We start from the raw sequence: 72,089 nt of genomic DNA on the forward strand, positions 1-72,089 counted from the left end.
CCACACCCGTTTGATGCTCAGGGGTTACTCCTGGCTAAGTGCTCAGAAACTGCCCCTGGCTTGGGGAGACCATATGGGATTCCAGGGGATCCAACCGCAGTCCTTCCTTGGCTAGTGCTTGCAAGGCAGACACCTTACCTCTAACAACACCTCGCAGGCCCCTCCAATATTTTTATTTGCAGATATGATTTTTATAGTAAATGGTCACAGTGTAAGTAAAATGTTACCTTAAAAGAAGGCCTATTTTTTGTGAGGGACCTGTGGGGGAACATAATTTACAGCACTGGGGGGGGGGGGGTGGCACAATGGTAGGGCATTTGCCTTGCATGTGGCCTACCTGAGAGGAACCCGGGTTCGATTCCTGACATCCCATATGGTCCCCCCAGCCTGCCAGGGGCGATTTCTGAGAGCAGAGCCAGGAGTAGCCCTTGAGCACTACTGGGTGTGGCCCCAAAACCAATCAATCAATCAATCAATCAATCAATAAAGCTTAAAAAAAAAAAACAAAACAAAGCACTCAAGGCCACAAGGTAGGTATGTCATAGCCGCAGGCAGGCCTCAACACAGGTAAGGCAAATGCTTGAACACCTGGGGCCCTCCTGATACCTCCTTACCTCATTCTTAAACTTGGAGTGGGTGGGGAGAGAGAGCAAGACATTAAGGCCATATGCAATGCCAGGAAAGCCAAAAATATGTGAAGAACTTCATGAAGGCTCCACAGGAAATCCTGAGAGAAATGTTCGAAGCCTGCCTCTTAGCCTCTGGCGAACAACAGAGGATGGACCAGGCATGACAGCTGAAGCAGCCTCATTTCAGTTTAGTTAAGCTTCAATATAAAGCAGTACAGGATTACTCAGATCTCAGATCAAATCCTTGCCCCACCACTCACTAGTAGTGATGTCAAAACAATCCAGTCAGTTATCATTTACTATTGAGTAGCTACTATGCACTAGAAATTCTATTCAACACTTCAAGTCAAAGCCAGAATTGTAACATATCAGCTGATTTTCAGTGAGGTTAAAATAGGACACTCAATTGTGAGTCTTTGCCAATAGGGAGGCATCTCATCTAGCAATTACAGGTATCAAGTTAAATCCTTAATGCTATCCCACTCACACACTCACATTCTTTCTCAATTTTTGTTCTTCCTCTCCCTTACTTTCCTTTTCCTTTTCCTTCTTTCTCCATTTCATCCTTTCCCTCCGCCTTTTTCCCCTCCCTTTTGCCAAACCCCCCCCAAATATTCAGCACTGCTCGTGTTTTGCCCCTCCCCCTGCTTGTTCAGGTATAACCCTGGTAACTTCAGCCCCAAATAGGAAGGCCCACAAGTCAAGCACAGCCAGTAGTAATCCCAGCACTACTTATGGAGGAGAGGAGGGAGGGAGGGAAAAAGAGGGAAAGAGATCAAGAGAGAGAAATCTGTTTTTTGGATCACATCCCACAGTACTTAAGGCTTACTCCCATCTTGATACTCAGGAACTGGCAGTGTGGGAATGTTATGGGAGGCTGGGGACTGAACCAAGGTTGTGTGTGCAAGGCAGGAACCTTACCCACTGTACTATCTCTGTGACCCCTCTATTGTTGGTATATCTGATGGTATTCAGGGCTTCTCCTGATTGTGTTCAAGGGATACTTCTGGTGGCCCTCAGGGGACTGGTCATATTGTAGTACCATGAATGCACTGGGTGGACTACATGCAAAACAAATGCCTTAACCCCTTACCCTACATTATTGCTCTGACCCCAAGGCATGGCCAAAGGTGTTCTGTGCCTTTGACCCACCTACTTTCCCCTCTGTGTTTTTCTTTTTTTTTTTTTTTTTGGTTTTTGGGCCCAACCCGGTGACGCTCAGGGGTTACTCCTGGCTATGTGCTCAGAAGTCGCTCCTGGCTTGGGGGACCATATGGGACGCCGGGGGATCGAACCGCGGTCCGTCTCCTAGGCTAGCGCAGGTAAGGCAGGCACCTTACCTCCAGCGCCACCGCCCGGCCCCTCTCTGTGTTTTTCTAACATTAACAACTCAGGGGCAGAGGGAAAAATCAGTTCTTGATAACTTCAAGCAATGGAAGAATTTTACTCAACTGTCAAGAGTTCCAACTAATAATGAGGGAGAAAATTTCTTAGAGGAAAATATACTCATATTGGGTTGGACAAAGTTTAACAACTTGAGCATAATCTCTGCACAGAAGATGCCTGAGTTTAATCTCTGGTACCACACAACTATGTAGCACTTCTAAGCAGTGCTGGTGCAGTCCCTAAATCAAATATTTTTGACAGTGCATAAGCTAGGGTTTATTTTTTTTTATTTTTTGGGCCATACCCGGCAGTGCTCAGGGTTTACTCCTGGTTGTCTGCTCAGAAATAGCTCCTGGCAGGCACGGGGGACCATATGGGACACCGGGATTTGAACCAACCACCTTTGGTCCTGGATCGGCTGCTTGCAAGGCAAATACCGCTGTGCTATCTCTCTGGGCTCAAGCTAGGGTTTGTTAACTGACCATACTACTTATGTTTTCAGTGTCTACCTCTAAAAAATAAAGTAGGCCCTAGGGGTAGCTCACTGGTTAAAAGCGCCTGCTGTTCAAGGGTGAGGACACGAGTTTGATCCCTGTTATGCACTGAGCACAGTCCATAAAGTTCTGTGGTCTGGGACCATGGGTAGCAAAACCTGGAGCACAGCCAGGAGAGTTTAAACACTGTAACTCAAGCGTGTGACCTCAGTGAACATTATAATTAGTATGTGTTAACCTAACACCAAAATTAGATGAGTATGGGCCCTGGCAAGCATATGAGCAAGGAACAAATCCACAAGTGTGCAACCCCTGGGGGCATGGCTCAGTGGCAGAGCACCAAGGCTCTGGATGATATTGACTGATTCGCTAGTACTGCTGGATGCAGATCGAAGCACTAAGTTGGAAGTAGCCTCTGGGCACTCCTAGGAATATCTCGAAAACCAAACCAAAGGGAAGAGAAGGGGGAAAAACAGGAAATATTGCTGGAAATTGTGTATGTCTGTGTGTGAGTGTGTGCGCGCGCACTCGTGCCGGCCTGCCTGCCTGAATACCACATCCGCTGATGTCAGGATGATTTCTGGCAGCTCTGTGTTCAGGAATCCTTACTGTGGGCTGAGGGGACTGTATCGGGTGCCTAGGATAAACCTGGGGTGGCCATGTTTAAGGCAAGCACCCTACCTGCTGTACTATATATTCTTCTTGCCCCTGGAAAATTGTTTTAAGGCAGCCCAGAATCCACTTTCTTTTCCAAGTAATAGTCTTCCTTTTGAGGATCTTTTTTCTTTCTGCATGGTAAAGTATGACATGTGACTCAAGCAAATTAAATCTGATAGCATCTCCCAAAAAACTTGGGAGAGAAAGAAAGGAACCAAATATGTATAGAGTTCACTTAGTCCAGCTGAAGACCATTCATGTGGTCTATAACTAACATCCCAGCTCTCTGCAACTGCTGTTTCCAAGCCAGGTTTTGTAGCCTTCAGACTACATCTATGAGCACCCAACATCCTTCTAAATAAACATTCTCATTTATTTACATTATACAACCACTTTGTTGCTTAAACCAGTGACTTTCAAACGAAACACGCTCTCATTAGGGTGTTGATAAGGCTAAGTAAGATTCAGGAGATATAAGTTGGTACTACTTCACCATTGCAAGTTAAGTCAACTTTTAAGCATGGGTCTTATTGTAAATATGATGCAAATGACATGAGACTTGCCCCTTAATCATCTGTTGGTAAAATTTTTAACACCCATGATAAAAGTTCCATATTCTTTTTTTTTTTTTTCCATATTCTTAATAGAAAGCCACTTCACATACCTGACATGGGTCTTTACTACTCATTTTACTCCAGAAATGCCCCAGGAATTTTCAATTACCTGCAAATGGAGAAGTAATAGATCAGTTTTTGAAGAGGAAATTTTAAAGACATACAAAATAAGAGATAGAGATCCTGCATGCAGTTTACACATTACAGGAAAGAAACATGCAATTTTAAAGAAATTTTAAGTAACATTTCATTGCAAATATCAATATGGGGACCTATAGGGACTCATCCTTGTACATTTTAAAATAGCTGAGCAGAAAGCTTTACTTTGGGGAGCAGCAGGTCTAATCTATAGTCATTGAAATTTTACAATGTGTCATTTAAGATGTCAGACTTTGTGCCCAGATTACATTACAGTTCACGTGTGATGGGCAGGATTATTAAGAGTTATGGCTAATTTATGCGGCAGCATATGGTCTTTCTTTTTACAGCTATTTTTATTAAACAAGTTTTTCAAAATTTTAACATTAAAATTAACAGCTAAAGAATGGTTTATGAAAGTTGCTGTCACAGTTTATGTAAAAGAGAAATATGTGCTATTAAAATCAGACATTTAGGTTACCTTTGGTTTTTTGCGATGCATGTTAGCTTTACACATCCTGATTCTCTTGCGATAATTTTCCTTTAAAAAGGGGGTATAGAGTGATCTCTTTTCATCAAAACAAGACATAATGCCCTGAAAGCTGACTTCAAACCATGGTTGAAAATTCAGTTATTTACACTTTATCACAATCTACATATACATTTTTTTTGTTGGTGTGTTTTAAAAAGAAAAAAATGTTCATCATGCACTGCTGCAGGCAGCTTGGCACTTCATACGAGAGGATTTTTCACCCCCGAGCAGTTTAGGCGGTTTTTAGGCAAGGCATAAGCCCTAAGGATTAACAGAGAATTGGAAACAGGACCAATTCCAATATTTCCTCCCTCTCCTGAGGTCTCAGGAGGGAATTCAGAACTTGCCAAATCCTGCCCCAACCCAGATGATAGATTAGCAATGTCTTGGGGTCAGAAAGAAAACCCTTAACGGCCTCCCAAGACCTATCTGCTGAATTGTATTTTAGAGCAGGTACGCTTTCTTTCCACAACTCCTGAGATTATTTGGTGTCACTCTCAGGGCCACCTAGGGGCTCTTGATAGAATGTGTAGACTAGGGTAGCTGGCTGGCACTGGAAAATACTGTGATCTCTTGGGAAAGCCAGTCAAGTTTAGCTCAGTCAGGTTTCTCTCTAAAAATTAGAGCTTGTGATTGGAATGGATAAAACTGCTTTCAACAACTTCCAGGGGGTGAAAAAGCTTTAGTTATTTTTAAACTAAAACTTAACAACTCAATAAACTTTTTTTTTCCTGGTAAACTTAAAATAAAAATCCCCACCACCACTTTTAAGAATGTCTCCAATTTTTAACAAGCCCATTAAATTTAGAGTTAATTTAAGTTTATTTGAAAGAGTACTATTTTATGGTCCACCCCAAAAAATGACAATTCATCACATTTACTTTGATTAAAAAAGGACTAAACTTTATTGACAAACTGCTGCAGACATTTTGACATAAGTTTAAGCTACCTATTTAGGCAGACTTACACATGTAGCATTTAATTCTCCAAGAACAAAGTGGGAGGACGGTACAAATCCAGTTAGGACTTTAACTTATGTACAAAGTGGATTTTGATTCCTTTTTCATTCAGCTGCAGTGTCCCTTTTTATATCATGCTAGTGTTGAGACATACTTGACTAGCACTACCTTGAAACAGTTCACCATTGACAACTGTCAATTTAAGAACATCATCAGCTTTTGGCTCCAGTGTCCAAATGAGCTTTTATCTTGGGAGTGCTGACTCTCAGATGGACAAAATACTTCTTTTATAAATACTGAAAATTTTTTATTAGTACTATTACTTAGAGATTGTATGTGGCTAAAAAAGCTCTGCATCAAATTCCGTTCAGGTGGCCGCCCCCCTCCCCCAACCAACCTACTCCCTACTAAGTATCTCTCAACACTGTATGTCTGGGGCTAGATTTCAAAACCCACATAATGAAAAAGTCCATTTTACAAACCTAATTTTGTTGTTTTTTAAATCAATTAACGTTAAAAAATGCATCAACTATTTAATGAATGAGGATCTTTCATATTAAAATTTAACCTTAAGATTCAACCGCCATGTGATTTTTAAAGGAAACATTTTAGAGACATCTAGCTTACTTTTACATGGTGGCACCTACTGTCGTTAACGTTTGTGATTTTAAATCTTAAACAGCCCTGAATTTTGAAATGTAGCCTAGTTTGGGATTCTGCAACTACAACTTTACGGGATGCCTCAAATGAAAACTAAAGAAAGTTAACAAGTCTTAACTTCAGAACCTTTAAGCAAGCAATGTCACTTTTGAAACTAACAGGTTTGTGTTTGTTTTTTTTTACTCAACTTTTTATTATAAAAGGTACATTTCTGTTTATATTTAAACAACAAAGAAAAAAGCATCTACACACTTAAAAAATTAATTCAATATTCCTAAATCTATTTTAACTCATTTAAAAATACTACATACAGAAGCCAGAATGCAGAGTTAAGAATGGAGTAAGGTTGGGAAGAAGGGGACCACGAAGAAAAACACTTAGACAATTACTTGTCTGTTGTGGGTAAAGCAACAGGAATCCTGGGAGATACAAGAAATCAGTAACAACTTTGCTCATAACTGATATTTTCCCCTCATGTTTGTTTTTAATAACGTCCATATGGGTGTTCTCTGTATGCTCCCTTCACTGGCCTAGCTGGAGGGGCCTTCAGTGATGGCCTGGTCCCATTCCAGTCGTCTTGACCTGTTGGGGAAAGCAAGAACAGTTTATAAATCAAGTCTCAAAGATATTTTGGAGGGAGAGGTCTCCTGGTCAAGATCAAAACACTGATTAGCTTCAATGTCTCTGCATCTCCCTGAAAGCCCTTGCTTTTCACTGTCTGGTCCTCTTATGCAGCTACTGGTATTTCCCACCTGTAGTGTATGTACTTTTGTGTGTGTGTGTGTGTGTGTGTGTTTTCCCACCTGTAGTGTATGTACTTTTGTGTGTGTGTGTGTGTGTGTGTGTGTGTGTGTGTGTGTGTGTGTGTGTGTGTGTGTGTGTGTGTGTGTGTGGTTTTTGGGTCACACCCGACAGTGCTTAGGGGTTTTTCCTGGCTCCGTGCTCAGAAATTGCTCCTGGCAGGCATGGGGGACCATATGAGATGCTGGAATTCGAACCGATGACCTTCTGCATGAAAGGTAAACGCCTTACCTCCATGCTATCTCTCCAGCCCCTAGTGTATGTCTAAGTGTTTTGAGTGGATGGACACAGAACAGCTCAGGAAGGGAAGTTATCTCCAGCAGAGACAGTTCACAGAAGATGTACCAGAACACAATGATACTCCTGCCCCTAAACTTAGAATATACACAGCACTTTGTTTAAAATTCTTTTTTATTTTTATTTTTTTTTGGTTTTTCGGGCCACACCCGTTGGATGCTCAGGGGTTACTACTCCTGGCTAAGCGCTCAGAAATTGCCCCTGACTTGGGGGGGACCATATGGGACGCCGGGGGATCGAACCGTGGTCCTTCCTTGGCTAGCGCTTGCAAGGCAGACACCTTACCTCTAGCACCACCTCACGGGCCCCTTGTTTAAAATTCTAAGTGGACATAAAATGCCCTTTCCTGTTCCCAAAGTAAACTAGTAGGTAGCCTCAGGTGAGGTGACATCCACTTAAGTCTTTCAGATTGGAAGCAGCACTTTTCCACGCAACAGAAAGTCAGTTTTTCCTTTGGAGAAGTAAATATTCTCTTGGGGGAAGCAAATAGGGCTTAATTTCACAAGCCCTTCACTAGTAGGATTGGTCTACTGCTGGGCAGAATACAATCAAATGCTATTTACAGATTTATCAGGAAAATTCATGATCACTTTTATGCCAGAAAGGCTATGGATATTTAGCCTAGTGGTACAGCACTTGCCTTTCTACTTTTTATGTATGAGGTTTGAGCCTGAGTGCTGTGAAAGAAAAAGAAAAAAAAAAAAAAAAAAAAGGAAAGGCTGTATTTGGACCTGAGACATTGTTTAAAGGATTGGAGTGCTTTACATGTGGGAGTCCTGAATGGGTAAATTGAAAAACAATTGATAACTCAAATGGGGTTTATAATTATAGGGAAAAGCCTGAATGAGATGAATACTGAAATGACTTGGGGTTTTGTTCTGTTTTGGGGCCACACCCAATGACGCTCAGTGGCTACTCCTGGCTATGTGCTCAGATATGGCTCCTGGCTTGGGGGATGCCGCAGTTCATTCGAGGTCAGCTGTGTGGAAGGCAAATGCCCTACCACTGTGCCACCGCTCCAGCCCCTGAAATGACTTGTTCTTAAGCTTATTCTTCCTATCATATCTTACCCATGCCAGTTCATTTTTCAAGTACTTTTCAATTGCCTGTATTCACAAACATCAGCTTTTGACAGTATGAATTTGAGTATCACTATGTGATCTAAATTACTAGATTGTAATTTAATCTACTTATGCTTCTAATGTAATAATAATTACATCAATCAACTTCCAAAGTGGGTTGTGGGCATCAAGTGTCTATTTTTCTATTTTGTATTTAACCATGGCAACATCAGTCCACGAGCACAAGAAGGCTACCTCTTTCAGCCCAGTTCTTTCTCTCACTAAACAGAAAGGCAATTTAGTCAAATATACACACAGGCCTCACTGTGTTGCCTCTGTGGTGAAGGGAAATACCCAGGGGCAATCAGCATCCTTCTGAATAGTAGCATACTGAGAGGAATGCTACAGGGCTACAGGACGGGAATTGTCCAGAATCGTTTAATTAAAAATGGCAAAAACATCTCCCTGTGCTGGGGATATTGCTTAGCAGTAGAGCACTTGTCTTGCAAGTATAAGGCTCTAGGTTTGATACTTGATGCAAGCACACACACTGTCCTCGCAAGAAGCTGATACCACTTATCTCTTGAGCTGAACGAAGAGGCACACGTGTGCAAGCACATGTACACAAACTCAGGTAGACAGTCCAAGATCCTCATCCAATAGTATTAAAAGGTGAACTGTCAACCTCTAAGCCCCCTGCCAAGAACTCTGGAATCCCCTCCTTTGTGTGTAAATACTTCACATTTCAGAGACTCTATCCATTGCCACTCCCTTCTGTGGCCATTAATAGAGTGTCATAACTGGCTCAAGGATAAATGTTTTCAACCAAACCTCAGGGAAGATAGTTTAGTCCAGAAACCATTTTAGAATTCATACCTCTCTTGATCTTTAAGGATTGTGTGAAACCCAATCCTTAAAGAGGTTGGGATTCCCAATGCACTAAACTGGTTAGGTCCCATTCAGCCTAGATTTGAGTCTAAGAAGCACTACTCTTACCCGTACCCAATTCTGCTAGAGACCTTATTTCTCTCTTTAAAGAATAATTTTGTGGTTCTTGGCAACGCCTAGCCAAAATCAGGCAGTGATGCCTATAAATTAATTCTGGCCCTATGTGCAGGTGATGTTGGGGATCAAACCTGGGCAGCCATATGCAAGCACCTTATCTTCTGTATTATCCCTCTGGATCTCCTGATCCCTTTTAGAAAGCATTTCTACTGCACTGAGCTTTAACATTTTTTATTAAATAAATTGTTTTTGGTTTTTGAGACACACCCGGTGGCACTCAGGGGTGCACTGGCTTTGCACTAAGAAATTACTCTTGGCAGGCTGGGGGGATATGTCTGGGATTGAACCTGTGTTGGCCATGTGCAAGGCAAATGTGATATCTACTTTGATATCCCTCCAGCTCCTTAACAATTTTCTTTCTTCTTCTTTTTTTTTTTTTTTTTGGTTTTTGGGCCACACCCGGCGGTGCTCAGGGGTTACTCCTGGCTGTCTGCTCAGAAATAGCTCCTGGCAGGCACGGGAGACCATATGGGGCACCGGGATTCGAACCAACCACCTTTGGTCCTAGATCGAACGCCGCTGTGCTATCTCTCCGGGCCCCTTAACAACAATTTTCATAGGCGCCAGAGCGGTAACAGAGTGAGTAGGATAATTGCTTTATAGACAACTGGCCCAGGTTTGATCCCTGGCATTCTATATGATCCCCTAAGTCCTCCAGAAGATATTCCTGAACACAGAGTCAGGAATAACTCGAGCACTGCCAGATGTAGCCCCAAAACAATTGTTTTTTAAAATGAGGTGGGACAGAGAAATAGAATTGTTTAAGATTAAATTGTTATTATTTACCAATATAGTTTATATGAGTAGCAAAGGCTAAACAATATTCCAGGCATAACCCTCTCCTGGTTTAAAGTAAAGACACTAATTTAAAAGCTTTTTGCTCTGATGTGGCCAAATCCTAATTTAAGGTAACTGCTAGGGCTTGACTGAGCACATACTATCTACAAAGCACCACTAGGAACTGATCCCCTATATCCCTATCCCTGCACTAAGTAGGAGTAGTTCCTGAGCACTAGGTGTGGTGCCAAAACCAAAACCAACAAAATCAGATCTACTTAACATTTCAAAAGTTAGTGTAAAATGAACCTAAGTCACTTTTAGTTTCTCTCTTTACTTAACACTACAATATTTAACAGTAAGATATTTCTCAATACTATTTCTATCATCTTGGTCTTTTTTGTATTTGTTTTGAGCCACACCTGGCAATGATGGGGAGACCATATGAAATGCTTGGCATTGAACTGGGTTAGTCAACCTCATGGAAAACAAATGAAATAAAATATTCGCTATATTATCTCTCCTTGGGTATAATTGTCTGAATCCCCCAAAACAATTCAGTCCCTAATATTCTTTCTGAGGCACCTACTTGCAAATTCTGCTCAACAACAGAAATTAAGACATACCATAAGCTTCATAAGAATCTTGAACCTCCCCATGTCCATAGTCATAATATTCTGAATCCCTGAAAATCAAAGACAGAGTATTAGAGAATTACAGATCAATTCCACCTTTCCCATTTTCATATTGAAGAATTTATTATTTGCATATATAGGAAAAGGTTCATTTGCTAAGTGAATAATCTCATTCCTGGTGGGCTCAGAACAATGTGGGAATCAAATCTGATTCGGCAATGTGCAAGATGTGCTTACCTTCTGTACTATAGCTACAGCCCCCTAAATGAACCTTTTCTTTTTTTTTTTTTTTTTGGTTTTTGGTTTTTGGGCCACACCCGGTAACGCTCAGGGGTTACTCCTGGCTATGTGCTAAGAAGTTGCTCCTGGCTTGGGGGACCATATGGGACACCAGGGGATCGAACCGCGGTCTGTCCAAGGCTAGCGCAGGCAAGGCAGGCACCTTACCTTTAGCGCCACCGCCCAGCCCTAAATGAACTTTTTCAACATGATAATACTATGTACTCAGAGAAAAACTTATCAACATAGTACCAGGGAGGGATGTGGCTCTGTGATAGTATATACCTTAAATTCAAATCCCTGCATTGTAAAAAAAAAAAAAAAAAAAATCAACTAAAGGGCCAGAGCGATAGCGCTGTGGTAGAGCATTTGCCTTGCATGTGAAAGACCTGGGATGAACCACGTAGATTCCTGAATGCAGAACCAGGGGTAACCTCTGATCACTGCCAGGTATGACCGTAAAAACCACCCCCGCCCTCCAAAAAAGCCAACTATAGGTAAGAAAAGTAGACATCATGAAAAAGCACAATCCGAGGCCAGGCGGTGGCGCTAAAGGTAAGGTGCCTGCCTTGCCTGCGCTAGCCTTGGACGGACCGCGGTTCGATCCCCCGGTGTCCCATATGGTCCCCCAAGCCAGGAGCAACTTCTGAGCACATAGCCAGGAGTAACCCCTGAGAGTCACCGGGTGTGGCCCAAAAACCAAAAAAAAAAAAAAAAAAAAAGAAAAAGAAAAAGCACAATTCACAGGGTCAGAGCAATAGTACAGCAGGTAGGGTGTTTGCCTTGCACAGGCCAACCTGAGTTGACTTACACCAGCATTCTACATGGTCACCTGAACCCACCATAAGTGGTTTCTGAGTAGAGCCACAAGTAAGCTCTTAGCACAGGGGGTATGGCCCCCAAACCCAAAAATCACAAAAGAGAAAAAAAATACACAATCCAGAACTGGTCATCTTAAGCACTGAATAAACACATATTCATTCAGAGATCCCTGGAGGAATATAAAGACAAAAAAATTATTCTGTTCCCACTATGTAAGTCTGAAGTGATTTTTTAATCTTTGATAAGATATATATAAAATATTTTAAGAACTTAAAAATACGGGGCTGAAATGGTGGCGCAGGCCATAAGGCATCTGCCTTGCGTGCACTAGCCTAGGACAGACCATGGCTCAATCCCCCAGTGTCCCATATGGTCCTTCCACAAGCCAGGAGAGATTTCTGAGCACATAGCTAGGAGTGGCCGGAGAGTCACCAGAAATGGCTGGAAGGAGGAAAAAAAAAATCCCAACAACCCCAGAACCTTAGGACTGGAACAGTATCGCAAGCTATAGGGAATCTGTCTTGCACGTGCTAACCTAAGACAAACTGCGGTTCGATCCTCCGGCATCCCATATGGTCCCTCAAGCCAGAGCAATTTCTGAGCGCATAGCCAGAAGTAACCCCTGAGCATCACCAGGTGTTGCCCCAAAATAAAAAACATACAAAAAGAACCCAAACCCAAGATATTTATGGTAGAAGTATACTTCCCTTTCATACAACTTTAATGTGGCTGTTTTCAGTAACAAATAATAATTTAAAGGTGTTTTTCTTTTGATTCTATGTAGTAACATGTAGTAATAGCATAGCCAGAAGTAACCCCTGATCATCATCAGTTGTGGCCACACACACCCCCACAAAAAATCAAAAAAGTAAAAAAAAGAAAAATTTTCAATGACTCAAACTTGCAGATCTGAATGTATGTCATACAGATGTCAAAAGCAGAGATCATCCTTAAAGGTGAACTATTCTTTATGTTTTGGATTTGAGGCCACATATGGTAGCTCTATAGAGGGTGCAGAGATTTAACTTGGCAACATGCAAGGCAATGGACCTACCTGTTATGCTAATATTCTAGCTCCAGGTAGACTATTCCTTAGCTTTTTTAATCTCCTAGTCCCTTTAAATCATACCTGGGATTAAAACAAAAACATAGCACCACATTATTTTACTCACCCTTGGCTCTGACTGTAATAGCCTTCGTAGCCTTCATAACTTTGTTCAGCATATGTATCATCATATCCCTAGAAATATAAGAAAAGAAAACCTCAGAGAGGGTACACAACTCCATTGGTAATAAGGCAGGCTTCTATCTGATCAGAACATTGAATTTACCTTAAAAAGTGTTAATATCCATTGTAAAAAATAATCTAGATCAAAAGGGTTCATTCTTATTAACCCAGTTTTGGGGCCATACCTGGCATTGCTTAAAACCTGAGCTCTGGGGGCCGGAGAGAGCACAGCAGCGTTTGCCTTGCAAGCAGCAGATGCAGGACCTAAGGTGGTTGGTTCGAATTCCAGCATCCCATATGGTCCCCCATGCCTGCCAAGAGCTATTTCTGTGCAGATAGCCAGGAGTAATCCTTGAGCACCGCTGGTGTGGCCCAAAGAACAAAAACAAAATAAAAACAAAAACCTGAACTCTGAACTCGGGGATCACTCCTGGTGGGCTCAGAGGACCATCTGTAGTGCTGGAGAACCAAAGGTTAATCACTGGTCCCTATTATATATATTTTTGTTTTTGGGTCATACATGGCAGTGCTCTGGGTTTGCTCCTGACTATCTGGCTCTGGGATCACCCCTGACAGTGCCCAGAGGACCATACAGAGTATTAGGGAAGAAATACAGGTTGACCACATACGAGGGAAGTATGCCACACTATCTCCATTTCTTTAAGGTCTTATTATTACCATCCTTATTTTGCCCACACCCAGCAATGCTCAAGAGATGATATAGAGTAACAGAAAGTGAACCTGGGTCAGCTGCATGGAAGGTAAATGTCCTGCCAGTCTTTCTAATTTTTTTAATGAAACAAACCAATTAAACAGGGGCTGGAGAAATAGCACTAGAATGGTTTGCCTTGCATGCAGCTGACCCAGGACAGACTCAATTCGATTCCTGGCTTTCCATCTGATCCCCCATGCCTGCCAGGAATGACTTCATTTTTTTTGGGACACACCCGGCAGTGCTCAAAGATTGGCTCCTGGCTTGACGCTCTGAAATCGCTCCTGGCAGGCTTAGGGGACCAAATGGGATGCTGGGAATGGAACCCAGGTTCATCCTGGGTTGGTCACATGAAAGGAAAATGACCTTCCACTCTGCTATATTTCCGGCTTCCATGAACAATTTCTGAGCGCAGTCAGAATAACCCTTGAGTGCAACTGAATATGGCCCAAAAACCAACTTAAAAAAAAAATTTAAAAGAAAAAACTCAAATAACTTCAAGTGTGGGCAGGCAATAAGGCACAAAGTGGAAATCAGGATTACTGGTAATGGTAATGGTAGATAGTTCAGTAAATTTCTTTTCTGTGTTTTTGTTTTGGGTCACACCCAGCAGTGCTCAGGGGTTACTCGTGGCAGGTTCGGGGGACCATATGGGATTCGGGGATTCGAACTACCACCCAGCATGGAAGGCAAATGCCCCACCCCCATGCTATCTCTCCGGCCCCAGCTCAGTAAAATTCTATATATCAAAGCACAGGTCATTTCTGATTTATTCTATGCATAAGCAGTCAACTATGCCTAAAATGGGGATGGGGAGTCACTTTAAGAGAAGTGGGTACATTTCAAATCTCAGTGGCAATTTTTATCACCAATGTCAAGTGCCAAGTCCCTGTACATCAACTTCCCTAGCATCCTGCCTTAAAATGGCATAATGTTCACAAACTCCTTACATATTCTTCATATGTTTCTGGTGCAGGTGGTGGAGGCAAAGGTATTCTCTGGATGCCTGCTGTCCGTGCTCGAGGTGCAGGGGCACCCCTCACAGTAGGTGGAGGTGGCACTCCTCGAGTCACAGTGGCACCTCTGGTGATGGCTCCTCTCACTGGTGTGCCACGCACCAAAGCCCCCCGAGGTGGTCCGACCCCACGACCCCTGTATAAAAGAAAGATTATTTTATTACTTTTTTGTGGCACTATGGATTGAATCTAGGACCTTACACATATGCAAAATGTTTTACCACAAAGTCATATCTGTTTTCCAAATGTGTTGTTTTGGTTTTTGGGTCACACTCATTTGTGCTCGGGGTCTACTGGTTCTTGGTTTGGGGTCTATTCTGTGGCAGAGCTTAGGAGATCACGCAATGCTAGGAATCAAACCCAGGCCTCCTGCACACCAAACTTCACTGAGCTCACTCTCCAGGACCAACAAAAGCTTATTTTTATTGTTTTGGGACAACTCTCAGCTGTGCTCAAGGGACCAATGGAGTATCTGGAACTGAACCCTGTTTGGCTGTATACACAGCAAATGTCTTGCCTGGTGTCCTATGTTCTCAAGTCCAGGAAAGTTTGTTTATTTTGGGATTTTTAGGTCACACCCAGCAGCACTCAGGGGTTACTCCTGGCTCTGCACTCAGAAGTCGCTCCTGGCAGGCTCAGGGGACCATATGGGATGCCAGGTTTCGAACTGGAGTCCGTCCCATCCTATGTTGGCGGCATACAAGGCAAATGCCTTACCACTGTGCTATCACTCCAGCCCAGGAAAGTTTATTTTAAATAGAGCTATTTATATACAAGTTTTTTCATGCTCAACATCAGTTGAAAATTCAGAACTAAGCCAAAGTTTCAGTGTCCCAAACAGACTACTTTTAAACCATAAAATTATGAATGGGTGAGTAGAGACCCAGACAGGATGACTTGCCTTGCCTTGGGTCTGAAATTTCTCAGTGTGTAGTACCTTGAAGTATCTGAGTACTCCATATAAAGGTCAGACAGTAAAATCCTAATGTTAGACTAAACTGTCTAAATATGTAGCTTAGTTGTAAAGTATCTTCTTCCTTGTGTGAGAGGTCCTTGTTTAATGCCTAGTGAACTTCTCCCACACTTCTACAAACAAGCCTGAACTTTTCAAAAATAAAAAGACCGAAAAGCAACACTCGACTAGTCAAAGTGTCCAAAGATCTAGAATTTTACTCCTGATGCAACATATAAATCCTAAGAGCCCTCCTAAGCTGGAGATAAGAGGATCTCTAAGCAAGAGAAAAACAGCCACTTTTACATCCTATTTCTGGCTGGCTGTTGTTTTTACCCTAGGAACTGGTGGAGGAGGTGGCCGCAGCTCCCCGACCTCTCACTGGCACCCCACGTCCACGAGAGGGCTCTGGCACTCCATTCAAATAGGAGAGCTCTAGAAACTGCTCCTGGCAGATATCATCCATTCATATCCTGTGAATGAAAATAATGAGAAGAAATATAGGGCAACATTATCTCTACCTTCTGCTGAGAAGTCATCTACCCCGCAAGAGCCTAGGGTGAAGAACAGCCAAAATGAAGTCTCAGGTCATTTATTCTGAAATCACATGGTACTCTACCTGTCACATTTGATGGAAAGTCTTAATAGCAGACTCTTGACTATACTCATAAAGTCTTTATTATGTGGTTCCTACTTAGCTCTTCACATCACCTCCATCCTCTCTTCATGTAGTTTTTAAACTTAAATTCAGTCTGTTATATTCTTATACTACCTACATTCTTGCAAATAAGTTTCCATTTTTTAGAATTAACCCACTACCACTAAGCTCTATACACATTACAATTTAAATACTGGAATAGGCATATCTTCTCATTTTATAATTGGACAAACAAATTCACTGGGAGTTTAAAGCAGTCAGCACAAGAATGTACTGGTAAACATAACTCAGAATCATCCAACTCCAAACCTAGGCTCTGACTCACTGATTATCTACTGTGCCACTGTTAGAAAATGTAATCTAAAATATCACCTTCTGAAAATGCTTTCTCTAATTTCCACTTCCTCTTCTTGCCCCAAGGCACCATGTAATTTTTTTCTACCCAAGCACTTACCACATCATTTTGAAATTGTTTCATGGTCTCACTAAATTCTGGGCTCTTCAAGGAGCCATTTTTTTGTAATCTAGTATTTAGGCACCTACCAGATACTTAACAAATGGTGGGGATGAATAAGGAACCTGAGGCTCAGAAAAGTGAAAATAATAACTTGTCCAAGATGATGCAGAATAAAGGTCCCAGTTCAGTGTTCTTCCTACTGTACCAGGAAGTCTCTCTGGGTATAGTTAATGGCTCTAAGGGGAAAAATGAAGGACTCTGGTCTTGGATACAAAAACTGGCCTCACTTTCTTCACAAGAGAGAAGAATTGAGTCAAATGCTATTTGCCAAATCTTTTCACATAATTCTTTTTTTTTTTTTTTGTTTTTTGGGCCACACCTGGTGACTCTCAGAAGTCGCTCCTGGCTTGGAGGACCATATGGGACAGGACGACGGGGGGGTCGAACCACGGTCCCGTCTTAGGCTAGCACTGGCAAGGCAGGACACCTTACCTCTAGTGCCACCGTGCTGGCCCCTCACATGATTCTTAATGAGAGCCAGTCTTAAGTTTTCATATGATTTTCTACATCTCGGTGAATAGAGCTTCAAAATAGAACATTCTGGGGTCTGAGGGATGATATAGTTAAGTAAGGCACATGCCTTGCAAGTGATGCTCCATCCCTGGCATTATATTGTCCCAAAACATGCACCACAGAAGTGATCTGAGCAAAGCCACTTGTGGTCCCAGCAAAGGATCTTTTGTTTTGTTTTTGGGCCACACCCAATGAAGCCCAGGGGTTACTCCTGACCATGTGCTCAGAAATCGATCCTGGCGAGGGGATCAATTAAGAAGCCAGGGATTGAACCGAGGTCTGTCCTGGGTCAGCCTCGTGCAAGGCAAATGCCCTACCCACTTTGCGCCCACTGCTCCGGCCCCGATTATCAACTTTATTATTAACTTTCTCAAGTTAAAGAAACCCAGGGTTCTCTAGCAGGCCTCTTTTAAAATAATTCACTCGTATGGAAGCCCTACAAACCTACCTCTCCCTCTTTTTTAAAATATCTTTATTTAAGCACCATGATTATAAACAAACCTACCGGGGCCGGAGAGATAGCATGGAGGTAAGGCGTTTGCCTTGCATACAGAAGGTGGTGGTTTGAATCTTGGCATCCATATAGTCCCCCATGCCTGCCAGGGGTGATTTCTGAGCACAGAGCCATAAGTAACCCCTGGGCGCTGACAGGTGTGACCCAAAACCCAAAAACAAAACAAAACAAAACAAAACAAATAAACAAACAAACCTACCTTGAGAAATATGCTTCGACTAACAATAAAGAGACAGCTAATTCCTGTCACTAAACAATAAAAAGAAGTCAGAATTTAGAAACCAGATGGCTTAAGATGCTTCAATAAAATGAATTTCCTCAAAGGAAAGTTTTTCAGCTAATTTGCCACCAGGATATTTCAAAATTTCATAGGGATTATGTTCAGAGGCAGAACTTGAGCTTTGAATGTGAGAGGCTTGGAGTTTCACCCTGGCGTTTCAAGCAGAAGCAAAAAATTCCAACGAAGCAAAACAGCTATTCTGACATTTGAGAAAAGTGTGGAGTCCCTAGAGCTTAGCATTATAATATACATGAATTTTTGCCTTTTATAAATCAATTTTTATCAATTATGAAAATTTTTATCAATTCTTATGCTCTATCAGTTCCTACTCTTATTTTAATAAGAAAATTAAGAACTGTATCTTCAGTAATAAAAATATCATATGTACAATTCTAACTGAATATTCCAAAATCCTTCTTAAAGGTCTATATTCATCGAGAGCTAGCATATATTCAACAGCAATATTGTGACAATCACCATATCTTTCTAAAAATAAAAAACCTCACAATTACCTAAAGACTCAATCTCTAGGGGCTGGAGAGAGAGCACAGCGGCGTTTGCCTTGCAGGCAGCTAACACAGGACCTAAGGTGGTTGGTTCTCGGTGTCCCCGTGCTGCACTGCCAGGAGCTATTTCTGAGCAGATAGCCAGGAGTAACCCCTGAGCACTGCCAGGTATGGCCCCAAAAACCAAAAACCAACAAAAAGAATGGATCTCTTGTACCAGGTGTTAATGTGAACTAGATAGATAACCTCATCAGTTCCCTGTCTTTTTAGGAGTCAGTTACATTCTAAAAGGAGCTACACAACAATCTATTAAACAGTCAAACCTTTAACTAGTCTACCTCTTTCAAACCAAATTCCAATAGCAAGTCCTGAATTCATGTCAGACCATAACCAATTAACAGTGAATACTATAAATGTCTTGCTTCCAGATTCTCAAAAATACAAACTCCTTCAGTAAAGAAATTATAATCAGTTTCCATAACTAATCAGGTTCACGTTACTATAAAAATACTTTAGCTCAATATTTCAGACATTCAGCCTTTTTAGTTGGATGCAATGTTAGGGACCCAAGATTCTGGGTCTTACCAACAGGTACTGGTGTACAACTAAAATCATATCAAATAAGGAGGAACGAAAGGTTCACAGGACACAGCTCAAAGAACTGTAAAAACTCTATGTTCAGAAAAATAAATATAAAATCAGAATTTGCTATGTAATTTCAGGTTATACAGAGACCATGACCATGGCGATGAAGCCCTGCCATATAGCACAAGATCCCAGTTCTCTTGTTCCAAAGATACAGAATATAAATTTCCTTACTGGTACTAGAAACTTCTTGACTTCCTCCATAGTATGGGCCATGAGAGCATAAGCCTCACAAGGAGGCCCAAAGACTTCAATGAAGACATGCAGATCCATATTTAAGTGAGCATATTTGGGGTCTCCACCTTTACGCAGCTCTTCCTCCTGTGGAAAAAAAAATTCAGAAAAACTTCACATTGTACGAACTTGGGGAAAAAATTATGCCATTATGGGCCAGAGTGGTTGATAAGCTCTTGCCTTACTAGATTTAATACTCAGCAACCTACATGATCCTCCAAGTCTGCCAGGAGTGACCCCTAAAAATACCCCTGCAAAACTGGATGTGGCCAAAAATGGAGTGGGGAGCACCTTTACTTAAAGGTAAAAAGGACAACAAAATAACCCCAATATCTAAGAGCATTAGTGAAGTAGAAAAGGAAAACAGAGGGTCAGAGTGATAGAACAGAGTTAGGGCATTTGCCATGTATGTGGCGGAGTCAGGATAAACCTTGGTGTCCTATATGGTTCCCTGAGCCAGGAGTGATTTCTGAGTACATAGCCAGGAGTAACCTCTGAGCGTCACTGAGTGTTTCCCCCCTCTGCCAAAAAATGGGAAAACAAAACAAGCTTTGAAAAATGGTCTGGAAAATAGCTACACCTGCATGTCTACTGCTTAAAATTATTTATTTATGTTGGTTGTCTTCAAATTCTAACATACTTTGGGGACCAGAGAGATAATACAAGGATAAGACTTGTATACTGTTGACTCCAGCTCAATCCCTAGCACCGGATATTCCCCTAAAAGCACCACTAGAAATGATCCTGAGCACTAGGTGTAGTCCCAAAGCAGAAAAAACAAAACAATAAAGAATAGAAGAGGGCCCGGAGAGATGGCACAGCGGTGTTTGCCTTGCAAGCAGCCGATCCAGAACCAAAGGTGGTTGGTTCGAATCCTGGTGTCCCATATGGTCCCCCGTGCCTGCCAGGAGCTATTTCTGAGCAAACAGCTAGGAGTAACCCCTGAGCATCGCCGGGTGTGGGCCCCCCCCCAAAAAAAAAACAACAAAAGAATAGAAGAAACTAATTTAATCCCAGTCTTTAGTCAGATAATTACTGTATATTAACCATTTATTCATTGCTTTTAAATTCTAGTGAAAACTTTAATCTCTAGCTTTTGTGTGTTTAGATAGTTTGGGGAGTTTTAGCAGAGAAAAATGTCAAGGCAAGAGAGAGTATCTTTTCTTTATTTTTGGGGGGGGCACACCCGTTTGATGCTCAGCGGTTACTCCTGGCTAAGTGCTCAGAAATTGCCCCTGGCTTGGGGGGACCATATGGGACGCCGGGGATCGAACCACGGTCCTTCCTTGGCTAGCGCTTGCAAGGCAGACACCTTACCTCTAGCGCCACCTCTCCAGCACCAAGAGTATCTTTTCTAGAGAAAAGAAACACTCATGGAAGTCTCATTAGCTAGATAAATATTGCAACACAAATTTTATCTAGTGAGAAATGTGAATGAACAACTAAAGTCTGTGATAGCACAGCAAGTAGGGTTTCTGATCTACATTCCTGGCACCCAGATGGTCCTGAGTCCGACATGAGTGATTTCTGAGTGCAGAGCCAATAGTAACCCCTGAGCAACACTGGGTGTGTCCCCCTCCCCAAAAAAAGTTTGTCAAGGATACCCCAGTTTTTCCGGGAGCTGGAGCGGCCAATACAGGAAGAACCCTGGTTCAAATTCTGGCAGAGCCTTTCAGGAACGACTGAGTGAAGACCAGGAGTAAACCCTGAGTGCCACCGGGTGTGGGCCCCCCCCACAAAAGAGTAAGTTCCCCTTTTCTACTTGAACAGGAAAAAAAAGCTGATCCTAGATGTACTATTAAAACTGTTCTGTTTTGGGGTTAGAGCAAAAGTACAGTAGGTACTCCTTCCAAGTTTTCTTAACTAATTTCTCTAGTGCTGCTAAAGCTGCCATTGCAGTGTCCAATTACTATGCACACTAAAAAAGGAAAATAATCACCAGGACAGATATAGGTGTTTCCAAAGATTGCTAATCAAGTAAACAAATGGGGTCTATACTAGCTTACATTCAAATACAAATTGGAAAAAAATCACTTTCTGTTCACTTCCATAATGCATCTATCCTAAATTCATTATCCTAAATTCAGGTTACTAGAAGGCCTTAGTGTCTTCTTGCCTCACTAAAGTGAGCTGTACCTTGGCCTTGTCTCTCATTGAGCCTTTTCCCAGCACAGAAATCCTCGCACCGGTCTCTTCTTGCAGTCTTTTGATTGTATTCCCTTGTGGCCCAAGGATCTTTCCCACAAAATTGAACTGCAAAAAAAAAAAAAAAAAGTTTTTAAATGAATACTTCATATAAAACATTTCAATGCTTTCTCTCAATGGTGAACAATCCTGCAATCCTGAAGAGTATGATTGTTCTTATTTTTATGAAGAATATACTGAGGCTCTACAAAGTGATTAGTTTAAGATTATATAAAGAGATTGGAGTGGTAATAAAGCAAGTAGGGGTGCTTGTTTTGTACATGGCCAACTGGGTTTAATCAAAATTTGATGCAGAGCCAGGAGTAATCCCTAAGCACCAAGAGTGTGGGTCCCTGTCCCTCAAGTATTATGCACATAGAAACTAGCAGTTTAGAGGTTAAAGCAACAGTATAGGATAAGGCACTTGCCATTCACATGGCTAATCTGGGTTCGATCTCCAGGACCTCATATGGTCCAAGCCACCAGGAATGATCGCTGAGCACAGAGCCAGAGGTAAGTCCTAAGCACCCAAGAGTATGGCTCATAAACAAATAAGTAACAGTTTATAATGGCTTGAAATCTGAAGTCCTGATATAGTTTGGTGCTCCTTCAGAATCCCACAGTAGGACCAGAAGAGATAATGCAGTAGGTGGAGTTCTTGGTCTTGCACATGGCTGACCTAAGTTCTTCAATTTCCCTGTACTGAATACGGTCTCCTTCCTGGGCACTGCCACGAGTGATTTCTGAGCAGAGATAGGAGTAATCCCTGAGCACTGCCCCAAAACAAACAAAATTAAATAATATTACACTGCAACCATCATACTTTTAAACTGCACATCTGGCAGTGCCAAGGATTGAACCAGGGTCAGCAGCATTTAAGAACTTAATCCTGGGTCAGAGAGATAGCACAGCTGTGGGGCATTTGTCTTGCACGCAGCCAATCCAGGACTGATGGTGACTCAAATCCTGACATCCCATATGGTTCCCCGTGCCTGTCAAGAGCGATTTCTGAACACAGACCCAGGAGTAACCCAAGAGCTCCAGAGTGTGACCCAAAAACAAAAAAAAAAAAAACACAAAACAAAAGAAAAACTTAACCCTTGTCTCTCCAGTTCTACATGTTTTTTAAAGAATGAAATACTCTTTATGTTACTATTTGTTACTATTATTATGGTACTATTTATGTCCAGGAGGAACGTGATGCCAGCCTCATGTTAGACTTGTGTTTTACCAGCACTTGAATCATAAACACAGCCCTAAATAAGTAATTTGTTAGCCACACCTAGAGGTGGTTGGGGTTATTCCAACTAGTACTCAGGGGATCCTGACATACCAGGGATGAACCTGAAGGCTCTGGCATGAAAAGCATATGCTTGAACCCTTTAAACACCTCCCTGCTGCCTCCCTGGCTTCACATACTTGTGTTGGTTTCTTTTGTGTATGTTTTTGAGTGGTCCATACCCAACTACGTTTAGGGATATCACCTGGCTATGTGCTTTACAGACCACTTCTGGCAGAGTAGAGTGTGGGGGACCCACAACTGTTGACAGAAATGGAACAAGGGCTAGTCAATAAGGAAAGCACCCTACTGGCTCTATCAGTCTCTTCATAAAAACTTAAAGACACTGATCTCAGAACAGACATGGGGTACCTCCCCAAGACTCCTTCCAGGAGTCTTTACCCTAAGGTAAAGTTATGTAGAAGATGGGTGTGAGGTGACAATGCAGCATATTCTATTTTTTTTATATTCTATTTTTTTAACAAAATGTTTAAGCATTGGGGCCGGAGAGATAGCACAGCGGAGTTTGCCTTGCAAGCAGCCAATCCAGGACCAAAGGTGGTTGGTTCGAATCCCGGTGTCCCATATGGTCCCCCGTGCCTGCCAGGAGCTATTTCTGAGCAGACAGCCAGGAGTATGGCCCAAAAACCAAAAAAAAAAAAAATTTTTTTTAAAGCATCGTAAGTACAATCATGATTATAGTTGGGTTTCTATCATAAACAGAACACTCCCCTTTACCAGTGCAACATTCCCACCACCAATGCCCCCCACCTCCCTCCTTCCCAACCCCTGCCTGTATTCGAGCCAGGTATTCTACTTCTCTCACTCATTAAGATCTTCATGATAGTTGTTAGTGTAGTTATTTCCCTAACTGCACCACTACTCTTTGGGGTGAGCTTCATATTGTGAGCTGGTCCTTCTGGCCCTCATCTCTATCACCTCTGGGCATTATTACAATAATGTCCTTAATTTTTCTTAAAACCCATAGATGAGAGCTGGAGAGATAACATAAAGGTAGAGCATTTGCTTTGCATGCAGAAGGACAGTGGTTCAAATTCCGGCATCCCATATGGTCCCCCGAGCCTGCCAGGAGCAATTTCTGAGCGTGGGGCCAGGAGTAACCCATGAGCACTGCTGGGTGTGACCCTAAAACCAAACCAACCAACCAAACAAACAAAAACACCCATAGATGAGTGAGACTATTCTGTGTCTATCTCCTCTCTCGGATTTCACTCAGCATAATAGATTCCATGTACATCCATGTATAGAAAAATTTCATGGCTTCATCTCTCCTGATGGCTCCATAATATTCCATTATGTATGTATATGTACCACCATTTCTTTAGCCATTCATCTGTTGAAGGGCATCTTGATTGTTTCCAGACTCTAGATATTGTAAACAGCGCTGCAATGAATATACGTGTAAGAGATTTTTGAATTATATTTTTGTGTTCATAGGGTATATCCCTAGAAGTGGTATAGATGGATCATACAGGAGCTAGTATCTTCTAGGTTTTTTTTGTTTGTTTGTTTTTGGGTCACACACGGCAGCACTCAAGGGTTACTCCAGGCTCTATACTCAGAAATCACTCCTGGCAGGCTAGGGGAACCATATGGAATACAGTGATTCGAACCACCCTCCTGCATGCAAGGTGCCCTACCTCCATGCTATCTCTCCAGCCCCAGTATGGAACCATATGGAATACAGTGATTCGAACCACCCTCCTGCATGCAAGGTGCCCTACCTCCATGCTATCTCTCCAGCCCCAGTATCATCTAGTTCTAGTTTTGTTTTGTTTTGTTTTGAAATCAGAAATCACTCCTGGCAGGCTCGGGGACCACATGGGATGCCAGAATTGGAACCACCATCCTTCTGCATGCGAGGCAAATGCCTTACCTCCATGCTATGTCTCCGGCCCCAGTATCTTCTAGTTTTGATGAACACTTAAAGTCATTGTTTTTCTTTATATTTGAAACGTAAACAAACATCAGATTAAAAACATTATTTGATTAAAAGATATACTTAAAATTTTCTTTTGGGGCCGGTGAGATGGCGCTAGAGGTAAGGTGTCTGCCTTGCAAGCGCTAGCCAAGGAAGGACCACGGTTCGATCCCCCGGCGTCCCATATGGTCCCCCCCAATTTTTGAGTGCTTAGCCAGGAGTAACCCCTGAGCAAACGGGTGTGGCCCAAAAACAAAACAAAAAAAAATATGTTTTTTTCTTTTAAATTTCTGGGTTACACTCAGTGTTGCTCAGAGGTTTACTCTTGACTCTGCACTCTGAAATTATTCCTTGAAGTCCTTGGGACCATAAGGAATTGTCAGGGATCAAATTTGGGTCAAATGTGTGCAAGGCAAGTGGCCAACCTGCTGTACAACACTCCAATTCCCAAAGATTTTTTTTTGGGGGGTGGGTACAGTGAGGTTTGAGCCACACCTAGCGGTGCTCAGGGATTATTCCTGGCTCTGTGCTCAGAAATCCGACTATATGAGATGCCGGAGATCGAATCCGGCTCAACCCAGGTAGGAATGTGCAAGGCAAATGCCCTACCACTGTGCTATCACTCTGGTCCCAAAAGAATTATTTTTTATGGGCCGGAGCGACAGCACAGTGATAGGGTGCTTGCCTTGCATGTGGCCAACACAAGATGGACCCAGGTTTGTATCCCGGGATCCCATATGGTCCCCAGAGCCTGTCAGGAGCGATTTCTGAGCACAGAGCCAGGAGTAACTCCTGAGCGCTGCCAGGTGTGACCCAAAAACCAAAAACCAAGAAAAAAATAAAAGAATTATTTGTTATAATTAAGTAGTATTTCCTTCCTGGATATATAGCTATGCTAGTAAGTCATGAACTTTGACTTTTTGTTTTTGTATTAGGGTCATACCTGGTGGTGCCTTTTTTGTCTTAGGGACCACAGACCCAGCAATGCTTAAGGCTTATCTCTGGCAGGGACAAGGAACCAAAAGGGTGCTAGCAATCAAATTTGGATTGTACAGGGTGCAACTGCCCTACTCACTGTACCTTATCTCTGACCCAGAGAGCATCAAGAGCTGCAGAGATGGTCAAAGATGGAAGGGGCTACTGGTTTGATACTTGGATCGTCACCAAGTGCGGAACTTATACAGTACTCGAATATACTGTTGGATATGGGTCCTCCCATCCCTCGCTTACCTTGGGATACTGCTTGACAGGTATCAGTACCCGCTCCTTCAGCTTCATGTTCTTGTGGGAAAACAAATCTAAATAATTCTCCTCGTCATCCTTTTTTGAATCTCCTTTCTGAATCTTCTCAATTTCTGATCAGGACAAAGAGAATGCAGTTAAACTTTGATCTGGTAAATAGGTTAAAATTCAAATCTGTGGGGCCTGGAGAGAGCACAGTGGTGTTTGCCTTGCAAGCAGCCAATCCAGGACCAAAGGTGGTTGGTTCGAATCCCGGTGTCCCATATGGTTCCCCGTGCCTGCCAGGAGCTATTTCTGAGCAGACAGCCAGGAGTAACCCCTGAGCACTGCCAGGTGTGGCCCAAAAACCAAAAACCAAAAAAAAAAAAAAAAAAATCAAATCTGTGGGGAAGGAGCTACAGCGGGTGGCTAGGGAACATTTGCCTTACATGCAGATGAGCCAGGATCAATTCCTGTCCTGCCAGGAGTGATTTATTTATTTATTTTTTTTTTTGGTTTTTGGTTTTTTGGGCCACCCCCGTGACACTCAGGGGTTACTCCAGGCCATGTGCTCAGATATCACTACTGGCTTGGGGGACCATATGGGATGCTAGGGGATCAAACTAAGGTCTGTCCTAGATCAGCCACGTGCAAGGCAAAATCCTACTGCTGGCACCACCACACTAGCCTCCAGGAGTGATTTGTGATTTCAGTGCCAGAACTACTGCTTCAGTGCCATCAGGTATGGCCTCAAAACAACAAAGAACCTCAAATTAGAATAATAAAGGCAGTGCAACAGGAAACTGGATAGTTCAGATGAGCATGCAAATTTCAGACTGAAAGGACCAGTAAAGTGAAATTAATTAATGGGGGCGAAAAGATAGCACGGAGGTAGGACTTTTTTTTTTTTTTTAAATATGGAACGCTTCACGAATTTGCGTGTCATCCTTGCTCAGGGGCCATGCTAATCTTCTCTGTATCGTTCCAATTTTAGTATATGTGCTGCCGAAGCGAGCACAGGAGGTAGGACTTTTGTCTTGCATGCAGAAGGACAGTGGTTCGAATCCCAGCATCCCATATGGTCCCCTGAGCCTGCCAGGAGTGATTTCTGAGCATAGAGCCAGAAATACCTCCTGAGTGCTGCCGGGTGTGATCCAAAAACGAACAAACAAACAAAAAGAAACCCAAAGTTAGGGGCTGGAGTGATAGCACAGTGCTTCTGCCTTGGATGCAACCAGGCTTGATTTCTAGCATCCATATGGTCCCCTAGCCTGCCAGGAGCAATTTTTGAACATGCCAGGAGTAACTGGTGTGGCCCAAAAACAAAAACAAAAAGAAAAAAAGAAAGAAACTCAAAGTCAGCTTCTAATTAAGAATTTGCTCTCCAGGGCCGGAAAGAATTTGCCTTGCATGCAGAAAGACGGTTTTGCGAATCCCAACATCCCATATGGTCCCCAGAGCGATTTCTGAGCGTAAGTTAGGAGTAACCCCTGAGCACTGTAGCAGGCAGGGCATTTATCTTCCACATGGCCCACTTAGGTTCAATGTCTAGCATCCTATATAGTTCCCTGAGCACAGCCAGGAGTTATTTCTGAGTGCAGAGCAAAGAGTAAACCCCTAACATATCTGGGTATGCCCCCAAAAACCAATCAAACAACAACAAAAGAAACAAACAAAAATACTGCCCACAAGTCCCCCAAAAAGCCTGCATCAAGAATAGAACTATTGGGCCGGGCGGTGGCGCTGGAGGTAAGGTGCCTGCCTTGCCTGCGCTAGCCTAGGACGGACCGAGGTTCGATCCCCCGGCGTCCCATATGGTCCCCCAAGAAGCCAGGAGTAACCCCTGAGCGTCACAGGGTGTGGCCCAAAAACCAAAAAAAAAAAAAAAAAAAGAATAGAACTATTGGGGTCGGCAAGGTGGTGCTAGAGTTAAGGTGTCTGCCTTGCAAGTGCTAGCCAAGGAAAGATCGCGACTGGGATTCGATCCCCCGGCATCCCATATGGTCCCCCCAAGCCAGGGGCAATTTCTGAGTGCTTAGCCAGGAGTAACCCCTGAGCATCAAACGGGTATGGCCCAAAAAAAAAAAAAAAAAAAAAAAAAAAGAACTATTTAAATATATAGTCAACTCTTAGTGAAAAGGCTGGAAAGAGTTCACTGTGCTGAGCACAAGCTTTGTACAGAGACAGAACTCTGGCACAATTTTTTTTTTAACACAGCCCAAAACAAACAAAAAATATCTTGATGAGATAGGAATAATTTAGGACAGAGATAGGTAAAACAGAGTAGGGTGGTTGCTTGACCATGGCTGTTTTATCTCCAGCACAGTATATGGTTCCCCAAGCACCTGAGTTCACAGCACAGAGTGAAGAGGAGTCAGTCTGAACCCAGTGGGTATGGCCCCAAAACAAGAAAAACAAAAATTCACTAATTTGGGGGCTACAACCATGGCTCAGTAGTATACCTTAAATATAAAAAGTCTGACTTCAATATCGAGCACCATCAGGATGAACCCCTAAGCAGAGACTTAAAGAGTAGCTCCGGAATACCGTTGGGTGTGGCTCCAATACAAAACTTAAGAGTCAATCAGATGGGGGCAATGAGCAGATAGATAATGGTCCACTGACAATTGCCAATAAAGACTCCATTTAAAAGAAAAAGAAAGAAAGGGGGTCAGAGAGATAGCATGGAGGTAGGGTGTTTGCCTTGCATGCAGAAAGATCATGATTCAAATCCCAGCAACTCATATGGTCCCCAGAGCCTGCCTGCCAGAAGTGATTTCTGAGCGTAGAGCCAGGAGGAAGCCCTGAGTGCTACCGGGTGTGGTCCAAAAACCAAAAAAAAAAAAAAAAAAGACTCCATTTAAAAATTCATTAGGGGCCAGAGAGTAGTGGTAGGGTGTTTGCCTTGCATGTGGCAGACCTGGGAGAGACCTAGTTTGATTCTCGAATCCCATTTGGTCCCCCAGCCTGCCAAGGGTGATATTTGAGTGCAGAGCCAGGAGTAAGCCCTGAGTGCTGCTGCTGGGGGTGGTCCAACAACCAATCATCTTAAAAATCATTAAACAGGGCGCGGAGAGATAGCACAGGCGTTTGCCTTGCAAGCAGCCGATCCAGAACCAAAGGTGGTTGGTTCGAATTCCGGTGTCCCATATGGTCCCCCGTGCCTGCCAGGAGCTATTTCTGAGCAGACAGCCAGGAGTAACCCCTGAGCACCGCCGGGTGTGACCCAAAAAACCAAAAAAAAAAAAAAAAAAATCATTAAACAATCTAAATAACAATATTCTTACACAGTGTGCCCACATTGCATTTCTATTTTCCATGTTAAGGAAGGGGTCTCAAACTTCAGTATACATTAGAATCAACTGTAGTTAATAAGGTACATAATTGAGCCCCAATCCTACATCTGGGATTAGTTAGGAATTTGCATTTCTCATAAAATACCAGGTGAATCTGATACTGCTGGTATAGGAAGTTTTCTAAAAACCTTCTGATTTAAATACACATATTCTGTACGCTTTGGGGGTAGGAGCGATAGCACAGAGGTAGGGTGTTTGCTTTGGCATGTGGCCAACATAGGACGCACCCCAGTTTGATTCCTGACATCCCATATTGTTCCCCGAGCCTGCCAAGAGCGATTTCTGAGCGCAGAGCCAGAAGTGACCCCTGAGCGCTGCCGGGTATGACCCCAAATCCAAGGGGAAAAAAAAATACAACTTTGGCTGAGAGTGATAGCACAGCAGGTAGGGCACTTGTTTAGCCATGTGGCCAAATCACGTTCAATACCAGGCACCAAATGGTACCCTGAGCATGACAGGAGTGATCCCTGAGCAGAGTCAGGAGTAAAAACAAACAGAAACCCCCCAAAACAAGCAAACAAAAAGCCACCACACAACTCTTTAAGTCTAATTCTAAAGCAAATAGATTAAAAACAATTAGGTTCATAAAACTTCCTAACTGAATTCTTTTTTTTTTTTTTTTGGTTTTTGGTTTTTGGGCCACACCCGGCATTGCTCAGGGGTTACTCCTGGCTATCTGCTCAGAAATAGCTCCTGGCAGGCACGGGGGACCATATGGGACACCGGAATTCAAACCAACCACCTTTGGTCCTGGATTGGCTGCTTGCAAGGCAAACTCTGCTGTGCTATATCTCCACCTAACTGAATTCTTAAAAGCATAACTAAAGATGTCATAGAATATAGTAAACCTATGAGAGCACATATTTTGGTCTTACGACTGTTAATCATACTGAAAATATTCTTAACCCCCCCTTCCTAGAAAAAAAAATTTGTTTTAAAAGTTAGGGGCTGGAGAGATAGCATGAAGGTAAGGTGTTTGCCTTGCATGCAGAAGGATGGTGGTTCGAATCCCAGCATCCCAATATGGTCCCCCGAGCCTGCCAGGAGCAATTTCAGAGCATAGTGCCAGGAGCAACTCCTGAGTGCTGCTGGATGTGACCCAACTTCAATCCCCAGCATCCCATATGGTGCCCAGAACTTCACCACCAAGAGTGATCTCTAAGCATAGAGCTACAATTTAAGCCTTAATCACTGCTTAAAACCAAATATATATATATATATATATATATATATATATTTGGTTTTGGGGTCACAAAAATGCTATCGCTCCAGCCCCCAAATCTCATACTTTTTATTACTGCTTCTCAATGAGGGATGAGGGAGCACTAAAGCAAGAACTGAAAAGTTTGAAGTACAGCTTATTTTCAATTTATATTGTCATATAGTTAAAAGCAATGAAATGGTTCTGCAGTTCCTCAGATGTTCAGTTGTGTCAGCAGGTATTCAAAGCAGGTCATTCAATTAGGCAAACTTAACTAATCTTGTGGCATTTATTTTACAATAATATCCCATTTATTTTACAATAATATCCAAATCTTTCATTGTTAGATCTTTTCACAACCTGACTTTATTATCCAAAAAATGGTTATTACATATATATCTCAGAGGAAAGAGTTTCAGTTGCTGTGGTGTCAAGTAATGAACCCAGGCCCCATACAAGGAAAGCATCATATTGCTGAGTTACAATTTCTGAGCGCTTAGCCAGGAATAACCCCTGAGCATCAAACAGGTGTGGCCCGAAAAACCAAAAAAGTTAAAAAAAAAAAAAAAAAAGGGCCCGGAGAGATAGCACAGCGGCATTTGCCTTGCAAGCAGCCGATCCAGGACCAAAGGTGGTTGGTTCGAATTCCGGTGTCCCGTATGGTCCCCCGTGCCTGCCAGGAGCTATTTCTGAGCAGACAGCCAGGAGTAACCCCTGAGCATTGCTGGGTGTGGCCTAAAAACCAAAAAAAAAAAAAAAAAAGTATCCAGTCAACTGGTGAAATAAATTGACTAGTTTGTGAAAAAGGTGCACCATTTTATGAAAGAGCCACTAACAGTACAAATTTACTTGGCCTTATTCCTAGGAATGGGTATTAAATTTTAAGAAATCAGAATTGTTAAAATGTCAAATGAAATGTCAAACTATTATCCAAAGTGTGTTGTACCAATTCACACTTCTATCAGCAATATTTACTTTCCCCCCAAAATTTCTTTTTAAGCCTTAAGTCTTGTTCAAATTAATTTTTCCTCAATGTAGGACTGGAGTGATAGCATAGTGTTAAGGCATTTATTTGCCTTGCACGCGGCTGACCCAGGATTGACCTGGGCTCAATCCCTGGCATCTTATATGGTCCCCCAACCCTGCCAGGAGCTATTTCTGAGTGCAGAGCCAGGAGTAAACCCTGAGCACCAGGTATGGCCCAAAAAAAAATTTTTTTTTTCCTCAATGTAGGCTTTCATTATTTTTCTATTCCCCAAAATTATTTATCTTAACCTCCATCTAACCTTTTAATTACTTTTTTTTTCTTTTGACTACACTCAGCTGTCCACCTCTACACTCTAAAATCTACACTCAAGAATCACTCTGGGGGCCATAGCGATAGCACAGTGGATAGGGTGTTTGTCTTGTACGAAGCTGTCATGGTTCAATTCCCGAAATTCCATATAGTCCCTCAAGCCTGCCAGGAGTGATTTCTAAGTGCAGAGTCAGGAGTGCTCTGAGAGCAGCAGCTGGGTATGGCTCAAACACCAAACAAACAAACAAACAAACAAAAAATCACTCCTGGCAGACTTGGGGATCATGAGATGCTGGGGATCAAATCCAGATAGACTGCCCAAGGTGAATGAATGCCCTACACACTGTGCTATTGCTCTGCTCGCATGACTTTATTTCCAACATGTCAAATAGACAAAATAATTTGTATGATCTCAAGAGGAGGTAATAAAGCAATTAGGAAGCTTGTCTTGCATGTAGTTAACCCAGGTTTTATCTCTGGCACCACTTATGGCCTCCAGTGCCCCCAAAGCTGGGAGTAAGCACACTGAGCAAAGTGGTGTGGCCCAAAAAACAAAACAAAAACAAGCTCAAACAGACCTGTTGTATTAGATCCAACTGGTGGAACTTAGGGGCTGTTCCCATCTCAGTACTCTGGGGACCATGTAATGCTGGGGACCTAATAAGGATCTTCTGCACACATTTCTGCACATCTATTTCTCCAACCCCTTTAATACTTTTAAAAAGAGTGTTTATGGGGGCCAGAGAGATAGTACAAGGGTAGGGCATTTGCCAATCCAGAAGGGATGGTAGTTCTATTCCCAGCATCCCATATGGTCCCCCCACATCTGCCAGGGGCGATTTCTAAGTGAAGAGCCAGGAGTAACCAACCCCTGAGCACCACCGGGTCTGACTCAAAAATAAATAAACAAATAAATAAAAGGAGTGTTTATGGAAGTTGAATTTGTAAGTATATTTTAAGTGTCTTGAATTTTTGTGTTCTCCAGGATGTGGAGCCCATGCAGAGGGGATGAAAAGGTTACTTCACCCCCGTATACAAAGGCCCCATGTCACTCTATCCCATGTGTAAAAACTGCTCAGATCATTGCAAGACTAGAGCAGTAAACCACTGGGAAGGGATTGTTAATATATGTAAAATGTTTACTGTTCCCGGGTCGGAAAGACAGCATGGAGGTAGGGAATTTGCCTTTCATGCAGAAGGTCGATGGTTTGAATCCCGGAATCCCCATATGGTCCCCTGAGCCTGCCAGGAGTGATTTCTGAGCATAGTGGCAGGAGTAACCCCTGAGGGATGCTGGGTGTGACCCCCCAAAATAAACAAAACCAAAAAATGTTTACTGTTCCTGACTCATTTATAATAATTTTTTTAAAATTTCAATAAGAAAAATTAAAAAAGTAAAAATATTCTGAGAGGGCCCGGAGAGATAGCACAGCAGCGTTTGCCTTGAAAGCAGCCAATCCAGAACCAAAGGTGGTTGGTTCAAATCCCGGTGTCCCCTATGGTCCCCCGTGCCTGCCAGGAGCTATTTCTGAGCAGACAGCCAGGAGTAACCCCTGAGCACCGCCAGGTGTGGCCCAAAAACCAAAAAAAAAAAAAAAAAAAAAAAAAAAAAAATTCTGAGAGATAATAATAAAAAATCTGCAAAGCCAGAGAGATAGTTTAGTGGGTAAGGCACTTGCTTTGCACGCTGCCAATGAGAATTCAATTCTTGGCAAATAGTTAGTTACCTGAGCTCCTCCAATAATGATCTCTTAGCAGAATCAAGAGTCAGCCCTGAGCACCTCTAGGTGTGGCCAAAAAAAAAAAAAACACAAAACAAATTTGAGGGGACTGGACACTAGTATAGTACCTAGGGTACTTGTCTTGCACTTACCTATGATGCCTGGCACTATATACTCCTGCCAGCACACTAAAAGTGAGCCCTGAGTAGAGCCAGTGGACCCTCAGCACAGCTGGGTGTGGCCCCCAAACAAAACAAAAGCGACGATGAAAAGAAATAAAATAAGCACAGATACCTGAAGGCATCAACTAAGGTTCTAGGCAGTGGTCCTCAAACTATGGCCCGCGGGCCACATACTGTATTTGTATCTGTTTTGTTTCTTCATTGCAAAATAAGATATATGCAGTGTGCATAAGAATTCATTCATAAATTTTGTTTTTACTATAGTCAGACCCTCCAATGGTCTGAGGGACAGTGAACTGGACCCCTGTTGAAAAAGTTTGAGGACCCCTGTTCCAGGGTATCTAGGTGTCATTCCATATCTTAACCTTGTTTTGTTTTAAGACTACATTCAGATTACTACATACATACTACTACAGACCTCAAAACTTAATCCTGCCTCTGCTCAGGAATCACTTTTTATTTATTTGGTTTTTGGGCCACACCCGGCGGCGCTCAAGGTTTACTCCTGGCTCTGTGTTCAGAAATCAGTCCTGTCAGGCTCGGGGGACCATATGGGATGTGGGGGATTGAACTGGGTCCATCCCGGGTCAGCAGCATGCAAGGCAAATGCCCAACTGCTGTGCTATCTCTCTGGCCCCCCAGGAATCACTCATGGCACATTTGGGGGACCATATAAGGTGCTGAGAATTAAACCCTGGCCAACTGTGTGCAACAACAGAGCCCTACCAGTTATTCTAAGAGTTCAGTATCAATCTTGTCATTATTTCACTGCTCTTCACTAGCTCTCACAGCGATGCTTTCAAAGGGATTCTTGGCAATGTTTTGTACAATACTTCTTTTTTTGTTTTTTGTTTTGAGGCCACATTTGAGTTCAAGGGACATAAGAACAATAAGGAGGGAACTGGTAGACCAAGTACAGCACTAAGCACCCTACTGAGTCAGGGCTATTTGCTCCAGCTCCTAGGATACTTTTTCTTTCTTCTTCCTTTTTTTTTGGGGGGGGGGGGATACTTTTTCTTAAATCCAATCATTGGATTTACAAAGTTACAAAGTAGGGGCCGGGCGGTGGCGCTGGAGGTAAGGTGCCTGCCTTGCCTGCGCTAGCCTAGGACGGACCACAGTTCAATTCCCCTGCGTCCCATATGGTCCCCCAAGAAGCCAGGAGCAACTTCTGAGCGCATAGCCAGGAGTAACCCCTGAGCGTCACAGGGTGTGGCCCAAAAACAAAAAACAAAGTTAGGGCACTAGTTACAATTCCTGAATGCAGAGTCAGGAGTAATCCAAAGCATCATGGGGTGTGCCCAAAAGAAACAAAAACAGTTACAAAGTTATTCACGATTGAGTTTCAGGCCTACAATGTTTCTTCATATTCCAACAAACTTTCATTCCAGTACTGGTTGCTTGCCGCCATCAACATCCCAGTTTCTCTCTCCATTGCCACCCAACACGTCTCTATGACAGGCATTTTTCTCCTCTTTAAACCTTTTTCTTAAAAAAAAAAAAAAAAAAAAAAGGCATTATGGGGCTGGAGAGAGAGCATAGCGGTAAGGTGTTTGCCTTGCATGCAGAAGGACGGTGGTTCAAATCCCAGCATCCCATTTGGTCTACAAGCCTGCCAGGAGCGATTTCTGAGCTTAGAGCCAGGAGTAACCCCTGAGCGCTGCTGGGTGTGACCCCCGCCTCCCCCCCAAAAAAAGAGGGCCTGGAGAGATAGCACAGCGGCATTTGCCTTGCAAGCAGCTGATCCAGGACCAAAGGTGGTTGGTTCGAATCCCAGTGTCCCATACGGTCCCCCGTGCCTGCCAGGAGCTATTTCTGAGCAGACAGCCAGGAGTAACCCCTGAGCACCGCCGGGTGTGACCCCCCCCCCAAAAAAAGGCATTATATTGGTCTGGGGATGTGGCTCCAACGGCAGAGGTGTACCCCTCCTTCCTCAGAACCACTGCATGTGGCACATACAACATTTAAAAAACTGATGAGGGAGCTAGAACAATAGTAGGGCGCTTGCCTTGCACACGCCCAGGTTGGATTCCCAACATCCCAGAGAAACCCCTGAGTATTGCCAGGAATAATTCCTAAGTGTAGAAACCAAAGTAAGCCCTGAGCATCTCTGGATGTGACCAAAAATAGTATCTGAAATCTACTGCTGGTATTCTAGTGATGAGGTAGAGGGTTGGATATGTGGATCCAGAATGATTGGTCTAGTTATACTACTTACAAATCATCATTTATTTTTATTTATTTTTCGGTTTTTGGGTCACACCCAGTGGCTCTCAGGGTTTACTCCTGGCTCTGTGCTCAGAAATTGCTCCTGGCAGGTAATGGGAGGACAATATAGGATGATCAGTCCTGGATCAGATGGGCTGCATGCAAGGCAAATGCCCTACCGCTGTGCTATCTCTCGGGCCACATTATTACTCTAGACAATTTTTTTGAGGGGGCCACACCCAGTGATGCTCATGGTTACTCCTGGCTATGTGCTCAGAAATCGCTCCTGGCTTGGGGGACCATATGGAATGCTAGGGGATCGAAAGGCGATCTGTCCTAGGCTAGCGCTGGCAAGGCAGACACCTTACCCCATGGCCACTGCTCCAGCCCCCAGACAATTATTTAATCTACTTGCCTGGGTTTCCTTAAGAGAAAATAATTTTCTCATAGTAGTACATAAATTTACTTTTGTTTTTAGGGGTCCACACCCAACATGCTCAGGTATTATTCCTGGCTCTGCACTCAATAATCATGTTTGGTGATATTTGGGGGAGTATATGAGATGCTGGGGATTGAACCAGTGTTGGCAGTGTGCAAGGCAAGCATCCTACCCACTGTGCTATTGCTCTGGCCCTAGGCTAAATTTTTGATGTAGTGTTGAGACCAGTGCCTAAACAATGTATAAGTTATAGTTTTCTGAGATATCAAAGCTTAAAACCATCTATCTTCTCAGTTGAATTAAATAAACTCCCTTTTCTAGACCAGTCAAAAATACCAAAAATCAGGGTCCAACTTCTAAGGAGACATAGCCATATTAAGCAGTCTTGCTACATGCCTCCTTTATTTTTTTTTTTTTAGCAATTTAGCATTCCCCAATTCCATTTTTCCAACTAATATTTCATTTTGGTTTAGTTAAAAAAATAAGTCAATCATTAAATAAACCAGAGGTGGAAATCACAGTAACTTTTTTTTTTTTTTGGTTTTTGGGCCATGCCCGGCTGTGCTCAGGGGTTGCTCCTGGCTCAGAAATAGCTCCTGGCAGGCACAGGGGACCATATGGGACACGGGGATTCAAACCAGCCACCTTAGGTCCTGCATCAACTGCTTGCAGGGCAAACACCGCTGTGCTATATCTCTGGCCCGAAATTACAGTAACTTTTTTTTTTTGGGCCACACCCGGCGGTGCTCAGGGGTTACTCCTGGCTGTCTGCTCAGAAATAGCTCCTGGCAGGCACAGGGGACCATATGGGACCCCGGGATTCGAACCAACCACCTTTGGTCCTGGATCGGCTGCTTGCAAGGCAAATGCCGCTGTGCTATCTCTCCGGGCCCTACAGTAACTTTTTAAGTACTGACATCTTATATTTCTCCTAAGAAATAATCTTTGACTTTGAAACACTATAACGAGAATTGATATGGTCAAAAAGACAAAAAAAAAAAATACCTTGCACACTATATCCTATACCACTGGTTTACATCTAGAAGAAAACCAGTGACAGGCTATTACTTAAGAAAAGTGAAACAAAGGCATTCTATGTCTATGCTTTTTGTTATACACTTTATCCTCACATCACGCCCTTACTTTTGGGGTGCCACATCAGGCAGTTACTCCTGGCTCTGTACTCAGGAATCACTCCTGGTGGGCTCTGGGACCATAGGAGACGCCAGGATGGAACCTGATTGGCTATGTGCAAGGCAGAGGCCCTACCTGCTGTCATCATCCCCTTTTAGGGATGTAGTTACTGAGAATCAGAAAGGATCTGAAATTCAAACCAAAGTCAACGCCTTAAAAAAGTTCTACAATTTATTCTTAGGCTTTTAATCCGGACTGATATAAAGATCTGGGTAAATACAATTAGACTATGAAGTCAATCTTACCGTTTAGTCTGACATCTTTCAGTCTGAGTAGTTGTATTCAGTCAACATACACATTTAAAACACATTATGTTTGTTCGTTATATTCAAAACAAAGACCAATGAAATAAATATTTCTTGCTCTTACAGAGCTTGCCAGAACACAATGAAACAATATTCAATCAGTGATTGTTTCAAAACAGCAAAGCTGGTGATCAATCTTGTTCTTCACCACCACGTGCTGTGCCGTGCTACTGTTTGAAAGCAGAGACCTCTACCAAGGCTGGGAGATAACAGAACAAAGGGAGGGCAAATGTTCTGTTCAAAAAGGATCTGTCCATTACAGCAACCCTGCCAGACTCCAACCACTCATTCTGTGTTGAAGCCTGTACATTTCAACTTGCTCCCTAAAATCTGGCGAAAAGACACGCATCATTAAAACGTTTGAAGCAGAAGTGAATTTTCGAAACAGACGTCTTTTAGAAAGGAATTGGGGGGACTAGGTGATTGGCTCGTGTGGAGGAGCAAAGCGAAGCGCTGGTCTACAGACAAGAGAACAAAGACGATTTTCACTACCGAAGCAAGGAGGGGAAAAAAGCAACAAAAAAACCCCAGCGAGGCCGAAGAGTCTTTTGAATAAAAAAAACTTTTTCAATTTCTGTCGAATTCATGGGGGAGGAGGAAATCCCATTGCAAAAAAACACCCTCCAACTCTTTCTAGCATCCCATGCCACTATTCTGTGGCAGCACACCACACACCCCCCCTTGTAGAACAAGGCTGAAGACGACAACGTTTTTAAATAGAGAAGGCGCAACCTCCGGCTCTGCAAGCAATAATAAAAAAAATAAGACGCTGCGGTGGGGAATGAGGTTTCGGAGAAGCACCGAGCTCCGATTCCCACAGGTTGCTCCTGCCTCTCGAGCTCTGGTTACACGGACGGACGCAGTCGGCCCGGGCTCGGGCCTGGGCCCCCGGCGTGGTCTCGCGATCGCGGGGTGGGGGGGGGCGGCACTGGTCTCGTTCCACCCTCCCTGCACCCCGGGGGAGCACGGCCTGCCTTTCCAAGCCCTGCCCCCGAACCTGGAGCCCCTGGCAGCCGTCTTTTGTGGGGAAGGGGGAGGAGGAGGGAAGGAGCCCAGCCCCGAGGGAGCCCGGCGGGGGCGGGGAGCGCGGCGCTTTCCACCCATCCATCCCTCCCTCCCTCCCTCCCCAGCTCGCTCGCTCGGGAGATCCCCAAAGTCGCCTGGGGGGCCCTCAGGGGCACCCCAGAAGCTCTCGTGTCTCGAGCCCTCACGCCCGGGCTGGGAGGGGTGGAGAAGCGGGCCGGGCCAGGCAGGGCTTTGGGGGTGATGGTCTGGCCCAGGGGCGCAGGGGATGGGGGACGGACGCTCACGATGGCTGCCTGGTACCCCGGGACGGGGAGACGGAGCCCCGAGCTGCGGGTTTACCTGCCGTGAGCAGCTGCATGGCGTGCGTGAAGGACGGGTCGAGCGAGTCCTTCTCGGCCATGAGCTCGGGCAGGTACTTGTTCTCGGGCTCCATCTTGGCCGCGGCCGTGGCCGAGGGGGGGCAGCAGCGGGGTGGGCGCCGCGGGGCCGCCCCCGGGGGCGTCGGGGGGGCCCCGTGGCGGCGGGCGGCAGCAGCGGCGGCGGTTGCGTGGCGGGCGAGGCCCGGGCGGCCCCTCGGGAGCCGCCGCCGCCGCCGCCGCCTCCGCCCCGGGACCGGTGAGGCAGCGGCGGCTGGCGGGAGGGCGTCGGGCGCATGGCCGAGTAGGGCCCCGCGGGCTCCAGGGTGCAGCTGCGGCACGAGGAGCGGCCCATGCGTGCGGCGGGGTCGTCCCGGCGCTGCATCGGCGGTTGGAGCGGAGCGAGGTGCGAAGGGGCGAGAGCGACGGAGCCCGAAGCCGACCCGAGCGACCCAAGCCCCAGAGAGCACCGGAAGTGAGGCGCCGCGCATGCGCAGCCGGCCCCCGGCACCGCCCTTGGGCGTCTCGGCGGAGAACAAAGTCCCCCCCACCCCACCGAATCGGGCTACTGCGCGTGCGCAGCGCCGCGATCTCCACTCGGAGCTGCGCTTCGGCCTCGACGCCTGCCGGGCCCGAGGCTTCTGCGCACGCGCGGGCTGGCTCCGCGCTTCTCTCCCACGTGACTTGGCGCTAGCGGGACACGTGTCTCCTCCCCATCCCGGCCCGGCCGGCCTGGTGCGCGGCGGAGGGGGCGGGCGCTGTGGAATGTCTTTGTCTAATAACGCGCGGGCCCGGACTTGGCGGGGCGGGAGGCCTGCCTGGTGCTCGTGGTTGGGGCCACACCCCCCTGTAACGGCTGCGCGGTCGGCCGAGCCCCAAGGGCCCAAGTCACTCCACCCCGGGGCTGGCTCGCCTTGGAGCAGGCCTCTGTGGGTGGGGGGGACGCTGGAGAGGAACAGAGGGAAAATGGAGGGCGTTGGGGCCCCAAGAGCTCGAGCGGGAGGAGGGATTGCCATAAAGGGGATGGGGGAACTACAAATGCCGGCCATGGAGAGAGATTATGATTGTGCTGAGGGGTGGAAAAGGGTGCGAGGAGGGCATGGCTTGAAAGCCGTTGGAAAACTTGAAACCACCAGGGGGAAGGTCCTCTACACTAGCAAGGAACCCCGACCAAAACTGGGAACCCCAAAAAGTCATAGTCTAACGTTTTCAGAGGAAGAGTGCTAAAACATTAGTCATGGTTAAGGAAATAAGTCTGAAAGGCCCTTTTTAGTCAGACCTAAGAGGACTGCTTTCTGCTAGCATCATCTCATCTCCTCCCTCACCTGGGGTGGAAACCTGGTTCCCTAATCTATTCTTTCTGCTCCAGGGTGGCACCTTTCATTGAAGGGTAGGATTCCTGGCTTCTTTTCTGAAATCCACTGACCCTTTTCACTATTCTTTTTTTTTTTTTTTTCCACTATTCTTAAGGCCCAGTGTAGAGGTGGGTCGCCCTGGCATTCTCATCCTGGGGTATACAAATGTGTCTGTTTTCTTTGTCTCAAAAGTCTAGTAGGGTCTTCCCAGGCCTGGAGAAATTGAGGGGAAGAAGGTGCATGCTTCCTATATAACTCCCACAAAAATCTAGTGTCATATTAAACTTTTCTGAGCTTAAAGGTATTTGCTTTTTCTATTCTAAATCAAAGCTTCTGTCCCTTTATTTGCTGGAGCAGTTTTTCTAATAAACCCAGGCTCTTTGTGTGTTTTTGTTTTTTCCGAACCCTAAAGTGTTCAGGGTTTATTGCGGCAGGACCTGATGTTCTGGAACCACTCTAGTGTGCCACAAAGACAGTAGGGTACTGGAGATTGGTAGTGCACAAGACAAGTGCTTTCCTGTCATACTATCCCTCTGACCCAAGCCCACATTTTTTCAAAAACATTTCTGTAATGTCTTCTGGGTGCCAGGAACCGATTGCTGAGGCTTAGAGGCCTTCTATTTGTCTTCATTAAGGGCTAGCTATGTTCTTGAAACTAGAGGAGAGAAATTAACAGTAGAAATGAGAATGATACACAAGTATTGTCCTAAGTTATCACTTGTGCATTATACACATTTGCTTCCAGAGTCTGGTGAATACTTTGAGGTCTCATGGGTAGTTAATCGTGAAGCAGGAGAGAAAATTTTGTTTTCAAATGATTAGGAGGAATGTAATGGTGGCAAGTGCCAAAAGATATGTGCATATTAAATACGATTGGAGTTCCAAGCAGAAAAATAGACTTCGGCCAAGGGAGAATGAATTCTAGGCAATGGGAACTGTGACTAAATGAACAGAGATGGAAGAGAGTTTAAGTAATAGGAGCAATCTAGCTGTGGATTCAGAGCAAATTTGGGGGGGAGGGAAAGGTGCAGGAAGGATAGATGGCTCCCTGGCAACTCATTTCTGCTGCTGTCTTTGAAAATTCTGCTTGGGTGGTGATGATATAAACGACTCCAGTGTGTGTCCTTGCTCTGTAATGAGATGCCCAGAGAGAAGTATCCTGAACCGAGGCTGATGAAACTTTGATAAAGCTGACAGAGGAGCTGTCAGCATCGGTGTCTATGAGTTTCTAAAGTCAAATCAACAGTCCAGGTAGCTACCAAACCTTATAAAGAGGGAAGGCTTGAGCTTTTCTTTCTGGGGAGAAGTACAAAAGGTGATGGCAGCTTTCATGGTGTATGTGTAAGTGTGTGTCTAGGGAGGAGGCAGAAAAGAGTAATTTATGTGAAAGCCATGTGTGTGTGTGTGTGTGTGTGTGTGTGTGTGTGTGTGTGTGTGTGTGTGTAGGAAGCAGGCAGGAAAAAGTAATTTACTTGAAAACCGGAAGGTCTGGAGTTCATTTTCTCCTCTACACCTCGCAGTGTTCAGAGATCCCTCCTGGTGGTTCTCAAGGGACTATATGGGGTGCCAGGGATTGATTTTTGTTTGTTTGTTTTGGCCACACTCAGCTGCACTCAGGGGTTACTCCTGGCTCTGCACTCAGAATTGCTCCTGGCAGGCTCGGGGACCATATGAGATGCTAGGGATCAAACCCAGGTCTGTCCTGGGTTGGCAGCATGCAAGGCAAACACCCTACTGCTGTGCTGTCATTCTGGCCTCTGGGATGCCAAAGATTGAACTTGGGTCAGCTGGTGTAAAAGACAAGTGACCTTCCCACTATCTCTTCAGCCCAATAGTTTATTTCCTAAATCGCTCCTGGCAGGCACGGGGACCATATGGATTGCCAGGATTTGAACCACAGTCAGTCCTGGGTCAGCCATTTGCAAGGCAAATGTCCTACCACTGTGCGGTCTCTCCGGCCCCAGATGCTTATTTTCACTTTGTTTTTATGGCATATATAGCTTCGCTGAGGGCTTCCTCCTGGCCGCTGGTGATGCTCAGGGAATCATACATTGTACCTGGAATTAAATGATGTTCGGCCACCATGCCCCCATACTATCTCTCTGGTTTTTTTTCTAAGATTTTAAATTATAAAATATATGCTAGGACCCAGTAATGGCTCAGGAAAATAAATATCTGACTTGTAAGTCTGATACTAAGAGCTCAATCCTGATGTCACCCATATTACCAATATGTGATCCTTATCATCTACTTTGGTTTTCCAATGCTTACACAGTATGTGTGCTCTCTGGAAATCTGGAGCCAAGTCACTGTCATTAAAACTGTGTGACCCTTGAAAAAAAGCACCATCTAGATGTGTGAATACCGTATGTGCCAACTCTGAGGTGTGCAATTTCAGGCCAATATGTATGAACACAAACTAGTGTGTGATTTCTGGCAAATACCACAATCAAAATGTATGGAAGAACCACAACCAAGAGTATGTACAACCCATACCATGGCAACACAGCAACTACAAAAAAAGAAAAAAAAATTTTTTTTTGGTTTTTGGGCCACACCCAAATGTGCTTACGCATTACTCTTGGCTCTGTGCTCAAATATCACTCCTGGCAGGCTCAGGGGACCATATAGGATGTAGGGATCAAACCCTGGTTGGCAACATGCAAAGCAAATGCCCTACCCTCTGTGCTATTATTGCTTCAGCCCCAAGAATTTTTTTAACTGCTTCTAGTTTTAGAAAAGTTCTATCTGGGGCCCAGAGAGATAGCACAGCGGCGTTTGCCTTGCAAGCGGCCGATCCAGGACCAAAGGTGGTTGGTTCGAATCCCGGTGTCCCATATGGTCCCCCATGCCTGCCAGGAGCTATTTCTGAGCAGACAGCCAGGAGTAACCCCTGAGCACCGCCGGGTGTGACCCAAAAACTAAAAAAAAAAAAAAAAAAAAAAAAAGTTCTATCTGGGGCCGGAGAGAGAGCACAGTGGTAGGGCATTTGCCTTGCAAGCAGTCAATCCAGGACAGACCTGGGTTTGACTCCTGGCGTTCTATATGGTCCCCCTAGCCTGCCAGGAGCGAATTCTGACCACAGAGCAAGGAGTGACTCCTGAATGTGGTTGGGTGTGGCCCAAAAAAACGAAAAAAAAAAGAAAAGGTCTATTAAAAAAAAAAAAAACTGGCATTAAATGGGCCCAGAGAGATAGCACAGCAGTGTTTGCCTTGCAAGCAGCCTATCTAGGACCAAAGGTGATTGGTTCGAATCCCGGTGTCCCATATGGTCCCCCCACCCCCACCCCATGCCTGCCAGGAGCTATTTCTGAGCAGACAGCCAGAAATATCCCCTGAGCACCGCAGGGTATGGCCCAAAAACCAAAAAAACAAAGCAAAACAAAACAAAAAAACCTGGCATTAAGTGAAATGAAGGAGGTTGAAAAAATAAATACAGCAATTAGAGCACCATGCATGTAGCAAACTGCAGGGTTCAATTCCTGGCACTGCATATGGTCCCCTCAGAGCCTCCACGAATGACCCTCCTGAGCAGCATTGTGTTTAAAAAGCCATGCTTTGGGGCCAAAGCAACACCACAATGGTAGGACATTTGCCTTGCACACAGCAGACCCGGATCAAACCAGACACAGATCAAACCAACTGCATTTGATCCCCAGAATCCCATATGGTCCCCTCACCTGCCAGTAGTAACCTCTGAGTACCATTGAGTGTTACTCCAAAATAAAAATAAACAAACAAACAAAAAAAATGACTTGAAGAGTTAGCACAGTGGTAGGGCATTTGCCTTGGCATGCAATCAACCCAGGAGGGACCCAGTTCGATTCTCAGCATCCCATATGGTCCCCCAGCCTGCGAGGGGCAATTTCTGAGTGCAGAGCCAGAAGTGACCCCTGAGTGTGGCCCAAAAACCAATAAATAAAATATTAATAAAGTTAAAAAACCACCATGATTTGTTGTAGTTCTAGGTAACCTAAATAGAAGTGTCACAACCAACATACCCTTCAACAGATGAATGGCTAAAGAAACTGGTACATATACACAATGGAATATTATGCAGCTGTCAGGAGAGATGAAGTCATGAAATTTTCCCATACATGGTTGTACATGGAATCTATTATGCTGAGTGAAATAAGTCAGAGGGGGAGAGAGACACACAGAATAGTCTCACTCATCTATGGGTTTTAAGAAAAATGAAAAACGGGGCCGGGAAGGTGGCGCTAGAGGTAAGGTGTCTGCCTTACAAGCGCTAGCCAAGGAACGGACCGCGGTTCGATCCCCCGGCGTCCCATATGGTCCCCCCAAGCCAGGGGCGATTTCTGAGCACATAGCCAGGAGTAACCCCTGAGCGTCAAACGGGTGTGGCCCAAAAACCAAAAAAAAAAAAAAAAAAAAAAATGAAAAACATTCTTGCAATAATTTTCAGAGACAAAAGAGAGGAGGGGGCCCGGAGAGATAGCACAGCAGCGTTTGCCTTGTAAGCAGCTGATCCAGGACCAAAGGTGGTTGGTTCGAATCCCGGTGTCCCATATGGTCCCCCGTGCCTGCCAGGAGCTATTTCTGAGCAAACAGCCAGGAGTAACCCCTGAGCACCACCGGGTGTGGCCCAAAAACCAAAAACCAAAAAAAAAAAAAAAAAAAAAAGAGGAGGGCTGGAAGTTCCAGCTCACTTCATAAAGCTCACCACAAAGAGTGATGAGTATAGTTAGAGAAATAACTACATTGAGAACTATCATAACAATGAGAATGAACGAGGGAAGTAGAAAACCTGTCTAGAAAACAGGCTGGGGTGGGATGGGGAGGAGGGAGATTTGGAACATTGGTGATGGGAATGTTGCACTGGTGAAGAGGGAGTGTTCTTTACATGACTGAAACCCAAGCATAATCATGTTTGTAATCAAGGTGTTTAAATAAAAATATATATTTTTTGTTTTGGGGCCACACCTGGCAACACTCAGGGGTTACTCCTGGCTATCTGCTCAGAAATAGCTCCTGGCTCCTGGCAGGCACGGGAAACCATATGGGATGCAGGGATTCCATATGGGATGCAAGGATTTGAACCAACCACCTTAGGTCTTGGATCGGCTGCTTGCAAGGCAAATGCCGCTGTGCTATCTCTCTGGCCCCAAATAAAAATATTAAAAAAAAAAAAAAGTGTCACTGGGTTCACATGCGTGCATATGGAGCAATACTGGTGATCAAAATTTAAGGCTTAGTCAGCAGAGAGGTATTATGAGTTAAAGAGTTTGTCTTGTATAGTGTTGACCCCCATTTGATCCTCTGAACAGTTTATAGTCCCCAAAGAACTGCCAGGAGTAGCAGTATTACTCAAAAATCTAGGGCAGTGGGCTGGACTTAGTACAGGAGGAATTAAAGTACTTTCTGCATACAAGAAAGTATGACCCTGCATTGATCCACAGTATTACTTCTGGTTTCCTGAATACCATCAAAAGAGTGGCCCCCAGGGGCCAGAGAGATAGCACAGCAGTAGGGTGTTTGCCTTGCAAGCAGCCAACCCAGGATGGGTGGTGGTTTGAATCCAGCATCCCATTGGTCCCCTGAGTCAGCCAAGAGTAATTTCTGAGTGCAGAGCCAAGAATAACCGAGTAGTGCCAGGTGTGACCCAAAAACACAAACACAAAAACAAGGAGTGGCCCCCAAGCACAGAACCAGGATTAAGCCATTGCTGTGTATGACCCCCCCAAAAAAAACACAAAATAAAATTGAGGATTCACATGTACAATAGGACACTTGTTAACACTAGTCTTTATCAACATTTTATGCCAAATTGTGTGTAAACATTTAAATTTTTTTTTTTAGTTTTTCGGGCCACACCCGTTTGATACTCAGGGGTTACTCCTGGCTAAGCGCTCAGAAATTGCCCCGGCTTGGGGGAACCATATGGGACACGTGGGGGGGGGGATTGAACCTCCGTCCTTCATTGGCTAGCTCTTGCAAGGCAGACACCTTATCTCTAGCGACACCTCGCAGGCCCCGTGTGTAAACATTTAAGTCTAGGAAAAGAACCTAAAATTGGGTTTCTTTAGATAAAGGAAGAAACTGAGGTGCAAAGAAGTTAGATAATTCAGGCCCGGAGAGATAGCACAGCGGCGTTTGCCTTGCAGGCAGCCAATCCAGGACCAAAAGTGATTGGTTCGAATCCCAGTGTCCCATATGGTCCCCTGTGCCTGCCAGGAGCTATTTCTGAGCAGACAGCCAGGAGTAACCCCTGAGCACTGCCGGGTGTGACCCCCCCCAAAAAAAAGTTAGATAATTTGCCCAACTCATGGTAATGATTCAAGGCTTGGAAGTCATTTGACTAACTTAAAAGATAATGTTTGGGGCTGGAGCAGTGGTGCAAGCGGTAGGGTATTTGCCTTGCACACGCTAACCTAGGATGAACCAAGGTTCGATTCTCCAGCATCTCTATGGTCCCCCTAACCAGGGGCAATTTCTGAGTGTATAGCCAGGAGTAACTCCCTGAGCATCACCGTGTGTGCCCCCTCCCCAAAAAATGATAATGATAGTTGGAAATGATCACCATGAACAAGAATTGGGTGCTGAAAAAATAAAATCATAAGCATGGTACTCCTCAGTTACAGTAATGCAAACCACAGTGTCTAAAAGGTGGGGAGGGTAGGAAGAGAGAGAGAGAGAGAGAGAGGAGAAAGAAAGAAGAAAGGAAGGAAGGAAGGAAGGAAGGAAGGAAGGAAGGAAGGAAGGAAGGAAGGAAGGAAGGAAGAAGGAAGGAAGGAAGGAAGGAAGGAAGGAAGGAAGGAAGGAAGGAAGGAAGGAAGGAAGGAAGGAAGGAAGGGGAAGGAAGGAAGGAAAGAAGAAAAGAAAGAAAGAAGAAAAGAAAGAAAGAAAGAAAGAAAGAAAGAAAGAAAGAAAGAAAGAAAGAAGAGAGAGAAAGAAAGAAAGAAAGAAAGAAGAAAGAAAGAGAGAGAGAAAGAAAGAAAGAGAAAGAAAGAAAGAAAGAAAGAAAGAAAGAAAGAAAGAAAGAAAGAAAGAAGAAAGAAAGAAAGAAAGAAAGAAAGAAGAAGAAAGAAAGAAAGAAAGAAAGAAAGGAAAGAAAGAAAGAAAAGAAAGAAAGAAAGAAAGAAAGAAAGAGAAAGAAAGAAAGAAAGAAAGAAAGAAAGAAAGAAAGAAAAAGAGGGCCGGGCGGTGGCGCTAGAGGTAAGGTGCCTGCCTTGCCTGCGCTAGCCTTGGATGGGCCGCGGTTTGATCCCCCGGCGTCCCATATGGTCCCCCAAGCTAGGAGCGATTTCTGAGCGCATAGCCAGGAGTAACCCCTGAGCGTTACCGGGTGTGGCCCAAAAACCAAAAAAAAAAAAAAAAAAAAAAAAAGGAAAGAAAAGAAAGAAAGAAAAAGAAAGAAAGAAAGAAAGAAAGAAGAAAGAAAGAAAGAAAGAAAGAAAGAAAGAAAGAAAGAAAGAAAGAAAGAAAGAAAGAAAGAAAGAAAGAAAGAAAGAAAGAAAGAAAGAAAGACAGAAAGAAAAAGAGGGCCGGGCGGTGGCGCTGAAGGTAAGGTGCCTGCCTTGCCTGCGCTAGCCTTGGACGGACCGCGGTTCGATCCCCCGGTGTCCCATATGGTCCCCCAAGCCAGGAGCGATTTCTGAGCGCATAGCCAGGAGTAACCCCTGAGCGTTACCGGGTGTGGCCCAAAAACCAAAAAAAAAAAAAAAAAAGGAAAGAAAGAAAGAAAGAAAAAGAAAGAAAGAAGAAAGAAAGAAAGAAAGAAAGAAAGAAAGAAAGAAAGAAAGAAAGAAAGAAAGAAAGAAAGAAAGAAAGAAAGAAAGAAAGAAAGAAAGAAAGAAAGAAAGAATGAAAAAGAGAAAGAAAAGAAGAAAGGAAAATCTATCTGCTCCATAGGCAGGGAGGAGGATGGGAGGGAAACTGGGACACTGGTGACTTCAAATGTAACTAGTTGGGGCCGGAGAGATAGCATGGAGGTAAGGCGTTTGCCTTTCATGCAGGAGGTCATCGGTTTGAATCCCGGCGCCCCATATGGTCCCCCGTGCCTGCCAGGAGCAATTTCTGAGCCTGGAGCCAGGAATAACCTCTGAGCACTGCCCGGTGTGACCCAAAAACCACAAAAAAAAAAAAAATGTAACTAGTTAAAGTTATTCAATCATGACTAACTTTGTATCTGTGAAAATAAAGTATTATGAACAACCTTGTATATCCATGGTGTTCAAATAAAGTAACTTTTTGAAGTCTAAGACCTGGGACTAGAATGATTAAATAGCAAGTAGGGTATTGCCTTGTACACTGCTGACCCAGGTTTGACCCTCGGCATCTTATATGGTTCTGAGTCTACCAGGATAGATTTCTTTCTTTTCTTACCTTTTTTTTGTTTGTTTGTTTTGGTTTTGGACCACACCCTGCAGCACTGGGGGTTACTCCTGGCTTTGCGCTCAGAAACATGTGCCTGGCAGGCTCGGGGGACCATATGGGATGCCAGGGATCCCACCGGATCCAACCGTCCTGGGTCAGCTGTGTGCAAGGCAAACGCCCTACTGCTGTGCTATCACTCCGGTCCTCCAGGAGTGATTTCTTCTATTTGTTTGTTTTTTGGGTCACACCTGGCATCGCTCAGGGGTTGCTCCTGGTTCTAAGCTCAGAAATCACTCCTGGCAGGCTCAGGGGACCATATGGGGTGCTGGGATTTGAACCACCGTCCTTCTGCATGCAAAGCAAATGCCCTACCTCCATGCTATCTCTCTGGCCCCCAGGAGTGATTTCTGAGTGCAGAGCTAGGAGTAACCCTTGAGTACTGCTGGGTATAGTCCAAAAGCAAAACAAAACAAAACAAAACAAAAAATATATATACTTGGACTGGGAGATAATTCAAAGGCTAGTACACATGCTTTGTATACAGAAAGCCTGGGTTCATTTCCTGGCACTATTTGATACCCTATGCACCACAGACAAGTACACTGTCAAAAATTACTCTCCACAAAAATTGGGAGAGATGAAATAATAAATAGTACAGCAGATAGGGCACTTGTCTTGCACAGAGATGACTTGTCATCCTATATGGTCCTCTGAGCAATTCCAGAAGAGGGTACGGAGTCTGGATTGTAGCTTATAAAGAGCTAAAATACATGCTTTGCATATGGAAGTGTCAGTTTTATTTGTTTTGTTTTTGGAGTCATATTTGGTGATGGCCAGGATTTACTCCTGCTCTATATTCAGGATTCTCTTCTGGTAGGACTCAAGAGATCATATGTAGTACTATCGGCTGAATCCAAGTTAGCCACAAACAAGACAAATGCCTTACCCACTGTATTATCTTTTCAGCACCTGAGAGCCCCAGTTTTTATCTGTTTTGTACCTGAGCCCTGTATGGTCCCAGTGAATTTTAAAAAGTTACTAAATACATAAAATATTATAATGGGAGTGTTTCTCCTATTATTTTTATTTATTTATTTGTTTGTTTTGGTTTTGATGCCAAAACCACACTCAGAGCTTACTCCACACTTAGAGCTTTCTCCTGACTCTGTCCTCAGGAATCAGTCCTGGCAGGCTCATGGGACCGTCTCAGGGACTGGGATTGAACTTAGACTTGCTGTGTCAAGGCAAGGCCCTACCTACCATGCCATTCTTTTTTTTTTTTTTTTTTTTTTTTTTTTACTATGCCATTCTTAGGCCACATTTCTCCTCCAATTTTTTTTTTGGAAGGGGTTTGGGTTTTTGGATCACACCCGGTAGTGCTCAGGGGTTACTCCTGGCTCTACACTCAGAAATTGTTCCTGGGAGGCTCAGCGGACCATATGCGATGCCGGGATTCAAATCACCTTCCTTCTGCATGCAAGGCAAATGCCCTACCTCCATGCTATCTCTCCAGCCCTTCTCCTCCAATTTTAAGTAGTCTTTTCTTTTCATCCCTCACTACACCTCAGTTTAAAATAAGTTATCAGATCAAAATATGAAATGGAAAGCATTAGAGACTATTATCTTTTTTTTTTTTTTTTTTGGTTTTGGGGCCACACCCGTTTGACGCTCAGGGGTTACTCCTAGCTATGTGCTCAGTAATCACCCCTGGCTTGGGGGACCATATGGGACGCTGGGGGATCGAACCGCTGTCCGTCCTACGCTTGCAAGGCAGACACCTTACCTCTAGCGCCACCTTCCCAGCCCCGAGACTATTATCTTTTGTTGTAGGAGTCTCTCTACACTTTGCAGATGTATTATAGATCATCACACACACACACACACACACACACACACACACACACACACGCAATCCAGTCATCATTGGCAGGGTTCTTATAAGAAAACCTAAGGCATGTCTATAAAGATGGCAAATATAATTATAGTGGGGCATGTTCTCCACTAGGTGGGGTAAGGCAACGAGAACTAAAATATGAGAAATAATTAGATTCATTACAGGATGGTTAAAGAAAAATTGTCTTGGGTGGAGTCTGCCTGCTTGGTAACTGAAAAAGATCATTATATAGCATAAATGTTGTTTTTTTGTTTTGTTTTGTTTTGGTTTGGTTTTTGGGTCACACCTGGCAGCGCTCAGGGGTTACTCCTGGCTCTATGCTCAGAAATCGGTCCTGGCAGGCTCAGGGGACCATATGGCATGCTAGGATTTGAACCACAGTCCTGTATGCAAGGCAAACACATTACCTCTGTGCTATCTCTTCAGCCCCCGCATAAATGTTTTTTATTTGATTGTTTTTTGATGGTGGTGGTGGTGGTGGTGATGAAAGGAAAGATAGGACCGGAACCAAAGTACAGCATGTAGGATATTTGCTTTAAACTCAGTGGACCCGAGTTGATCTACTCACTGTATTCTATGTTTCCCCCCAAGCACTGCCAAGAGTAATTTTTTGGGGAGGGAGGTTTTGGGCTACACCTGGTGGCACACAGGTCACTTCTGGCTCTGCACTCAGAAATCTCTTCTAGCAGAATCAGAGGACCATATAGGATGCTGGAGATCAAACCCAGGTCAGTCCCAGGTTTGCTGTTTACAAAGCAAATGCCCTAACTGCTGTGCTATCATTCCCGTTCCTACCAGGAGTAATTTCTTTCTTTTTTTGGGGGGGGGGGCCACACCCGGCGGCGCTTGGGGGTTACTCCAGGCTCTGTGCTCAGAAGTCGCTCCTGGCAGGCTCGGGGACCATATGGGATGCCGAGGTTCAAACCTGCGTCTGTCCTGTGTCAGCCACTTGCAAGGCAAATGCCCTACCTATGTGCTACCACTCGGCCCACCATACTAAGTAATTTCTGAGCACAGAGCCAGAGTAGCTCCTGAGCACTGCCAGGTGTGGCCCAAAAACAAAAACAAAAACGAAAATGCAAGATAGTATCAAATAAGCAAAATACTCCTTTTGTTTAATTTTTGGGTCATCCCTGGAAATGCTCAAATGTCATTCCTGATGTCCAGAATATCAGGATCAAGGGTGAAAATGAGAATGATACCTCTTAAATTTATACTTGATACCTCACTCCTAGACATCTTGTTTTCTCTCTGTAACTGAATGAGTGAGTTTGAAGAGTCTGTTCCCCAAGAAATATTTCTTCCAGGAAAGACTGGTCTAATTAAAAAATTAAGTTTTTTTCCCTGGTCATTTTGTTGTTTTTACTATTGAGTCAATGGCATAAAAGAAGTCTGCAGTATTGGTGAGGTGACTGATCCTACTAATCAAGTGGATATTAATTTGTACAGTCAACACGACAGGATCTATTCTTAGAGGATTTGCCAGGGTACTTCTTCGTACTGATAGGCCTGATGATTGTCTTTGATGCTTTTCTTTTTGTTTGTTCTCTCTCTCTCTCTCTCTCTCTCTCTCTCTCTCTCTCTCGCGCTCTCTCTCTCTCTCTCTCTCTCTCTCTCTCTCTCTCGTTGTTTCTGGTGGTGCTCAGGGGATCATATAGGATGCCAGGAATTGAACCTGGATTGGCAATGTGCAAGGAAAACCTGCTGTGCTATCACTCTGGCCCCTTCCTTCCTTCCTTCCTTCCTTCCTTCCTTCCTTCCTTCCTTCCTTCCTTCCTTCCTTCCTTCCTTCCTTCCTTCCCTCCTGACATACCCTATAGTACCCAGTACTTACTCCTGGCTCTGAACTCTGGAATCATTCTTGACAGGATTTGGGGGTCCATATGGGGTGCTGCAGATTGAATCCATGTTGGCCATGTGCAAAGTAAGCATACTACCTGCTGTACCATCTCTTCAGCTCCACCAGACCCAATAATTGTCAATGTAAAAACTAGCTCATGGATGAAACTAGGAGGTATCATGTTGAATTGAAGTGAGTTAGAGTGATCTCTCTCATACTTGAGATATTAAGATACACAGTAAAGGAACAAAAATGGCCAAAGGCAATAGAACTAGGGAGCTGGTCCACAGAACTGAGTATTTTTGGGGCAGGGAGAGAGAGGTCTTTGGTATATTGGTGAAGGGAAGCCTACATTCTGGTGGTATGTGTAGTGTAATAATGATGTCTGCATGAAACTATCAGTAATAGTATTGTAAATCATAGTACCTCAATAAACATGGGTGTGGGTGGGAGGGTGGGTGGGAACTATAGCAAAGTGGGTTAATTTTTTTTTTTTGTGGTTTTTAGGTCACACCCGGCAGTGCTCAGGGGTTACTCCTGGCTCCATGCTCAGAAATTGCTCCTGGCAGGCACAGGGGACCATATGGGACTACGGGAATGACCTTCTGTATGAAAGGCAAACGCCTTACCTCCATCTATCTCTCCAGCCCCAAGGCACCATATTTCTAACCTCTTAGGCAGAGGGTCTGATGAAGCAGGTAGCAGTGGAGAAATAATACACCAAGCAGTTAGGATCTGAGTCATCCTGCTTTTTGCCTATGGCCTCTGTCTGCCATGTGCTCTCTTTGCCCTGAGCCCCAAGTCAGAACTGCTTTCTCTTTATTCTCCAGAACCAAATTCACCAGGGTGGAGGACTGTCCTGTAACCCAGGTGGGCTTTTACATATCAAAGAATGAGGTTACCCAGAAGAGGATGTGGGGGGTAACACTTTTTTTTTTTTTTTTTTAGGATTTCAGCTAGATTCACCTTACACTGGAGCACTTTGCAATTTGAAGGCCCAGGTTTTCCTCCAGGCTATTGTATGTGCATCCCATAGTACTGTTGGGTGTAGCCCTGGTGGCCCTGAGTACTACTTGGCTCAGTCTATTGCCAGGAATAGACCCCACCACTAGCAAGAAGCCCCCAAAAGTTAAAAAAAAACCTAGAAAAGCAATAAAAAAAATCCCCTTTAAAAGGCAAGAATCCTGTGGAAACAAAGATTTAACTCTTGTTACCAAAGACTGCCCAATGTAAATTTGCAGAGGAGAGAGGTCATGGAAATTTCTCTTAACCTCATGATTAAATACTGATCAGGATGAGCAGCTACTGTGACTAGATTAGAGTTATTATTCCTCCTTCTCCCTTGCCCTCTTACTTTCTAGTATAAAAAACATGGGGCTGGAGTGATAGCACAGCGGTAGGGCATTTGCCTTGCACGTGGCCCACCCAGGATGGACCTGGGTTAGATTCCCACATCCCATATGATCCCCCAAGGCTGCCAGGAGCAATTTCTAAGTCAGGAATAACCAATGAGAACTGATGGCTGTGGTCCAAAACAAACAAAAAAACCCACTGGTAGGGGCCGAAGCGGTGGCGCAGGTGGTAGGGCGTTTGCCTTGCACATGCTAACCTAGGACGGACTGAGGTTCCATCCCCCATCATCCCATATGGTCCCCCAAGCCAGGGGTGATTTCTAAGTGCATAGCCAGAAATAACCCCTGAGTGTCACTGGTTGTGGCCCAAAAATCAAAAAACAAAACAAAACAAAAAAAACAAAAACCAAAAAACAAAAACCCCACTGGTTGCTAACTTTGATTTATGTTTCTCTTTTTGTTTTTTTGGGCCACACTAAACACTGCTCAGGGATTACTAGTGGCAGGCTTAAGAGACCAGTGAGGTGGTGCTAGAGGTAAGGTGTCTGCCTTGCAAGCGCTAGCCAAGGAAGGACCGTGGTTCGATCCCCTGGTGTCCCATATGATCCCCCCAAGCCAGGGGCGATCTCTGAGCGCTTAGCCAGGAGTAGAGTAACCCCTGAGCATTAAACGGGTGTGGCCCCAAAAACCAAAAGAAAAAAAAATAGACCTTATGGGGTACTGAGGATCAAACCCAGGTTGGCTGAGTACAAGGCTGTACTATCACTCCAGCCTTTGATTTAGAATTGTTTAATTTTGTTTCAAATGAGAATAATTGGGTGGACAACTTTTAGCCTCAGTTTGGTTATTAACTGGGTGACTTTAGTATTTTCTGGGTTGTGCACCCCACCCTCTTTCTGCCTTTATTTGCCTGAGGGCCTGGGAGCTCAACATGGACTCACTAGTTACTTGGGTTCAGACACTGGAAGGCATTGGCTATACTGGCATACAGGAGGAAATAGAATATGGGTTTCCTCAACTCATGTCATTTTCTTGTTTTCTGGCAGTAACTGCTTCCTTCCAACACCTCTATTGTCAGCAGCCCTCTTCCTTGGGTTCACACCAGGTTCAGGAAGTTCCATTTCCTCTGCTTTGCCTTTATAAGTACACATAGTAATGACCCCTTGCTATTGCAGATCTCGGGCTACTTTAGCTGTTCTTTTTGGTTCCTAAATTGTGCTCATATCTGTCAAATAGTTCTTCCATTAAATCTTCTCTTTCGGGGGCCCGAGAGATAGCATGGAGGTAAGGTGTTTGCCTTCCATAGAAGGTCATTGGTTTGAATCCCGGCATTCCTTATGGTCCCCCAAGCCTGCCAGGGGCGATTTCTGAGTGTGGAGCCAGGAGTAACCCCTGAGTGCTGCTGGGTGTGACCCCCCCCCAAAAAAAAAACCCAAAAAAACCTTCTCTCTCTTCTCCTTTTCTTCTTCTTTCTCCTCCTCCTCCTCCTCCTCCTCCTCCTCCCCCTCCTCCTCTTTTTCCTCACATATGCAAGGTATGTTCTTCACCCGAGTCACACACACTCTTGGCTCTCAAAGTGTTTTGAATCATTTAAATTTAGTTCAGTTTTCTGCTGAGAAGACTGATCATCTAAAGATGAGACTCAAAGTAAATCTATTTATTATTTAAAAATTAATTGAACCACAAAGTGTATAAAAAATATGGGAACTGAGGAAATAGCTCAAAGGACTGGAAAGCATGTTTTGCATGTAAAACCCTGGGTTTGATCATCAGTACTGCATGATCTCAAGAGCACTCAGGAGCAACCTTCACACTGGGAGTAGCCCTAATAAGTGTGACTCATAAATAAAACAAAACCCAATAAGGACTTGCCAGGTATAGTTTCCTGAAAACTGTTAGGTGTAGCACCCATAAAAATCAAACAAAAAACAAAGAAAAGTTGGGATGGCTGGGGATATGCTCATTGGCAGTCTTTTGCTTACGAGGAATTAAGTTATTCCTTAGTAAACGTTTCTTGAATACCTACTATGTACAATCAGCTGCTGGGAATATCACAAGTACTGTCAGCGTATAAAGTCTGGGAGGCAGAGGTTTGTAGAAACTGCATGGTGATTAGATATTCTCTGATAGTTATCACAGTGCTATGGAACAAACTTATTTGCTGCTTCAGGAAATGGTCATGGGGTGTAGGGATATGAAATCTAAAAGAAACAGGTTTTTTTTTTTGTGGTTTTTGGGTCACACCCGGCAGTGCTCAGGGGTTATTCCTGGCTCCAGGCTCAGAAATTGTTCCTGGCAGGCACGGGGGACCATATGGGACACAGGGATTCGAACCGATGACCTCCTGCATGCAAGGGCAAATGCCTTACCTCCATGCTATCTCCGCCCCCAAGAAACAGTTATTTTAAGATTATTTTCATATTTAGTCTTAATATGGGATGTTAATTCCCAATGCAATGGAAAAATATAAGCAAAAATACTCAACAAATTTTTTACAGTTGTTACCTTTGAGAAATCGGAATAAGAAAAAATTTCCAGGCAAGAATTGATTGTACAGTGGGTAGGGTACTTGCCTCACACACTGTTGACCTGGGTTTGATCCCCAGCATCCCATTTGGTCTCCTGGAAACTGCCAGGAGTAGTTTCTGAGTGCAGAGTCAAGAATAACCCCTGAGGTGGCACTAGAGGTAAGGTGCCTGCCTTGCAAGCTAGCCAAGGAAGGACCGCAGTTGGATTCCCCGGCGTCCCATATGGTCCCCCCAAGCCAGGGGCAATTTCTGAGTGCTTAGCCAGGAGTAACCCCTGAACATCAAATGGGTGTGACCCGAAAAACAAAAAAAAGAAGAAGAATAACTGAGCATCAATGGGTGTGGCCCAAAAACTGAAAAAAAAAAAACATTATTTTATAATTTTCTATGATTTATAGAAAACAAAATAAACTTCAAAATAGTAAATGGAGGTCCAGAGAGATAGCATGGAGGTAGGGTGTTTGCCTTACATGCAAAAAGACGATGGTTCAAATCTGGCATCCCATATGGCACCCCCAAGCCTGCCGGGGGGGGGGGGGGGGGCGATTTCTGAGTGTCGAGCCAGGAGTAATCCCTGAGTGATGCTGGGTGTGACCCAAAAATCAAAAAAAAGTAAATGGAGGAGCAAATGGGGAATTAAAGAAAAAATCAGCAGACTACCAGTCCGTGTAAATTAATTTGTTGATGGCATCTTGTCAGAAATCATGTATTGAGTCCCTGCTTTATGCTAGTATGATAGATACCAAGACAGTATAAGTCACAGGTCCTGCTCTCAGAGCATTTGCAATCCCAATGGGGAGTTAAGACATTCTCAGAACAGCTAGACAGCCCATGGGAAAGCACCAGTTTGTCTTATAAAAGAGCAGGAAAAGCTGAATACATTACCATGGTTTGAGCTTGGGAGCCATAGAATAGTGGTGCCATTTATGAAAATGGAAAGTTGGAGGAAAAAGAGCTATTTTTGTTTGTTTTTGAGTCACACCCATTGGTGCTCAGGGGTTACTCCTGGTTCTGCACACAGGTATTACTCTGGGCAAGCTTAGAGGACTATCTGGGATGTTGGAAAAAGAACTCAGGTCAGCTTTGTGCAAGGTAAGTGCCTTATGCACTGCTATCTCTCCAGCCCCAAGAGGGCTATTTTGAAAGCAGATATACCTATAGTAAAATATCACATCCTATGTAAATTACTAGTTGACTATGCAAATGAGCATGGTTGTATAAGTAATGTTTAGACTGCAGGGTGCCAGGAACTATAATGATCTCTACCTTTTATTGATTGTAGACTGGGTGCCAGATGTTGGTCTAAGTTTATATATTTTGTCATTTAATCTTCACAACATCTCTGAGTTAATTAAGACACCTATTTTTCAGGTGATAAAATGAGACTTAGAGAGTTTGGATTATCTGATAAGGACTTGCAACCACTGGGAAATGACAGATTAAAATATGAAACCAAGTCTGTCCAACTGTAACACTATGACACTGTAGTCCAGGAGGATGTAGATGAGGGCAACTGTACCTCCACTATAAACTGAAGGCACCTGAGTTGTACCAGCAGGCAGTGGTCAACTCCCAGGACAGGCAGCCCTCAAGTACCACTCCTACCCCAACATCAAAGGAAAATCAAGGAAACTGATTACTGAATGAGGTGGCCTTCAGGAAAGAGCTGTTTTGAACTAGGGCCTAAAGAATGGAAGGAGTTTGGAAAGAGGAAATGATGCTCTAAGTAGGGGAGGTTACAAGAGATGTAAAGAAGAGTAGATACATTTAGGTAAGGCATGCATGAAAGGAAAGTTAGGAAGGGGGAAGTCCCCGTGAAAAATAAACTCTAGGGCCGGAGAAATAGCATGGAGGTAAGGCATTTGCCTTTCATGCAGAAGATCATTGGTTTGAATTCCGGCATCACATATGGTTCCCTGAGCCTGCCAGGAGTGATTTCTGAGTGTGGAGCCAGGAGTAACTCCTGAGTGCTGCCAGGTGTGACCCAAAAAAAGAAAAAAAAAAGGAAAAAAATAAACTCCAGGGGCAGGAGAGATAGCATGGAAATAAGGCATTTGCCTTGCATGCAGAAGGACTGTGGTTCGAATCCAAGCATCCCATATGGTCCCCTGTTACCTCCCATTTAAGGAAAGCATGCACCAGATGTGTTTTTTTTTCTTTCCCTGGTGCGGTGCCTTCCTCCAAAAGAATTATTTGCCAAAAGGCCTGCTTAGTGAAGTCAATCATTTGACCCTTTGCGTGGATCATTGGCGGTAACTCCAACATGGCTGTAACATTACATTTTTCTCTCTATTTGGCCACTATAGAAATTCAGCCTCAGCTTTCCTACAGACAAAGAAATGTTAGTACCAAAAGCCCGCCAAAAGTTCCCTGCTGACTAGTTCGTATAACCTGGCACCAACAGCTTGTTTTTCTGAGTCTAGCTCTATGATGGTAAACAATTATTTCCGTCCCCCCTAAAATCTATTTTGCGGTTACTACATAGACATCATTAATATCTCTGTCTCTCTCCTCCTGGTATCTTGAAAAACCTGCTTTTTGCTAAACCAAAAACATCTCTAGTTCTGGTTTTACTGCCCTCCAGCACAGTTCTTTCTCACCTGAAGAACGGTCTTTTAATATGTAAATTTAAGGCTTGGTCCCTCATTGTACTTTCTCTGAACATCTCCCACTCTTTTGTTCTCCCTGACAAAACCCTGCATTCCAGAGCCTGTGCTTAAAATGTCATTGGCTGAAAATAAATTGGTCTCTCATCCCTTTGATGAGGGTCCCCATACAATGCATTTTGTGTGGTCTCATTTATTTCATTATTTTATATTTCATATTCGTCCACTCGTGGTCCAGCTTCTCTCCCTGTGAAAGGTTCCCGGACCCCACGAAGGTTCTGCTTAGCAACGGTAACACGTCTGCAGCAGTCCCCGGAGCCTGCCAGGAGTGATTTCTGAGCATAGAGCCAGGAGTAAGCCCTCAGTGCTGCCAGGTGTGACCCAAAACCCAAAAAATTCTCTGAAAAATCCTTGTATAATCCTTAAATTCATCATCAGCATCAATCTTTTCCCAAGCCACAACACTGCTGCAGACGTATTGCATCTCAGCAATTCTCGTAGGTCATAGTACTTTCACGAGAGGAAAATGGGTACACGAGTGGATGAATATGAAATATGAAATAATTGAGACCACACAAAATGCATTGCATGGGGACCCACGTCTATGAGACAAGAGACAAACTTTACTTTTCAGCTGATAACATTTTAAGCACAACTCTGGCATGCAAGGTATTTTCAGGGAAACAAAGGGCAGAGGATAGTTAGGAGGGACAACACAATGGTACCGGACCCTAGAATCTACATGTCAAATAAACTACCCATGTAGGTGAGAAAGAGCCCTGCTAGAGGTAAGGCAAAACATGAGACGGAGGTTTTCTGGTTTGCAAGAAATTCGCAGCCTCCGAAAAGTAGAATTCAAGAAAGGCAGAAGCTATTGTTAGCACCATGAAACTGAGAGCTGGAAAAAGCAAGTAGCTGGGAACTGGCTTGGCTCAACCTTTGAGTTGCAAATATACTAGCCAGCGGGGAATATAGTAGTCTTTGGTGCTGAAAATTTCTATAAGATTGCAGGGGGCCCGGAGAGATAGCATAGCTATCTTGCCTTGCAAGCAGCCGATCCAGGACCAAAGGTGGTTGGTTCGAATCCCGGTGTCCCATATGGTCCCCTGTGCCTGCCAGGAGCTATTTCTGAGCAGACAGCCAGGAGTAACCCCTGAGCACTGCCGAGTGTGGCCCAAAAACCAAAAAAAAAAAAAAAAAAAAAAAGATTGCAGGATAACTAAGGCCGAATTTTTGTAGTTAGCAAGGGAAGCAAAGCCAAATAAATAAAAGTAAAGAGATATATAATGTCACAGCCATGTCAGAAATATAGCCAGTAATCTATGCAGGGGTTATGATTGACTTCCACCAACGGGCCTTCTGACTGAATTATTTCCTGAGGGGAAAATTAGGCACTTCACCAGGAAAGCCAAAAAAACACATCTGGAGTATGCTTTCCCTTATAGTTGGGACATCCATGTTATGTGCAGTGACACAACATTACTTCACCAACCAACATTCCATAAAGCACTCAAACTCCTAAAAATCTCTCAGAATACCCTAGGCTAAGATGTGGAGTTTTGAGTTAGCCTCATTAGTAAATGCATTTTCCACTGCATGTATATTTTTTCTCTTTTCTTTCTTTCTTTCTTTCTTTCTTTCTTTTTATTTATTTATTTATTTATTTATTTATTATGAGAACAAGGGTGCAAAGAAAGAGGACAAGGTAAAGTTACAGTGGAAGGACAATCACTCATAACATAATTCTCAGAAGTCCCCTTGCTGATATCTTAACTTTGAAATTTCAGCCAAAGAACATTAAGATAAATAAGACAGAATCCATGTACAATTACTTTGTCCCTCAAGTACCCAGATTGTAACACATTATAATATTTCTTAACAGTACACAAGGCAATCTAAAGCCATAAAACTTATGTAACTCCTTAAACATTACAGGCATAGTATTTTCTTACATTTCCATATACATGCATATTAGCTTAAGTTAACCTCAAATTTTTTTTTTTTTTTTTTGGTTTTTGGGCCACACCCGGTGACGCTCAGGGGTTACTCCTGGCTATGCGCTCAGAAGTCGCTCCTGGCTTGGGGGGACCATATGGGACACCGGGGGATCGAACCGCGGTCCGTCCTAGGCTAGCGCAGGCAAGGCAGGCACCTTACCTCTAGCGCCACCGCCCGGCCCCATAACCTCAAATTTTTTTTTTTTTTTGGTTTTTGGGCCACACCCGGTGACGCTCAGGGGTTACTCCTGGCTATGCGCTCAGAAGTCACTCCTGGCTTGGGGGACCATATGGGACGCCGGGGGATCGAACCGCGGTCCGTCCTAGGCTAGCGCAGGCAAGGCAGGCACCTTACCTCCAGCGCCACCGCCCGGCCCCCCATAACCTCAAATTTTAAGTGAGTTCTTTTTAAGGATTAGAGTCAAAGGAGCACAGTAAAAGTGGTGTTAGAGTGGCAATTGTTGTTTGCATAGGCCCACCAAAATATGAGGGACCTTGGCCTAAGTACAAAGAGACCAGACCCCTGAAGTTTCCTGGCACAAGACCAAGTCTAGGCTCCAGGCAAGTTAGATCGTCCAATCCAATACATTGTCTGTAGTGTCAACACACTTTTATTTTTCACACAGTCTCTGTTGTTGGTATCATGTTTCTATATTAAAGATCCTGGAATCTGCATATCTTACATTGAAGTCAGGATGTGGAGCATCCTCTCCTTTCACCTCACAATCAAAGGGCAACGCAGGGAGCCCTGTCCTGTAAGCAGGTCGTTGTTGTTGTTAAGTCTTCTCAGTGTTAAGGGAAGTCTCTTTTGAGCAGGTCGAGGTCTGAGCAGTGTAGGTCTTCCGTGGTAGAGGATTGCTTCCAGGTGATGTTATAGACCAGTCTGGATGTTTCGTGGATGGCTTCCCTGGTTCTTTCCTTCCTTCCTTCCTTCCTTCCTTCCTTCCTTCCTTCCTTCCTTCCTTCCTTCCTTCTCCTTCCTTCCTTCCTCCTTCCTTCCTTCCTTTCCTTCCTTCCTTCCTTCCTTCTCTTCCTTCCTTCCCTTCCTTCCTCTCCTCCCTCCCTCCCTCCCTCCCTCCCTCCCTCCCTCCCTCCCTCCCTCCCTCCCTCCCTCCCTCCCTCCCCTCCCCTCCCTCCCTCTCTCTCTTCTCTCCTCTCTCTCTCTCTTCTCTTCTTTCCTTTCTTTCTATCTTTCTTTCTTTCTTTCTTTCTTTCTTTCTTTCTTTCTTTCTTTCTTTCTTTCTTTCTTTCTTTCTTTCTCACAACTGGTGATGCTCAGGAGTTATTCCTGGCTATGTGCTCAGAAATCACTCCTGGCTTGGGAGCTTATATGGGACACTAGGGGATTGAACAAATGGTCCATCCTAGGTTAGCGTGTGCAAGGCAAATGCCCTACTACTTGTTCTACCTCTCTGGCTCCTATATATATTTTGGTTTTTGGGTCACACCCGGCAGCAGCACTCAGGGATTACTCCTGGCTCTACGCTCAGAAATCACTCTTGGCAGGCTCGGGGGACCATATGGAATGCCAGGATTCTAACCACCGCCCTTCTGCATGTAAGGCAAACGCCCTACTTCCATGCTATCTCTCTGGCCCCCCTATATATTATTTTTTAATGTAAATTTTTTTTTGGTTTTTGGTTCACACCCAGCAGCACTCAGGGATTACTCATGGCTCTGCACTCAGAAATTGCCCCTGGCAGGCTTGGAGGACTATATGGGATGCCAGAAATGGAAATAGAGTTTCTCTGGGGTTCACCGCTCACAAGGCAAATGCCCTACTGCTATGTTATTGCTGTGGTCCCAATCCACTGCATATATTATAAAGGGCTTAGGCAGGTTTTAGCAATCACATAAAAATCCCGAGGAGTCCAAAGCGCACTTTCACTCTAACCTGTAAACTGGCTGAGTGAGTGTATAAGCAAGCCTCATAAAATAGAGGCCCCTCCAGATGGGCAAGAGATCGCAAAGCTCATGGGGCCTAGGTGTAACTGAAGCTTTAACTGGACCTACATTTAGGGTAGTCTCATAGGGCAATAGTGGAGGAAGAGAGGAGGGCAGTTCTACTGAGGCATTTTCAGACTCTGAGTCCGAAGAGGCAGTAGCTAACTTATAACATTTCCCTTATCTAATGTACTAGACCTGGCAGATGAGGGTCTCTATGGTCTTATGCCAGTAGTGAATAAGTTATTGGCTCTGGGATGGCTTCTAATTTGAGATCACATCAACAGTGGGAAGACCCCTCTACCCTCAGGGGCATGTGCCCGGAAGAATTTCTAGAGAGTATGGCATGTAAAGTGCAGAGCAAGAGATGCATGTGAATGCACCAGAATAAGATATAGCTGCCCAGCATGTATGTCATCACTCCAGTAAAGGAAACATTGCACTTTCAGTCCAGCAAAGGGGGCCATCATAAACTTAAACCACCAGGGGATTTTATCTCAAGTCCCTGTTCCGAACGCCAGAAGTGGGGTTTCATACACCGTAATCCAATCCCAGGAAAAACAGTTCTGGAGCAGAGATTGCCTCAGCTATTAAAGCAGGTTAGCTTGAGAGAGTGAAACAAGTTTGGTCAGGAAGTTTTCAATCTTATAGCGCAAGAGGTTGATCAGTCCTTCAAACCAAAACTTTTATTTCTCTTTAATCCAACCCCATGCCAGGCGAGGGACCAGTAACAGACAAAGTACCTAAATGAAGCTAATGCAGTCTAGGTGGGTTTTTACATTTTAAAAGCCTTGGGTGGAAGGCTGATGGAGAAAGAGAAGAAGTCATTATATCGGAATGATATAAGGTGTGACCCAACAAATAACAACATGAAACAAAGTACTGACTTTGAGAAAACCAATCTGCTATCCCAAAATTAATCACTTTAGTAGGATTTCATCTCATAGAAAAACTACCAAACGAGGTGAATGATTGTGGAAAAAGGGCAACAATTTTGTACTAGTGTTACTAATATGTCATTTCCCTGCACCTTGTTAGTATTTGCCATTGTGATGATTGGACTCTATCATTTTGACAAGGTCAATATAATTATTGCTGTCTCAGAGAGGGAAACTGAAGCTAAACTAAGTTAACTAACTCTTCCAAGGCCACATGATGAAAATAACAGATTTTAAGCCAAGACTGGGTAATTCCAAAGGCTCCAACAATTTCCCCCTTACCCCAGCATCAGTGCTAAAGTGTCTGTACTGATGGCTCCGAGATAATACTGTGAATATTTTTCACTGAACAAGCACATCCTGGCTCTGTGCCAAAAAGCCTATATTAACTTTTGACCCCCTTTTTGAAGTAAGTATTATTAATTCTATTTTACAGATAGAGAAATGGAAACTCAGGGAGGTTAAATGCTATGACCAAGGTCACACCATTAGAAACAGTAGTTGAAGTGGGCAATTTATGAAGCTCGAGCTTCTATTACCTCTTAAGAATTTCTCAAAGGAAGTTTCTGGACCCTAGTAGATGACAAACTAGTGCTTCACAGCTTTCTAAGTCATTAATTGTATAAAGCTAGTATCGTGCTTCCCAGGTCATTTTAAGTTCCCAGCACTCAGACTTTATAGCATTAGATCACTCAAGACTGCTCTCTTGAGTTATAATGCTTTTTTGTTTCACCCCAGGAGCTGAGGGCAGTGTATAGCTTCTAAACTTGCTTTTTCTGAGGGATGGAGAAAAGCAGCAGAGTTCATCTATGGCTTTAATTGTTAGAAGTGGGCAAAATCAGGCACTTGTGGCTGGTCAGTGCCTCTCCCTGGCAGGTCTAGCTGCTGGCATTACTTTTCCTGTCTGAACTCTGCAGGGGGAGAGACTGGTAGAGATGATAGAGGCGTCTGCCTGGCGGTCAGGGGGCCTTCGAGACAGAACAGAACTCTAATTCTCTCCCAGCGACCTTGGCTGTGGTTTGGGCAAAACCTAACAAAGGTAAGATCTTAGGGAGAGTGGCCTGGAGTGGGGAGGACAGACAGGGAGGTTTCCCTGCAGGATTCTGGGCAGAAAGGAGAGGGAGCTCAGCTGAGTCCCTGTGATTGGTAGTTCTGAGCTAGGAGGGAGTCAGACCTACTTCCTCATCCCCCCTTTGGTCATTAGTCAGAGGGCCTCTGGGAAAATGTCAGCTTTCCTGATCAGATATAATTTCGAGCACCCTGCTGTATAACTGAGTGAATCTCTCCACACGCCGTCAGCAGCAGATTTTTCTCAAGGTGAAAGCTATTAGGTCTTTGCTTCTCCTCCCCCCCTCCAGAAAAAAAAGAAAGAAAGAAGCTGGTCCCACTTCTGCCAAGGTCAGCCAGGGAGCAGGGGCTATTCTATTAATCCACACCCCCCCACCACCAGTTTATGCCTCTCACAGGTTGTCCTGGTCTCAAGCATGTTGTGTCCCTCAGGCTGAGGCCATGAAGATGCAGGAGTTTACTTTCACAACTTTCTCTGAACCAAGAGAAAGGGCAGCTCTCCTGCCCTGAGCAGGGAGTTAGCAGAAATGCTGTGAGCTGGGGCTGGAGAGATAGCATGGAGGTAAGGCATTTGCCTTGCATGCAGAAGGTCATGGTTCGAATCCTGGCATCCCATATGGTCAGGAGCGATTTCTGAGCGTAGAGTCAGGAGTAACCCCTGAGTGCTGCTGGGTGTGATCCAAAACAGCAACAACAAAAGAAATGCTGTGAGCTGAGAGCTAGACTTGGGAAACACACACAGGTGGAACACAATTATTTTTTACTTCCCCCGAGTTAATTTTTTTAAAAACCATTTTTATTGGGTCATAGCTATAGTATAGCAGGTAGGGTACTTACCTTGTACAAGGCCAACTTGGGTTTTATCCCTGACACTCCATATGGTTCCCTAAACCCACTAGAAGTGATCCCTAAATGAAGACTCAAGAATAAGCCCTGAGCACATCTCATGTGGCCCACAAAAACACAACAAAATGAAACAAAACAAAAAAAGAAGCAACCATTATTACTAAGCTATCAATCAGAGTTTACAATATTGTTAATCACACAATTTTTTCTCTCTTGGCCCTCACCTTGTGGGTCACTCCTGGCTCTGCACACACACACACACACACACACACACACACACACACACACACACTTTTTATTATTTTGGTTTTTGGGTCACACCTGGTGGTGCTTAGAGGTTACTCCTGGCTCTGCACTCAGAAATCACTCCTGGCAGGCGAGGGGGACCATATGGGATGCCGGGATTCTAACCACCGTTCTTATGCAAACAAGGCAAACACCCTACCTCCATGCTATCTCTTCGGTCCCAAGGTATATAAATTTTTTTTTGTTTTGTTTTTGGGCCACACCCATTTGACGCTCAGGGGTTACTCCTGGCTATGCCCTCAGAAATCGCTCCTGGCTTGGGGGGACCATATGGGAGCCGGGGAATTGAACCTTGGTCAGTCCTAAGCTAGAGCTTGCAAGGCAGACACCTTACCTCTAGCGCCACCTTCCCGGCCCCTCAAGGTATATAATTTTAAAGAATTCATGGATATTTCTTTTTTGTTGTTGTTATTTTGGGGCCACACCCAGTGGCCCTCATTGGTTACTTTTGGCTCTGCACTCAGAAATCACTCCAGGCAGTACTGGGGAGACCTTATGGGATGCTGGGGATTAAACTCAGGACCTCCATGTGTAAGGCAAATGCCATCCTCACTGTGCTATTTCTTCATCCTCGACAACTCTTTTCTAATACATTTTAGAGTTTATATAAAATACATCCTACAAATGTAAAATTTAGTAAGAGTGAAGAAAATTTAAAGGGGGAAATCTGAATAAGCCTATAAAAATACTATGTTTTATCTTAAGAAAAGAAATATTGGCTTTTATGAGAAAAATATTATTTTATAGATACTGTTAAATATCTGCATTAATAAGTAAAAGATTGTAATAAAATCTCTACGGATATAAAAACTAGTCTGACATAGAACATTCAAGATAAATGAGATGTTAATTCGTTATTGAACATGTATAGTCTTGTGGCTGGAGAAATTGTACAGAGGGTAAGGAGCTTGCTTTGTGTGTAATCCACCTGAATTTGATCCACAGCATCCCATATGGTCCCTTGAGCCTGCTAGGAGCGATTCCTAAGTGCAGAACAGGAGTAAATCCTGAGCATTAAAAAAGAGAAAATATGGGGCCGGAGAGATAGCATGGAGGTAAGGCGTTTGCCTTTCATGCAGGAGGTCATCGGTTCGAATCCCGGCGCCCCATATGGTCCCCTGTGCCTGCCAGGAGCAATTTCTGAGCCTGGAGCCAGGAATAACCCCTGAGCACTGCCAGGTGTGACCCAAAAACAAAAAAAACAAACAAACAAAAAAAAAAAAAAAGAGAAAATATGGGGCCGGGTAGGTGGCGCTGGAGGTAAGGTGTCTGCCTTGCAAGCGCCAGCCAAGGAAGGACCGCGGTTCGATCCCCCGGCGTCCCATATGGCCCCCCCCAAGCCAGGGGCGATTTCTGAGCACATAGCCAGGAGTAACCCCTGAGCGTCAAACGGGTGTGGCCCAAAAAACCAAAAAAAAAAAAAAAAAAAAAAGAGAAAATATAGGGGCCGGAGAGATAGCATGGAGGTAAGGCGTTTGCCTCTCATGCAGGAGGTCATCGGTTCGAATCCCGGCGTCCCATATATGGTCCTCCCGTGCCTGCCAGGAGCAATTTCTGAGCCTGGAGCCAGGAATAACCCCTGAGCACTGCCGGGTGTGACCAAAAAACCACAAAAAAAAAAAAAAAAAAAAAAAAAAAAGAGAAAATATATAAAATCTCTTAGCAAGTTAGGAGTAAACATGCCTTTTATTTATTTGTTTATTTATTTATTTATTTAGGTTTTTGTTTTTTGGGTCATACATGACAGCGCTCAGGGGTTACTCCTGGCTCCACACTCAGAAATTGTTCCTGGCAGGCTTGGGAGACTTTATGGAATGTCGGGATTCGAACCAATGACCTTCTGCATGAAAGGCAAAATGCCTTACCTCCATGCTATCTCTCGGGCACCAACATGCCTTTCTTTCTTTCTTTTTTTTTTTTTTTTTTTTGGATTTTCGGGCCACACCCGTTTGATGCTCAGGGGTTACTCCTGGCTAAGCACTCAGAAATTGCCCCTGGCTTGGGGGGGACCATATGGGACACCGGGGAATCAAACCGCGGTCCTTTCCTTGGCTAGCGCTTGCAAGGCAGACACCTTACCTCTAGCGCCACCTCCCAGGTCCCGTCTTTCTTAACCTGAGAGGACAACCATAAATGCCAGAGATCGTGTGGTCATACTCAGCCATATTCAGTGTTACGTGCTGGAAATTTCTTCTGCCATTAGTGCTTCAATGCTTCAAGGCTATGAATTTCCTAAGCTTTTACCTGCCTATGAAGTGCTTTATCATTCCTTCAAATCTGAATGATAATCTAACTGAATAGAATATGCTTGGTGAGGTGCTAATTTCATTGAGTTTTTGTACCATATTCTCTCATTCTTTCCTGGTTGTCGAGTCTCTTATTTGATAGATCTTATATAAATTTTATGGGCTTTCCCATAAAAAAATGTTTTAATCTGGCCCAGTGAGGTGGCGCTAGAGGTAAGGTGTCTGCCTTGCAAGTGCTAGCCAAGTAAAGGACTGCGGTTTGATCCCCCGGCAATCCTATATGGTCCCCCCAAGCCAGGGGCAATTTCTGAGCGCTTAGCCAGGAGTAACCCCTGAGCATCAAATGGGTGTGACCCCAAAAAAAAAAAACAAAAAAAAATTTTTTTTAATCTTGTGCTTTCAGTATTCTGTTTCTGTCTTTGCTTTTTATCATTCTGAGCACAATGTACTTCAGCCTTTTCTCTCTCTTTTTGGTCCAGAACTGGTGATGCTCTCTGATCCACACCTGGCTCTGCACTCAGAAAATACTCCTGGTGCTGGGTGACCATATGGGATGCCAGGGATCAAACCTGGGTTGGCCATATGCAAGGCAATCATCCTATCCACTGTACTTCACTGGAGCATAGGAGACAGAAAACCTTTATGATACAGAATCCCAGACCCAGGGCATGGCTGGATCCTCTGGGAGGAAAGTCTACCACTGGAACAAGGACCACATTAACAATATCAACAGAACATCAACAACTCTAAGTTCACCCCTTAACAACCACCTTAACAACAGACTTTGGGAAAACTATATAAACTAACTTGGCAGAGGCCAAGGTGTGCATTTTCCAGTTCTGGAGAAGCTCTGCTGAAAATGTGGACTTGCTTACTTTAGGGTGCACATTCTCTATCTTGGGAATTCTTTTTTTTGTTTTGTTTTTTGGTTTTTTTGGGCCACACCCGGTAACGCTCAGGGGTTACTCCTGGCTATGTGCTCAGAAGTTGCTCCTGGCTTGGGGGACCATGTGGGTCGCAAGGGGATCGAACCTCGGTCCATCCAAGGCTAGCGCAGGCAAGGCAGACACCTTACCTCTAGCGCCACTGCCCGGCCCCATGGGAATTCTTTTTTTTTTTTTTTTTTTTTTTGGTTTTTGGGCCACACCCGGCGGTGCTCAGGGGTTACTCCTGGCTGTCTGCTCAGAAATAGCTCCTGGCAGGCACAGGGGACCATATGGGACACCAGGATTCGTACCAACCACCTTTGGTCCTGGATTGGCTGCTTGCAAGGCAAACACAGCTGTGCTATTTCTCAGGGCCCCCATGGGAATTCTTTTTTTTTTTTTTTTTTTTTTTTTTTTTTGGTTTTTTGGCCACACCCGTAATGCTCAGGGGTTACTCCTAGCTATGCGCTCAGAAGTTGCTCCTGGCTTGGGGGACCATGTGGGACACTGGGGGATCGAACCGCGGTCCGTCCAAGGCTAGCGCAGGCAAGACAGACACCTTACCTCTAGCGCCACCGCCCGGCTCCCCATCGGAATTCTTGAGATGAGTACTTAGCTCTCTCACTTTCTCCACTTCCAAATAAACATATCTTACTTCACTATTCATCTTCTTTCTGAAGTTCTTTTTTTTTTTTTTTTTTTGGTTTTTGGGCATGAGCTCAGAAATCTCTCCTGGCTTGGGGGGACCATATGGGACACCAAGGGATAGAACTAAGGTCCGTCTTGGGCAGCCACGTGCAAGACAACCACCCTACCATTGTGCTATCACTCCGGGCCCCCTTCCTTAAGTTCTTTTCTTCAAGGGAAAGGGACAGGTTGGAAAAGCTGGTTCGAATTCAGAATTGGCATTTTCTCCCTGCAAATAGCAGCTTCTTGTTTTAACTTGAGTTCCACAACTCCCAGAGTAATTGGGTGGCAGGTAGCATTTCCCACATTGGGTAGAACAAGTGTTAACTCAGGTGTAGCTTCCAACTGCTGTGTGGGGTTGGTTAGACCTAGGACTGTACTATGAAGATGCTTAGTCAGTGGTCCTTGCTCTTTAGTCCTTAACTGCCCCCAGACACTTCCCCAGATAACAGAAATGGGTAGAGGAAAATGGTGGGTTACCCCCCCTGCAGTTGCCACCTCTTCTCCCCAATTTACTTAAGACACCCCCACTACTTAAATCTCACAATGAAAATGCTTAAACAAGGGGCAGGAGAGATAGGAGAGCGATAAGGTGTTTGCCTTGCACATAGTCGATCCAGGACAGAGAGTGGTTTGAATCCCGGAATCCTATTTAAAAGAAAAAGAAAAAGAAAAAGAAAAAGAAAAAGAAAAGAAAAGAAAAGAAAAGAAAGAAAAGAAAAAAAAAAAAAAAAAAAGAAAAGAAAGAAGAAAGCGAGAGGGGCCGGAGAGATAGCATGGAGGTAAGACGTTTGCCTTTCATGCAGGAGGTCATCGGTTCTAATCCCGGCGTCCCATATGGTCCCCCGTGCCTGCCAGGAGCAATTTCTGAGCCTGGAGCCAGGAATAACCCCTGAGCACTGCCAGGTGTGACCCAAAAACCACAAAAACAAAACAAACAAACAAAAAAAAAACAAAAAAAAGAAGAAAGAGAGAAAGAAAGGAAAGGAAGGAAAGAAAGAAGGAAGAAAGAAAGAAAGAAGAAAGGAAGGAAGGAAGGAAGGAAGAAGAAAGGAAGAAAGAAAGAAGAAAGAAAGAAAGAAAAAGAAAGAAAGAAAGAAAAAGAAAAAAAGAGAGGGAGAAAGAGAGAGAAAGAAAGAAAGAAAAAAGAAGAGAAAGAAAGAAAGAAGAAAAAAGAAAAAAGAAAGAAAGAAAGAAAGAAAGAGAGGAACCGGAGATATAGCATGGAGATAAGGCATTTGCCTTTTATGCAGAAGGTCAGTGGTTCGAATCCTGACATCCATATGGTCCCCCGTGCCTGCCAGGAGCGATTTCTAAGCATAGAACCAGGAGTAACCCCTGAGCGCTGCTGGGTGTGACCCAAAAACAAAAACAAAAAAAAAAAAAGGAAGAGGGAGAGAGAGGGAAGGAAGGAAGGAAGGAAGGAAGGAAGGAAGGAAGGAAGGAAGGACGGACGGCAGGAAGGAAGGAAGGAAGGAAGGAAGGAAGGAAGGAAGGAAGGAAGGAAGAAGAAAATGCTTAAGAGGCCAGAGAATAAGGAAATGAATGTAGTAAAGAGTGGATGCCTTGGGGCCGGGGCAGTGGCGCTAGCCTTGGACGGACCGCGGTTCGATCCCCCAGTGTCCCATATGGTCCCCCAAGCCAGGAGCAACTTCTGAGCACATAGCCAGGAGTAACCCCTGAGCATTACCGGGTGTGGCCCAAAAACCAAAAAAAAAAAAAAAAAA

At 44.2% G+C, this 72,089-nt stretch overlaps 1 protein-coding gene and 2 non-coding genes across 3 annotated transcripts; all 3 read right to left on the bottom strand.

Annotated features, from left to right (window-relative positions):
* Window positions 1-5,326: 5,326 nt before the first annotated feature.
* KHDRBS1 (KH RNA binding domain containing, signal transduction associated 1) lies at window positions 5,327-39,944 on the bottom strand. Its single transcript, XM_049775188.1, is given in 12 exon segments — window positions 5,327-6,651; window positions 10,697-10,755; window positions 12,979-13,046; window positions 14,697-14,901; window positions 16,055-16,074; window positions 16,076-16,180; window positions 16,182-16,187; window positions 19,522-19,668; window positions 21,718-21,834; window positions 26,217-26,341; window positions 39,476-39,643; window positions 39,646-39,944. Coding segments are annotated over 12 exon segments (1,350 nt in total). The 5' UTR covers window positions 39,878-39,944; the 3' UTR covers window positions 5,327-6,553.
* LOC126012937 (U6 spliceosomal RNA) lies at window positions 27,119-27,225 on the bottom strand. The gene has a single exon (XR_007497279.1). It is a non-coding gene; the product is annotated as a U6 spliceosomal RNA (small nuclear RNA).
* LOC126012484 (small nucleolar RNA SNORA20) lies at window positions 33,046-33,176 on the bottom strand. Its single transcript, XR_007496947.1, has one exon. It is a non-coding gene; the product is annotated as a small nucleolar RNA SNORA20 (small nucleolar RNA).
* Window positions 39,945-72,089: the final 32,145 nt, after the last annotated feature.

The sequence above is a fragment of the Suncus etruscus genome, chromosome 6 (assembly GCF_024139225.1).
Source record: "Suncus etruscus isolate mSunEtr1 chromosome 6, mSunEtr1.pri.cur, whole genome shotgun sequence".
In the NCBI taxonomy this organism is placed as follows: Eukaryota; Metazoa; Chordata; class Mammalia; order Eulipotyphla; family Soricidae; genus Suncus; species Suncus etruscus.